This window comes from Scomber scombrus, chromosome 17, assembly GCF_963691925.1.
Source record: "Scomber scombrus chromosome 17, fScoSco1.1, whole genome shotgun sequence".
Classification (NCBI taxonomy): domain Eukaryota; kingdom Metazoa; phylum Chordata; class Actinopteri; order Scombriformes; family Scombridae; genus Scomber; species Scomber scombrus.
The window spans coordinates 8,974,993-9,045,592 of NC_084986.1; the positions used below are offsets into that span (position 1 = coordinate 8,974,993).

Sequence of the window (70,600 nt, forward strand, 5' to 3'; positions counted from 1 at the left end):
TACAACCTATGATGCTACAGTGACTTCCTGGTATATAGCTGGTGCAACATGAAGTGCCAGCTGTGTGAAGTAGGGTTACAACTTGTAACAGTCAGCTTTAAGGATGAATGACTATGTGTTTGCTGACTTTGAGCCACTGAATGTCAAATGTACTCAACTAAATGCTACTTCTTAGACAAGAGAGGGTTCAGAGAATCCCATTTGGAGATGCAATCAATCAATCAAGCTCCTGTTTGAGTACTATGAAACACAATATGACAAAATGTCTTCCCAAAACTGAATTCAAATATCTCCCACCATCCTTAAGAAAACCCTCAACAATCTTAAAGTGCCGCTTACACACTCCCTGGAGGGTGATTTCAGTTGAGTGGTGATACGATGCCCAATCCGTCAGTCATCCTGCAGTCCAGGGAGGGGCAGACAGAATGGTATTGGGCTTCTCAATGCCAAATGCCATGCACGGCTGGAAAGTGAAGCACCCAGATGATTGGGTTTATTAAAAGCTTTCTTGTCCTGTGCCACGGCCCAGTGATTGATCTCCTTTGACGTGTCCTTTTACCCCGTGTCACATTAATAAACTACGTCTCTGCTGAGAGACTGACAGACTGCCTCCTCCTCCGAGAAACAGAGAGGGAGAGGAAGGAAGAGGGATGGGAAGGGAACAGAGACAGAGGATACAGAAAGATGGAAAAGGTGCAGACGGTCTGAGAAAAGTATTAGCACAGAAAGAGAGAAGGAAGACAGAGACAGCAAGGTTGCACTTTTAATGCTGATCATTATGGCAGGAGAGCCTGAGTCAGGATATTTATCACTTTCATAACATTGGCAGTGTCTACTGCTATGGTAACATTACATAATATTCATATTCCATGGCAAGAAATTTACAAGCTTTTATGCTTTCCCTCTGTTTAGTCTCAAATGAAACATACAGTATACAACTTACTGGCAACTGAGACAGAAACAGAGTGAGTTTTATTTTGGCTATTTTATAGAGGATAATGTTGGCTGTCCTTTCTGCTTAATCTGTACTAAGAACCAGGTGTAGGTGGTTAGTAGTACAAACAAAAAAGTCTATGCAATGTTACAAAAGATTTAAATAAACCCTGAAAAGATGTCAGAGTCAAAGGTACACTCACCTTTGTCCTTCCCCTGAAAACTCCTTTTAGAAATGTGGTCACAGCTGTATGAAGGATAGAGATGAGGCTGCCAAACTACCTGATCTATTACCCCTACTTTTTGATTTTTAGAATACCTGAAACTTATTTTAGAACTAAAATTTATATTATTTAAAAAAATGTTTGGAAAAAAAAAAATATAATTTTGTGTTATAGAAAATATGTCTTAAAAACTAACTGAGTGCAAATTCAGACTGAAATCAAAAGAAATTCCGCTTTGAGTAATAAATGGTGAATGAACTATTTTTACTTGCCTTTCAACCCATTATGAAATTCACACAATCTGAGTCAATCTGACAATCTGAGTCAGTTCAATATTGATGCCAGAGCCCAAATATAGGACTGATATGGTAGTAAAATGTTGGTAAGCCATGATGAAAATTCCAAAAATAAAATATTCATCAGCCATGCCTGATAATAAAAGGGCTAAACTCCAAATCCCAGTTTTAATACAAACTCTCTGTTATACAATGAGTGTATCCAAGTCATCAATGTCATCAAAGCTGTTTTTAAACTTTAGATAGCGCCATCAAAAGCCATAAAAGACATTATAAAACTATTTTCACAGATTGAGTGATACTCTTCATACTCTTCATTAGGAGTGAACTGTATAAAATTACTGGCCCCTTTAAAGTATTCCGCTTGTGACTCAAGATGACTCCAGGTCAAACAACATGAAATTATTATGAATGGATTATAAAATCATATTTATGATTGATTATGAAAATGTAAAAACTTGAATAAAATTTTTGCTGATTACACTCTGTTGCTCTGTTATCAAGTTTTAAAACCACATTATTTATGCTACACTTTTAGATCCTGATTGGTTTTACCTAGATGTTTTAATAAGGTAAAAGATTTTAATCATTTAATCTTGATCTCAAGAAGCTGTCAGCTCGATGTAGCTTACTGGACTGCCTTGACTGCTGTTAGGTTTGTTTATAGCCCCCTGGCCATACTGGGGATTTAATGAGGATTTTAAGCTATCTTTGGATTTTACTCCTCTTTCCCTGGTTGGGGAGTTTGTTTGACACTACCTGAGTATTTAAGAGTTTTTCTCTAATCAGATATTCACCAGCTAACAAGCTAACACGGAAGAACTAAACCAAAGCAGCATGCCACCATTTACCTGGTTTATGAAAGTTTATGTAAGTTATTTCTCAATTAAAACCCACAAACTGCTTTTTAGATCCAATTCACACATTCTTTTAAAGACAGTTTATAGCTTCTTCTTTTTTTTAATGAAAACTTACTCAGCATTGTAAATTATTCTTTTCAGATGGGTTTTTTTCTCTACTGCTCTTAAAACATTCAGTTAAACCTCTTCTGAAGTTAAACAATTTAGTTCCCTCACTCAGGGGTTATTTTAGACCCTTTCTAGGGGTGCTGTAGCACGGTGTGGTTCTCTAGCTGTACCTTGGAGGAGAGGAGAGATCTGCGGCGAATCACCAAGACTGCACAAAAGATCATCGGTGGCCCTTTTCCACTCCTGGAACAGAGCTGGAAAGATCAGGTCTGACTGCACACATCCTGGACAATGTCTTTTTGACACCCTCCCCTCTGGCAGACTCAAAGTCATGAGGGCACGAACTGAGAGACTGAAAACCAGCTTCTTCCCCAGGGCGGTGAAAGCTCTGTTGGAAACCTGATATGGACTCTGGCACCATACCGGACTTGCACCTTACACTGCACTTTATATTTGATGGACATTCTGACCTTTTATTCCTTGTTATTCCTTTTATTTATGCTTATCCCTTTTATTTATGTTTACTCCTTTTATTTTATTTATGCTGTTGTGAAAAGAACTGCTCTCAAAGAAAGTTTCGTTGTATAGACAACTTTATTGTATGACAAAGCATTTATCTATTAGGAGCTAAACCCCCCCTAAAGATCTGATCCTACAATCGCCCCTGCCCTCACTTATTAATAACTACAGACCAGTATACAATTTGCAATTTGTAGGTAACATTTTAAAGAAACTTGTTTTTAATCAGTGAAATTATTTTATGAACTCCCACAATATTTTGGAAAATGATCAATCTGGTTTTCGGGCCAATCATAGCACTGAGACAGCATATGTCAAGGTTGTAAATGGGCTGTCCGATATGGATATGAATAAAACATTCTACATTAGTACTACTTGACTTTGCTACCATAGATCAGTTGATTCTTTTAGGTAGACTTCGCAGTCTGATTGGCCTCTCTCTGACTGTATCTTAGAGATGAAAATTAATTTTGGTGCTCCTCAAAGTTTAATTTTAGGTCTTAAACTTTTTAATATGTACATGCTGCCACTTGGAAACATCATCATGGGGAAAGGCCTCCATTTCCACGTATATTCTGATGACACACAGCTTTACACTGCAGAGTCTACTGATGACTCAGGCTCAATAGATGCCCTTCTGAAATGTATTTTAAATAACAGGTTATAGTTGGCAGATCATTTTCTACAGCTCAACTAGCACAAAACTGTAGTGTTGGTTATTGATTCTGAAGCTCTCAGAAACAAACTCAGTGTGAAACTGAAAAACACTGGCATTATAACCCTGTCATCAAGTAAAAGAACCCTTCTCAGATCAGAAACACATTAGAAAAAAAGCTAAGAATTCATTTTAACACTCTATGAACATTGCCAGAGTGCAACCATTTCTCTCTCAGCCAACACAGAGACACTAATGCATGCTTTAATCACCTGCAGGATTGACTGTTGCAATGCTCTATTTTCTGCTCTCTCTAAAAAGAATATGGCTCAGTAACAGTCACTTAAGGATTGAGCTGCACATGTGTTGACAGAAATGATTTTAAGATCCCTTTATTGATTTATAAAGCTCTTAATGGTCATGGTCCCACCAATTTATCAGATTTGCTTTTAGCCTATAAACTCTCGAGAACCCTCAGGTCTCATATAGTGGCCTTTTAATTATCCCAGTGAGGCATCATTTTATTACTATGGTCCAGTTTCTGGAACAGCCTTCCTGAGGCTTGAGGGCAGCGGAGCATGTTGATATTTTTAAAGTCAGGCTCGAAATTTAGCTTTTTAGTCTGGCTTTTTATTAAACTTGTTTATTTATTTGTCAATTTATTTATGTATTTTAGTCTTTTTTACTCCTTTGTATATTTTTTTTTAAATGTTCTATATTGTTTGTTTTTAAAACCCTTCCTTTTATTTCTGTTTTTACTCACTTCAACATATAATCTACTGTCTTTAAGTATTTTATTATTTTATTGCGTCCTCTTTTCATTCACTTTTTATCCACGGTTTGAAGTTTAGAATTTTTATCGATGTAATTTAAATTTGTTTAATTGAGTTGTTTATCTATTTCTAATCCTGTATCTGGTGTTTACCCCTTGCAAATTGATTATATTTATGAGAGATTTCCCTTGTTTTTTATTGAGTGATGTTATTATTGAGTGTATTACAAAGTCGTTTGTAGCTTTATGTGTGGACTTCTTGTTACATTTTATTTGTATGAAAAGTTCTTTAAAAATATAGTCTGATTGATTGATGATTGATTTGTTCATTTAAAAAAGCAAAACCAACTTGCTGAGAAATGAAAACTGCTTTGGTAAATCAAAGTTTAGAGCATTTCTTGTCTGAATTATAATTAGGTAGATCTTAAAGTCTGTGATGGCTATAAGTTTGTCAAGATTCAAGATTTATTAATCCCTTGAAGGGCAATTTATTTTAAATTACATTGTCTTATATTAAAAAATAAGATGCACCAGGTTCATTACGAGTCTAACATTACACTGTCTATTCTACACAGCTCTAGTCATTTCTGTTCTACTTTAAGGTTTGCTATACTCGCACTGCGCATGCTCAGTGTAGTGCTAAGGAAGAAAGGAAAATGTCTCTGGCGAGGTGAGTACCGCGACAAGGCCTTTTGTGTGTTTAATTAGCCAAACTGTGATCATAACTCGTTTCTATTACGATATAGTCGACAGGGATAACACACTTAACATGTCTCGTTGATATTTTTGATCTGAGCGCTGTTGTTTTATTTCTTTATTTAATTAAAGCTAGTTGTATCGTAAGCTGCGTTAGCTTAGCCGCACGCAACCATGTCCACAACACAAATGTATCAACTATGTGGCGATTAATGATGTTTGAGCTTCATTATTAAATCTGATTGTTCCAGAAATGTTGCTACGCTGTTAGCTAGCTAGCTGTTTGATAATCTAGCTGAGTAAAGCTAGTCGGTGTCTCTGTCGGCTAATGTTAGCTCGGCTTTACAGGAGCTGAGCCACCACGTTACCACTAAACGTCACACTTATCTATACGTCTTCGTGTGTTTAGCTTTTTACCGGCGCCGACCCAGCTGTCCCAGGACCAGCTGGAGGCAGAGGAGAAGATCCGGGCCCAGAAGTCCTACTCCACCGCCCTGGTTTCTTCCCGGAGAGAGCCTGCTCCTTATGGAACTAGGAAAGGCTGGGTGCCACGCTCACTTGACGTAAACACTTTTATTTAATGAGTACACATCAACCTGGTATGTGGTAAAGTTACCTGATCGCTTGGTGTCAACAGGAACATTTGTGACCCGGTTAATCAGAACTGTCTACTTACTTTATACTGTAGCTTGATTTATCCACACCTCATACACTACAATATAGTTTGGGCCAGTACATATTAAATGAGTAGATTCAGAGTTATCTTAGATATGATTAAACAGTGTAAGATGTGACTGGGTAGCATTTATGTAGTAGTGGATGGATATGTTTTATGTTCAGGCCGGCTTCTTCAGGTTCAGGTTAATTTATTGATACCCATAGGTAAATTTGTTTTGCAGTGAGATGAGATGATGTCCTCCATTTATACAATAGACAAACAAATGTACAGTAGAAACAACAAATTCAACCTAAGAGACATACATATGTACCCAAGGCACCACCAATCAGGACACAGAAAAGAGAAAAAGCATCAATGCTGGGAAACTGTCCCAATAAAGTGAAGGGATCAATGCCACAAATGTCTTACACACGGTTAGGTTTTTGTCCTTTCTCTCTCTATCCCTCAACCCCAATCGGTTCGAGGTTTCTTCACCTTAAAGGGGAGTTTTTCTTTACCGCTGTCACCAAGTGCTTGCTCATGTGGGAATGTTGGGTCTCTTTGGATTAAATTAAAGGGTACAGGTGTAGATCTGCTCAATGCGAAAAGTGCCTTGAGATGATTTTCTTGTTGTGATTTGGCGCTATATAAATAAATATTGATTGATTGATTCTGTGTTTCTGTAGGACTTTGGAGATGGAGGTGCTTTTCCTGAGATCCACGTGGCCCAGTTTCCTCTGGAGATGGGCAGGAAGAAGAAGACATCCAACGCTCTGGCGGTGCAGGTGGATGCCGAAGGAAAGATCAAATATGACGCCATCGCAAGACAAGGACAGAACAAGGACAAGGTATATAGGCAAAGTACTCCTACACACAAACACTATCTTGAAAAATATCGAGCCCAGATGAAACTACCAAGTCTTGTCGTGCTCTGTCTGAAGTTGGTAGTTCAGATCAATTGGGCAACGAGTAGTCACACATTAAAATGAGAGATGAATGTCTTGCTATGACACTTGCATAAAGTTTTCTTATGTGATTACAAAATAAAAGCACGTAGCTTGCTTCAGTGGTTGTTTCTAAACATTTCTCATCTTTTCGTTGTTGCAGGTGGTCTTCAGTAAGTACACAGACCTACTTCCTAAAGAAGTTCTGAATGAGGACACCCCAGAACTACAGAAACCTGATGAGGAGGCTATACAAGAGGTAAGATGTGGCGCTAAATAATGTGAAAAAAGTTGATGCAAAGTAAAGACATTTTTTACAGTTTAACACAAAATATTTAATATTTCAATTATATTTTTTTGTATCTATTTATTTTGTTATTTGAAGGTGGAAATATAGTGAAATTGTTTTTTAAAAATCAATACAATTTACAATGTTATGAAACGATAACGTTATGTACACTGTAACATAGCAGCTTCACTGAACACAAAAAATGTAATCTGTTTTTGTTCTTTGATATTTTTAAGGTTTGTTCTCACTGTAATTCTAAGCAATCTACATGTAAGCACGGTCTCTGCACTTTCAATTCTGACTTGTGTTTTGTGTCCTTTTGTAGCTGACGGAGAAGACCCGCGCTGCCCTTGATAAGCAGGTGTCTCAAAAGATTGCTGCTGCCATGCCTGTAAGAGCGGCAGACAAACAGGCTCCTGCACAGTACATCAGGTATGGGTTCAGATTTCAGCACCATTTTGAAAATCACAGAAAGTCAGTGGGGAAAGTAAATATTTTATCACTTGTAGTACCTATTTTGTTGAATTATCATGTGGGAATGACTGTAGCAGTGAGAAAAACTTAACAGACACATTTTTTTAGCAAATGGCAACAGCGCATAGACCAGTCTTCATGAAAACTTACACCTGTCGTCTTGACTTGAGTTATTCATGTTTGTTCTTGTGCTCTTCAGACTGATCTAAATTATTTAGCAGTTACTTTGATGTATTCGAGCTGTCAGAAAAGTGACTAATTCCTGGAGTGCAGTCTAAAGCACATCCTATCTTTAATCTGATCAGGGACCTACCTTTTTTTATTCATCATCCTATATTTTCAGTTGCTTTTAAATTTTAAATCTTATCTTTTATCTACTAAAGACAAATTCTTACAAAAAATATTAGCTGGAAGTGAACTGTTTTTGTTTTGTCATGCTTGGGAATAGAATTAATTACGTCAGTGAATAAAGCTGCAAGCATTTGTGTGTTTGTGTGAAGGTTACAGTCTTCTTCCTCTCTGTCTCTCCCCAAAGATACACCCCGTCCCAGCAGGGAGTGGCTTTTAACTCAGGGGCCAAACAGAGAGTCATCCGCATGGTTGAAATGCAGAAAGACCCCATGGAACCGCCACGTTTCAAGTAAGTAAACATGTTTCTGTCATCAGTCCCTCGCTACTTTACACACAATATGTAAAGTTATCAGTAGAGTTATTCTGATTTCCATATGTAGAGCTGTTTTGGACACACAAACAAAACACTTTCATATTTCTCTGTGAATATAATGTATATGTGTATTGTTTTACAATTTGAATTAGTTTTTGTTTTTTAACTAATTAATGGTATAATTTGTTTTTATTGGTGTCAATAACTCAAAATATGAGAGACAAACCAGACCTTTTTTCTTGCCCAGGTAGTGTTTTTGCACTTTTTAGTGCTAAAATCTATGTTGACCTACTGTAACTGGTTTCTCCTTGGCCCCTTCTCCTTTTATTAAAAAAACATAAAACATAATTACATTTGATGTCTACACTTGTCTTTCAGGATAAATAAGAAGATTCCTCGAGGACCTCCTTCTCCCCCTGCCCCGGTCATGCATTCTCCAAGCAGAAAGGTATTGTTGACTTTTCCACATTTGGCTGAGTTGTTTCTTGTTATTCTTGCTTCATTCAATTTTTTTAGAGCTTGAATGTGAAATTGATGAATCAAAATGAAGCTGCTTCCATTAACTGATTTTCTCTCTTTTGTTTTAGATGACAGTAAAAGAACAGCAGGAGTGGAAGATTCCTCCATGCATCTCTAACTGGAAGAACGCTAAGGTAACGTAACACTGGGCTTATTTGTATTTCTTAATGTGAGCATTGATTAGTCTCTGCAGGCATGTTTCTTTTACACTTTTTCTGTTTTCTACTTAATATATACATAAAGCATAATATTTAATTTTTAGGGCTCCAGGACTTCATGATAATTGTTATAATTACTCATTACCCTTTTCTTCTCTGCTCATTTGTTTCTCTAATTATGCTTAATTGTTTCTTTCAGGGCTACACCATTCCTCTGGACAAACGTCTGGCTGCTGATGGTCGGGGGCTGCAAACAGTTCACATTAATGAAAACTTTGCCAAGCTGGCCGAGGCGCTCTACATCGCTGATAGAAAGGTACAGCATCGTGTGTGGTTCATTTATTGTTCAAAATTGTTGCATATGTGTCTTTTTCTTTTGTTATTGAATGGACTAAATAATGAAATGCTGGTTGTGTCTGTAGGCCAGGGAGGCAGTGGAGATGAGAGCCCAGGTGGAGAAGAAGATGGCCCAGAAGGAGAAAGAAAAGAAGGAGGAGAAACTCAGGGAGCTGGCTCAAATTGCCCGAGATCGCAGAGCGGGAATTAAAAGTCACGGGGATAAAGGTGAGTCCTGGTGTCGGTGGAGAAAACAAAGTTAGTTCGTCTGATTTTTCATTTTTCAACCATACATACATACAAATACATGTGTGTATTTGTACAAATACATGTGTGTATTTGTACAAATACATGTGTGTATTTGTACAAATACATGTGTGTATTTGTACAAATACATGTGTGTATTTGTGGTATCTGTGGGTGTCTGGTTTTCTGAGCGAGCAGAGCAGACTTTATCATGAGTGTTGTTGCCACTTCCAAATCTGTAACACGATTGGCACAAGTGATGACAACATTTTTCATCCTGCCAGTGTTAACAGGACCAGTAAGCTGTGAAATGATATGTCTGCTTCTCTACTGATAGTTCACATACACTCTGTAGAAGTAACATCACCATTACAGTGTCCTGTTTTTGCTGATATTCCTTGAATGTCCATTTAAATGCATCGCGTAACATCGACTGAGAATGCAAAATCTGAACATCTGACATTGTTTTTGTTATGAATTCCAACATTTGTCTTGCTAGTTTACCGATTTCTGACAGTTTCTCTTCACTTTATCTTCCCTCTCCTGCTGCGTTTGAACTCCATTTCACATCTGTTTTTGTATTCATCATGTCGAACGCCACCTACAACACACATCCCTCATCACCCGTCTCCCACTTTTCCTTCTTTGTGGTATTTAATTCACTTATTTACTTTGCTTTTTTTTTTTTTTGTTTCTTTGCACCACCCTTCTCCCCTCCATCCATCTTTCCCCCACTCCCCGTCTCACACAGCAGGTGGCGAGGACGGCGAGGCCAGGGAGCGTGACGAGATCCGCCATGACAGAAGGAAAGACAGACAGCACGATAGGAACATTTCCAGGGCTGCTCCTGATAAGAGGTACTGGACACACACTTTAAGCACACCACATGTGAACTCATCCACCCCTTCCCTCCTCCGTACACACACACACACACACACACACACACACACACAGATGCACCGCACACTGCTGAATCATTCATGGGGCCAGCAGTAATACTGAACAAACGCAGTAGGATCCAGCTGAGTACTCAGGCAGTAGTCCTTGTCTGCAACGATCCAGAGACTGTTTGTGCATGTGAGATGCGTGGTCACTGTGTGTGTGTGTGTGTGTGTGTGTGTGTGTGTGTGTGTGTGTGTGTGTGTGTGTGTGTGTGTGTGTGTGTGTGTGTGTGTGTGTGTGTGTGTGTGTGTGTGTGTGTGTGTGTGTGTGTGTGTGTGTGTGTGTGTGTGTGTGTGTGTGTGCACCGTCAGGCTGTCAGTTGATGGAATTGCAGTTCCCTGGAGAAGTGGAGGAAGTGAAACTCGGGAGGAGAAGCTCATTATAATCACAATTCCAGCTGTCAGAAGCCAGAAACCTTGTTATCTTAAAATTAACTTTCACGTAACTTTGAAATGGCTGTTAGCTAAAGGACAGTCAAATCTAAAGTCACGAAGAACCAAATGAAAAACTTCCACTTATTACAGTCACATATTTCATCATAAATTAATGCTGTAACTGAAGGTGTACATAACAAATTTGGCAATATATTATTACAATATGTTAACAAGACACTGTAAAATGTAACATTCCCTTGAGACTTCACATGTTTGTTGCCACAGCATTTTGAGTATTGGACTTATTTGTAGAAGTATAATATTTACTACTTGTTGAAACTTTTCTAGCTCTTAATTTCAGACATTGTTCTTTGTTCCAGGTCGAAGCTGCAGCGAGACCAGGACAGGGACATCAGTGAGCTCATCGCTCTGGGCGTGCCCAACCCTCGCTCCTCCAGCGAGGCTCAGTATGACCAACGTCTCTTCAATCAGAGCAAGGTTAGAGCACATCATACATACCTTTCTGCATTAATATAAACCCAGATGATTTGTTTTTATTTCACGAAAAAATGCAAAAGAGTACAAGACTTGAATGATGGCCTGCTCTGTGACATAAAGAGAAAATATTTCTTAAACAGATTTATGTCGAGGCAAGAGAGACAGTTGCCTTGCAGAGTCAAGTCACTTCAAATATCAGCTTCGGTCTTTGAAAATAAGTTTAGTTTCAGCTCAAACTGAAGTAGTGGCAGTGTTGAGTGGTTTGGGTTTTGAGAGAGGACTTGGATAGGATTTGATGCTTCATTGCAGAACAAACTTTATCGCTGAGGGTCCAAACATTTCCTTAGTGGGTGCAAAAAGCCAGTTAAGAGATTTATATTCAGGCCGAAACTCACCTCACAAGATTTGGCTATTCCACTGTTGTGCTCTGCCAGACTCTAGCAGTACTGAGTAGGTCTCTGTGCAGTATCACTAAAAAGTTAATATAAAAGGTTAGACTAAATTGAAAATATAGGCGGAAAAGTGCCACATTGACTTCGGAGTGCTGATTTGGGGCTACGTGAGTTCAACAGGTGTAGGCGAGATGACCATCACACCCAAATATTGAATGAAAAGATGACTCCCAGTCTCAAAAAGGTTGGCAGGAGAGGAATTTTCCAACATGACAATGATTACAAACACACTGCAAAAACCCACAAGAGTCCAATAGAAAAACACTTAGTGTATTTTAAAGAGGAAGGTAGGGCAACAAAAACCCCTCGAGCGAAGAGCAGCTAAAAACAGTCATCTGTGACGAATGGCAGAACATTTTTTCACAGATTGTCTCTAGACTGGTATCGACCCTGCCCAGGAGGGTCCAATCTGTCATAAAAAATAAAGGCAGGCATACAAAATATAAAGAAAAAGAAAAATGGAGTCTCACTAATGAGGGGTGTTCTGCAGGGCTCAACATTAACACCAGCCATCAGCCAAATGCTGGTGAAATAGGCAAGTGGTTGTTAGATTTGAATCACTCACCAGCCAAAAAAAACAAACAAGGGTGGCTGCTTAAATTTGAACATGGACTAGCCGTTTGGTCGGTGGACAAAAAAGTTAATTTTGAACACTGGTGTTCAGATTTTTGTTGCAGTTGTTCTTTAATGTGGATCTTTTATGATAGTTGAATTAGCCATAAAATCCTTTTTCTTTCTCTTCAAATGAAGTGGCTGAAAAACAAATAAAATTGTAATAAATGTAAAGGATTTATAATTACTTAACATTTCCATGATACTAACCATGCGTATACCATATATATATATATATATATATATATATATTTATTTTTTCTGAAAGGGTTTTTCTCTCTTGTTTCTTTGCAGGGTATGGACAGCGGTTTTGCTGGCGGTGAGGACGACACATACAACGTGTACGACCAGCCGTTCCGCAGCGGCAGAGACATGGCCTCAAACATCTACCGGCCCAGCAAGGGTATAGACAAGGACGCCTACACAGATGACTTCGACACACTCATGCAAAACAACAGGTACTATAGACTGCTTTGTTTTTTTTATTAACAAATTGGACATGATTTGATTTATTTGTCTAACATTCTTCTGTACGGTTTTACCTGATTTGATTGATAAATGTGCTTTTTCAGGGAGTCAAAGACAGGAAAAAAAAAATAGATGCACCTATATGTACCAACAATTGAAATACCACTCAGCAGAGAAGAGACTTAGTTTTATTGTTAATTGCACTATAGTACTATTATAGTATAATACAGTAACATATAGTATAATGTAACACAGTGGTACATTTTACTGTGTATTGTTAACTATTAGTCATGTATGTTATGTTATTGGAGCTTATCAGTTTCCAAAAAAGCATAATTTTGATGATGATGATGAATATTATTATTGGAAAATCGCACTGATGAAAGGAGCACCACCTGCACATTGACTCCAAACCACACTTCTTTTTAGAGAAGGCAGCATTGGCTCAGGTGCTTCAGTAAAAATAAAAACCCAAATTAAGGAATTTCTTGATTGTCTGATTTGATTTGATGAGTAACATTCGCCTCAAAAGCAAAATATATTAAACAATGCACAATAAAGATACCACAAGTACATTGCTGCTTTCATTCACAATACACATTCATTTGGAAAAACATCATTTCTCGTAACTGCTTTAACTTAATTAGCATAATTAAGAACACTTTTTTTCACTAACTGAAGAGCTCATTAAAAATTTAAGGTTTTTTTTTTTGTAATATAAAATTTGTAAAAAAAAATTCCTCCCAGCCCACAATGGGTCTCCAGTTGATCAAATTTAGGACATGCAAATGTATCAGCACTGTTGAAGTTTAACCTTCTTGGGGAAAAAAAGAAAGAGAGCCTGAATCATTTTTGAGGTCGTCGTAGCTTTATTTTGAGGCACGAGGCAGGCGTGCACATGATGTCCCAGCAGGAGCTCTTGTCCTTGGGGCAGCAGTGCCACACTCCACTAGCAGAGCATAGCCTGTCCCATATGTTTAGTCACCAGCTTGTCAGTGTCCTTTAGGAATAGCTGGCTGGCTGCAGGGTGCTACACCATCGTGCAAAACCAGATATAAAAAAAACAAGAGAAATAAAAACATATGTTCCGTGGAATACCCTGATAGTTTGTATCCTGTCCTCTTTTTTTCTCTTCATAAAGAAAAACATTCGTACATCTGTTAACGAAGAAGAAACCTGCTAGAAGTTGTTTTTTTTTTTTTTGTTCCAATCTTTAAGTCCTCTTTTCTGCTTTGAGAATATCTGAAGGACAAAAACGAGTCCAACAAAACTAAGATTGCTTGTGCGGTTAAATGACCTCCTCTCATCGGTTTGAGCAACTATGCATTTTTAGCACAGTCTAATTATCCTTCTGCTCTTTCTTCTCCCCCCCCCCATCAGGTTTGTTCCAGACAAAGAGTTCTCAGGCGGCGACCACGGGCAGAGGCGGGAAGGCCCAGTCCAATTTGAGGAGGATCCCTTCGGTCTGGACAAGTTCTTGGAGGAGGCTAAGCAGCACGGCGGCTCCAAGAGGCCCTCCACCAGCAGCCGCTCAAAGGACGACTACCACGACAAAAAACGCAGGAAGGAGTGAGAGCAGCCGGGCGCTGAGGGCGGCAGCTGCTTACACGTTAAGAGGAGTAGTCTGCAACTTCGCAGTGGCTGAGAGGTGTTTTATTATACTCAAGTCTCTATAGGGTTTTCTTTCAGAGTGAGAGAAGCTGAGAGATTGTAAACATTTTTTTTTATATTTTACATCTTTTTGTTTTCCTTATTTGTTGTTTATTCAGCTCCAGTCAGAACACGCTGAGCGTTCGATGTCATCCGCGCTAAAATGTAACATTGCAGACTGATTTTAGATATAATGAAAGTGGAGCTGAAAGGATAGCTGTTGTATGAGTGCGTGCGTGCGTGTGTGGGATCTGCATCTGAAAACTTGTCGGTACAGTGCAACCAATAACATTTCAGATGTGGACGGTGATATTTAGGGTCTATGCCCTGGAAATATGTATGTATTTTTTTTCTCCACATGTATACAGGATAAACCCAACAAAATCTCAGCAGGAACTGTCAACCACTCCGTCTCCCCCACCGACACCCCACCCCCCCACTTCTAATTTTTTTGTGTTTTTATTTAAGCCCCTAGTGTATTTGTTACAGCTACAGCCCGTATTTGATTTCAGATATGTACAGCAGTATAAACTTACCTGTAAAATGTAAAGCAAACCAGCTTTATAATTCTTGTACAATACTACCAATGGAATAAATTTCATATAGTGTCATTTGTATCCCTCTTGTGTTTCTTTTGGAGTAAAGTTTTCTATTTTATTTCAACTTACTATGCCGATTTTTAAAATGAGATGCGTTTTCCACCTGTCAGCTTCATTCAATCCATTTTAGAGCAGCTTAATTCGAACTTTTACAACACACAGTGGAAAGTCAATTAGTTGTGTAATTGTTATAGTTTGCTAGTAGTAGATTCCCACTATTTAAATCACTTCCCGAGTAATGTGTGCCATTTACATAGATGATTAAATGCCCAAAATGGATTCAGAGAAGCCATCAATTACAAAGTGTGAGTGGTGACATTTTTACCAGAAATGGGCTCAGCGATTTATGCGATGATTAGAACAAAACTGGTTCCATTAATTACAATTAATTATGATTTATGCAGTCTGACAGTTTTATTTTCCTGGGCTTCGGAAAATAATCAACATGGCATTACACAGCCCAGCAGACTCACAAATCTCTGTTCGGTGCCATCTTTCACTCATGCCTGAATAAGGCTCCGACAGTTGTTATATGCACATGATTTATGTTTTCTTCAGTGGGCAGTGTTTGTAGTTATGGCTTCTGGTATTAGCGCAGTGTTCTGGACTTGCGTGCTGTGTTTTATTGCTGGTCTCTCACCAGCATCGGAAAAAATATAGCAGGGGGAATAGGAAAATAACATCCTGAGGAGCTCAAAAACAGAATCCAAATGAAAGTGAATTATATTGGGGTTTACAAAAGGAACATTGTACTTGGCAAATTTACTGCAAGTGCTAAGGTTGCTTGTGTTCAGGATAACTTTAAAATATAAAAGCCAACTTTGCAAGTGAATGTTCAAATGTGTACATCCTTATAAATATATTCCTCTCTTCACCTCGGCAGCTCTCCTACAGAAACATCCCTCTGAACAGAAAATAACCGTCAATCACATTTATTGCTCGCTCGCATTCAAATTCATTCTTCTCGCCAATTGTGATCAGAGCAGACGTGATACTCACTGCCTGGGTTGGGTCACAGGAAGAATGCTGCTTCCCCGCTGCCTGTCCGCTGCAGCCGAGGAGCTAAAAGACATTAAACCCTCACTCAATTACGGCAAAGTGGCCCTGATGTGATTGAACACTGACCTATACTCATGTGGAGAGGAGCTAACATGCTCAGTCGTCTTGATTCCTTACCAGCATTACAGGGAGGGTGGGTGGGTGGGCAGGGGCATGTTGTCCCTGTCTCCCCTCTGCAAGCTTAGGCCGTGACTCTGTGGTAAGAGAGGGGCTCTGGTGTAATTTAACATCGACCTTTGTCATCTTTGTCAAGCGTCGTATCAGTTCTTCATTCATACCCAGAGCTGTTCCCGATCACTTCTCTTTAGCATTGTTCTATTATCTGCACAGTCATGACTCTTTGTATCATTTAAACACTGTACTTTTAAAATGCTCCATATCTGCTTTATAACAATGATGTGAAGGAGAGGGGGAGACGTGGTCAAGCAGTGTGTACCCTACCCCTGTGTGTGAATAAATGTTGACTGAACTGATGGAAAGCCACTCTTCTATCAGTGTGAGTTGATTTGAGGACAGCAGGGGGGGGGGGGGGGGGGTTTATTGCGAAGGCTTGGTTTGAATGTCAGAGTGAAGAAATCAATCTGACAAGTACCAGCTCAGTGTATCTGAAGGTGAGTATCTGGGGGTGAGTTTGATTATCGTCAGGTGTTGGAGGCACATGTATGAATGAACAAAGCGAAAATGTAAAATAAGAAATACCCGACAAAATACAAAAGAAAATCCTTGTAAAAGCCTAAAGAAACAAGGTTTCCTCTAGACAACACAATCAGTTCAAGCTTTTCAATCCGGCTCAATTCCTATCTAAGGACAACAGAAAAGATGTGGTCTCTCCAGCCTGTGTTTGTGCTCAGACCATTGAAACGTTAAGGACAGATTGATAATGGGTCTCCACTCGGCTCGTGTCTGCCTTTATGAATGTGCACAGAGGAAGATGAATGCGATTCTTATTCATGAAGGTAAGAGGAAATTGGTTCCTTGGCATTGCTTTTGTGTGCTCCTCGGTGTAAACTGTGAACATATTGTGTTCGGACCATAATGGAATCTTCAGGTCGAAGGCAGAGGCCATGATGGATAGCTTCTTATCTTTGCTCTGCATGGAAACAAACCCAGAAATAATCAACAATGTTGTGTTGTTGTAAGCACACCTTAAGACTGTTTGGTCTTGGAAGCAGGAGGATAGCTCAGTTTGTTTGGTGATGTCTTTTGTGATATTCTTTCGCCTTCCTCCTTCCTCTCAGTGGTAGAAAAGCAATAAGTTTGATGATAAATGTCCCCACTGCTACTGTTGACAGGAGCGTATCTGTGTTCCCAGGGTCCTATGTTCCCCTGATCAATATTCTGTTAACACACATTAACCCACCTACTATGTTTGGATAGTTGTTTTTTTATAGGAACAAGGCTTCAAATCAGCTATATAAACACGACAAAATAAATTAGTATCATTTTATTTGGCTGCCTTACTTTAAGGAAGTAGTAACTCTAACCCAGACCACGTTTCAAGCCATCATTTTAACCCAAACTATGATCTGTCCTTAACCCCTAACCAAGTTGGTTTTGTGCCTAAACCTAACCAGACCTTAACCGCAAAGCCATCACAACATAAACCATGATTATTGTCACTTAACAGTGATTTATAACATAGCAGCATATTAGAAAAAGCTTCCATGGTTCATTGTGGAGAGCATCGTAAATCGATATAATGTGGTCATTATAAGACGCTGGGGACATAGGACCCTTAGAGGGCACATATGTAGAACTGGGGAACATAGGAGCCTTTGTCACGTTCCCATTATGTGCCACACAAATCTGGGGAACATAGGACCCTGGAAACATAGGAAGGACTCCCTGTTGACCGGTCGAAGATGGTGGATAGAGAGAGATCTTATCTCACGCCATGAGATTCTTTTCCAGTATTGAAGGCTGCTGCTGTAACAAAGCCAGCCCTTTTGTTTTGTTGACGCACTCACACACTGACACTGCTTCTCGTGCACATGGATGAATCATTTTTAAGTATAAATTCACGTCAGAGGTAAACTATCTGTTCTGTCAGAGTTTCTTGGCCTTATTTGATTTTCATTTACATTTTTAAAGTCTGCAAGCTTGACTTAAAGTTAATTCATATTTGTATATTGACAATGGATCAAATGCTTATTTGTAATGTGAATTGTCATCTAACTCTATATTTCCCAATATAAAATCTACAATTACAATTTCTTAGCAGTCTGGAGTGTTTTAGCATGTTTGTCGGTTCGGTCTCACCACTTTCTTAAACCTACTTCCAGCCTCAACAGGTAGCTGATTCCTATTAATAAAGCTTGAAAATCAAACCCCTGCCATTTACCCAGCACCAAACAGCAGACAGATAACTACTACTTAGTTACCACAGAGCATTTAGAGCATCTAGAGTATTTGAGAGCAAGCGTGAACGTGCTAGGTATATATTAATCTTATAATGTTAGAATGTGTGAAAGTTGTGTTTATAGGTTTTTTCTCTTCTCTAAAAAAAACAAAAAAAAGATAATCAATGGTGCTTTAACAGCATTATATAAAATATTCATGTAGTTTTTTTTATTGCTGGCAAAATAATTTCTATGCTGAACATTAACAACATTAATATCATGGCCTACATTATGCTCCATTCCATGATCTGCAGATTCTCTTTGGGTGTACTCAAAAATACGAGGTTATTTCTATATGCTCTGTCACTGTAATGCATACAGTGAATACAGTGTACAAAGCCACAGAGTCTGTAAATTGAATCTGTCAAACTGACATTCTTCACTAGCAGCATTCACCTCCGCAGCTCATCTTCTCTGTCACTCATTCACTTTCTTATCATTAGTTCCTCGTCTGTGCATATTTAGGCTGGAATTCACTCATCATTATACCAGCAGTCTAGAGTTGGACAGAGTCTACTGCTCACTGGAAAATGGTCCGCCTGTCAATCTGTCTGTCCTGCCTAGCCTTACCTGAATCCAAGAGGGCAGAATACTTCCTCTCCTCATTGGCTCCTTTTCGGTGGATAATCTATTACGGTGGGAAGATTTAGACAGGCGTAGCAATCTCTAATGGTTGTGTCAGTCAGAAAGCATCCTACCGGCTATACACCAGTGGCAGGGCCCGCCCAACCGTGAGGGGAGTGCACGTCGCCTGCTCTGGGATTTGCTGTGACAGAAACTGATTGACGCCTCGTCCAATGTCTTCATCCTAGGAAAGAGCTGGGCTGGAGAGAGTGTGGTTTGACTGGTGGCATATGTAGTAGCAGAGCTTGAAATATTGTTCTGATGTTTATGATGTAATAAAGTAGCGTTAACTTCTGAAAAAGGGGTAATTTAGGAGTTGGTTAACAATTGGAAAGCAAATTGTAGTGCTCTGATTGACACTTTGTCCTTGAGTAATTGGTATATAATATTAACCACATGAGTGATCAAGAATAATCAGGAATTTTCAAGGCTGGTGTGGATCATTGACTCGGATGTGACTTTTGCAGTTGCTCTGGTTTGTGCATGAGTGTAATTCCAAGCAATCAGTAGGCTCGTTTATACTCATTTATATGGTTACTTGTGTACTATTGTGATTTCATCATTTGTTATCTACCACATTTAGACCTCACTGAAGTATGAAAAATGGCTCCTTGCTTCGACTTCCTCTCTGGCAGCGTTGGGTCTTAATAGGCTGTCGAGGGAATGGGAGGAGAGATTGATTCTCCTGATGATTTCATTAGATGACATCAAAGCAGGGAAATTGCAACAGAGAAAGCGGGAATACATCCTCGGTGAATAAGAAATCATCTGTCATTTGAATGATACTGTAAGAACATCAGTGGTGACATGTAACCTTGTCAGTGGAGACACAGTAATTACTGCGTTTTTCTCAGTAGGGATATTCATGTTGCAGTGCTGCACATTGGACCGCATTTAAAGAGAGTTTATATTTTTGTTTTTGATGCAATAGGAAAGCAGGAATACACTGACAACACCTACAGTTTATCATAGGTCAGGAGCAAAAGAGGATTAATATGTGTATCATTTTTATATCTATCTGAATGTAGATAGTAAGTCATCCAGGTCATGAGCAGGGTCGGGCTGAAACGTTAGGAGGCCTCAGGGCATAAATGTACTAGGCACACTACATTAAAAGAGCATTGAAGTCAGACTAAAATATGAATTTTCCTCCCTTTTTTGTTTGCTAATAAGTGCATATTGAGTTTGCATTCATCAGGTGGCCTAAAACACAATTACAGTGCTGTTGTTGTTGCAGTTTGCTAAAAAGTTCGCCATAACAACTCCAACATGTACTTTTCTTTCAATACCTGCCGAGTCATCAGCAGCTTCGCTCAGTGCTACTTGTTCCATTATAGCTAGTGTTGGCTGTCTCTCTTTTACTCTTTTTATCTGTTAAAACTCACAGCAACAGGTAGTCCTGTGACTATAGCGCTCCGTGGAATTCGAATAATGAGACAAAATGATGTACAGAGTTGCAGAGAAAAGTAAAGGGGGCACACATCACAGACAGAAACAGAGAAAAGGTGAGCAATGTCGGCCCCACAACAGGTTAACTTGGAATTGGAGTATAATTAGGAACTTGACCACCATGTATATAGTAGGCTACTGAAGTCTTAGCTATTTTAAATTCAGTTTGAATTTGAGATCAGACATAAGCAATATGTTAAAATTATTTCAGAGTCCCTTATTCACTGCGTCACTTCATCAAAACTCACAAATCAGCTTTTTAGTGAATGTTGAAATGTCTTCTAGACTGCACCTACTATACCTGTACCTACCTCTGCATTCAGCTCTGTTGAGGACAAAGACACATCACCGCCAGCAGGTTTTAGACATACACCAAGAACACATCAGTCAAAATTGCTTATTCATTTCAAGTCAGCACGATTTTCTCATCAGAATAAATTCCAATCAACATTAAAGCTTCTTGCAGCGTCTGTATCAATGAGAGCAGATCCTCTTTCCTTTTAACCCTGCCTCTGATCCTATTAAAGCTGGATCCTTATCACCTTTATCAGGTTTGGAATGGATGGGAGCTTAACTGCCTCTGTTCACATTGGCAAGAGCTTTCAGGACTGATGTTTCATTATTCTGCACTCAAGGTTACAACCTTGAGAGGAAACAAAAAGGAAAGGCTTGAAAAATGATTAGAGAATCAAATCGTCAGATGTTATCGCCGATGCCTTAATCATGGAAGTCACACCCTAGAAACACGGGGCTGCACACCAATGCCACCGAACACTGAACTGTAACCCACAGCATCAGCATAACCTCTGTTTGCAAGTCTGTTATCAGACCGGGCTCAACCTTTGTGTGGCCCAACAGTGCCATCTAGGAGGTTGAAAATAGGAGTAGGTTTATGCAACTTTGGCCTGCACATGCATTTTCCTTATATCCGCATGAGAATTATACAGCTATACAAGCAAGCACATGCAAATAATGGAGGACAGAAGGGGGCATTGTAGAATCAACATACCCTAGTGCTTTCCAAACGCCTTACACCTTATCTGACACGTACACAAACACTCCAGGACCTCTAGCTGAGTGCCACATTTCAAAAGAGTATATTTACCAAACAGGAAGAGACCAGGAAGTACAAAACTGGAGGTCTTCCTCAAAATCTGGACTTTGACTCCAGGAAACACTTCTATTGTTTTTGTACCCTCTCACACCACAGACTTCCTTTCCATGTACCTGAAGTACTACTTGCTTACTCAAGTACAAGAACAAAAACAATACAATCAGAAACAAAATGTACTTAAAATATCAAGAAGCATTACTGCTGTAGCTGACTGAGATTGTGCTAAATTTAACATACTGTTGGTTAGTGTAATCTCCATCACTGCATCATAATTTCTAACCTTATCATTTGTTTTGTACTGTATGTAAAATATAATTCCTAAAATAAACTAGTACCTAAAGGTCTAAAATAAATGTTGTCATGGGATAAAAAGTACAATATTTCTCTCTGAAATCCAGAGTAGAGGAATAATGTAGCAATAATGTAGCATTACGCAATTAAATGTATGTTGTTACTTCCACCACTGGTCAATAACAGGTTTTTCTCCTCCTTGGTTTGTCATTTGAGTAACAATAATGCAGGTACCGTAGGATGGAAGATTGTGTTGTTTCCACAGGCTGATAGCATCAGATAAAAGTCTAATGTCACAAGTTACAGCTTAACAGGCCTGTCAATGACATGCTTTGTGTGCTTTATGCTAATTCCAGTCATAACAGCCACACCATAATCCACTTAAACATTTCACAGCCAAGCAATCCTTAAGGTTGGGAGAAGAGAGAGACTTTTCCTTATTTCTCAAAATCAACTTTTAACCGTCTGAAATACCCCATCATTCATGACTGTTTGGTGTTGTGCTGTCATATTTTTTTCTCCTGTGGGAATCATCTTGGAGATAGCCTTGAACCTTGTTTTGCATCTCCCAAGCCCAGGTGAGAAATTGCGTCACTGGAAAAGGGGTAGCTATACTGCTGAGCTGACGCCCAGCCAAAGGTTATTGTGGGTTATTTCCATGGGCTGGGCTTTAGGACGACCCACGCTGGAGAGACGGTGACGTCTAGCAGAGAGGGAGAAGTAGGGGAAGAGCTCTCACACTGTCCCTATATTAATGTGCCATAAACATCGTCATACGAGTGAATCATGTTGAATCACTCTCACAAAGCACTTGTCGTGTTGTCTCATTCAGGGTTATTATAGCTTTGAAATTTTCATTAGTTTTAGTTTTTTTTGGTTTTTTTTAAATTTCAGTTTAGTTTTAGTTAGTTTAACAAGTGATTAAGTAGTTAGTTTTATTTTTATTTTGAGGAATGGACTAGTTTAGTTTAGTTTTTATTTAGTTTTAATCATAGTTTTATGTTTTCAGCAGGAAAGCCTTGATTTGTAGAAGCTAAAAAGGATGACAGAATGAATGCATGACACCAAATATGATTTACCAAGTCATCATTTATTAAAGGTACCATATTGTGCCATTTTATTTTTATGTTTTTCGGGAGTTTCATGGCCACCATTGCTTCTCTTATTCATTTGATTGGAGTCGCTGCTACTAATCCCACACACTGGTCCTTTAACTTTTAATAATAATGTGTGTCAAATATGGTTTAAAACTCCTTGTAACCCCATTAAATGACTCAAACTACTTGTGATGATGTCATAAATCATGATTGTACAGGTACACACCTCGAACTCAGATAAAGGTCAACACAGACATACTTTTTCCTCCTTCAGCAGATAAATGTGAAAACAGCCATCTACTGTCAAACTCTGCACAATAACAGTCAAATGTCCAACTGAAGAAGCAAGAAGAAAAGTGCTTTTTTTTGAGTGGAGGGGGACTTTGAATTAGATCCTTATTGATCAGTGTTCATTTCAGTAACAGTGATTAAATAAACTTACTGTCCATTAAGAATGTACTGTAAAAAGTAACTTACAAAATTTCACCTCACCTAATATCAGGTAGCAAGGCTGCATTAGTACCCCCAGGAGCCCCTGGGCACTGAAGCTGATGTCCCCCAAAGAAATGCTATTTTAATCTGATTGGATAACACTGCTTTCGGGTGGAAACCTTGTAACCTATATTTTATTTTAACTCACATATTTTGTTTTGGAAGTAATAATCTTTCTGTCAGTTACCATAATTATCAATATCAAGATAAAAGCCCATTTCCGCCAAAAAAAAACAAAAAACGATCCTGTAGGTCAATATAATGAGAAACTTTCTCTGACTTAGTATCTCAAAATAATGACTTAGTATCTCAAAATAATGAGATACTAATAAGTCATAAGATAAGTCAATACTTTGAGATAGTTTCTCATTGTTTTGAGTTTCTAAGTCATCATTTTGAGAAAGTTCCTCATTATTTTGAGATACTTAGTCAATATTTTGAGTTACTAAGTCAATATTTCGACATATTAAGTCAATATTTTTAGTTACTAAGTCATAATTTTGAGATACTAATTCATTGTTTTGAGTTTTCTAAGTCATTATTTTGAGATACTAAGTACATATTTTGAGTAACTAAGTCAATATTTTTACATATTAAGTCAATATTTTGAGTTACTAAGTCAAAATTTTGAGTTTCTAAGTCATTATTTTGAGAACGTTTCTCATTATTTTGAGATACTGAGTCAATATTTTGAGTTACTAAGTCAATATTTTGAATTTCTAAGTCAATATGTTGAGTTCCTAATCAATATTTTGAGTTACTAGTCAATGTTTTTAGTTACCAAGTCATTATTTTGAGTTTCTAAGTCATTATTTTGAGAAAGTTTCTCAATATAATGACTTAAATATTTTTTGCACCACATTGGCGGAAATGGGCTTCTGTACTATATAGACGATCTTTGTAGCGGAGCTGTAACACCATTGGCCAATGACTAGCGGGGGGCGGGGCTTAGCCGTCTTCTTCTTGAGCTCATACATGACTTCACGACTAACGTTACACAAGTTGGGGCCGCTTGTTATCGTGTAATTTCCACTCACACACGGCCAGCAGAGATGACGGAAAGCTCAGCGAACAAGCTGCTAAACGGAGACGCCTGTCACCGCTCCTCTGGTGCTAAAAAATCGACCAAAAATGGCATCGTGAAGAACCACTGCCTGTTTCAACAGCCACACAAGTACCGACGCCCCCGGGAGAAGGTAAAGGCCCACCCGTCTACTGCTCGACACGGGAGCGCTGTGTCCCGTGTGAAGTACAGCTGAGATCATTTGAATTTGAACCATTTTTTATGCTGCTTAGTGCTCGTTATCTGCTCATATTGAGGCCACGAATGGCTAGTTGTTTCTGCTCTGAATTAGTTTTATTTACCAAAGTGTGACATGACGGCAGCATCACGTACTCTCTAGTAAACTGTGTAGCGTTAATGTCTTTAGTTTGACTTATGTAGCTTAATTATAGCAGCCTATGTTTTGTCCTAATGCCGCATATCATATCTATAGCTACTTGTTAGCTGTTATAGCTTAGTTTCCCCTCTCATTTTGTTTTTTAAAATGTACTCTACTATCATTCATTATTTAATCTGTTATTTAAGAGGCAATATAAGCCTCTTTATTAGGAGTTTGCTGAATGAAAGCTGCACTGCAAACTTCTTGTATAGTGATGCTTGCCACCTGATCAGGGAGGATTGTAGTGGTGGGTTGGGTTTTTTTTTGTAACCTTACACCCTGTTGTCTCTATGCTCCTGTGTGTGTGAGAGAGACAGTGTGTGTGTGTGTGTGTGTGTGTGTGTGTGTGTGTGTGTGTGTGTGTGTGTGTGTGTGTGTGTGTGTCTGTGTTGTAGGTAGACCGGTCTCTGTTTACACTAACTCTGGTCTGAAAAAGACCAGTACCCTGCTGTGTTATTTACCAGTGAAACTGCCAGTCTGTCTCCTGGGAGTGGAGAGGAGAGAAAAGGAAAGGAAGAGCGGGCCTGGTTCCACATGACACTGAAAGCGGGAGAGGAATGTCTCCAGGCTGTGAAGGGTGTGGTCCCTCCTAGGGTGGAGTGAAAAGAACAGAAAACACAGAGAGAGTTTGTCTGTGTTTTTGTGTGTAGCTGAGGAGGTGGACTTTCATGCTATTGTTTTTGTTTTTGTTTTTGTTGTTTGGGCTCACACAGAATCAAACAGGACAATCTTAAAGTCATGCACTGTATTGTAAACACTTAAAAAGAATCGCTTTGGCTTTTCAAGTTGAGAACGTTAAATTCCAGACTTATGACAGCACTGCTGATTTCGACATATAGCGGTTTTACACAATTAAGTCCAGATGTCATAGCTGTCATACCAATTAGATCCTTATGCATATAATTTCTTCATCCTGCCAGATGAAAAGGGGGAGCTGCAGATTATATCAATACTTGATAATAGTATACTGATTCTGTGTTGTAGCAGTGAATTTCCTTAATACTAAAATTAAGCATTCAGAGCACTCATTGAATTAAACATTCTTACCATGGATGATTGTTGTATTGCTCGAATGGAGGCAGATTAACTTCACTACTGTTAATATACTTGGAAGAATGTATTTATTAATACATAAAGGTTAGTAATTATCTAAAACTGGCATTTTGAATTGAGCAAGTGGCATCACATCTGTCAACTTTGCTTTTTCTTGATAAGACAACTTAAACATATCTTGAGTTTGATCCACATGGGCCTCTGTATCCAGGAGAAATCAGAGAGTGGACGAACTCTGTGAACTGTATCTCCCTGCAGGACAAGAACAGTATTTAAACCATTTTACAGTGAGTTTCAGTCTCAGTCACAGACCAGTAATACATTTCCTCCCTAGGTCAGGTCCCCTGGTTATGAACAATTGACCTCACTTTATCGAACTAGCCATAATCTCTTATATGGAGGATATAGTAAAAATGGTTAGAAGCAGGATTTTCCTGAGCAGGCGGGAGTAAATGATCTCAATAACAGCCTTCAGGTGGGATCATAGTGTCAATAATGGCTCAGTAAAGATGAGCTGTGCATGGAATTGGCAATGAGCAGGGAGAGAAGTTACTCTGTTTTCCCTCTTTTTAGGCCTAAAAAGAGAAAATATACACCATGTGCAAGCTTTTCTTGTTGGTTATACATTGTTACATGATCATTGTTTGTTCAGCGTCCGAGTAAGGGTGCGAAAGTGCAGATTTTCTCCAAATGTGCTATTCAGATGCTGGCACAGGCCTCCCTTTTTTCAGTTCGTGTTTGACTCCAGGTATAAAAATTAAACAAATGTGACGTCAGCCAAACTGGATTTAGCTGCTGCGGTTGACATCAGTATGCAAAAGTCTCTCCTTTGAGTGGCGGTTGGATGTGAATGTGTTTTTTGTGTGCTGCGTAATAGTTAAGGCCTCAGTTTGGTAAGGTGTGGGCTGCTTGCTGGGCTTTGAATGCATTTTCATGGGTCTTTTTTAGAGGGGAAGGACCTGTTTGACTGGTCCTTCACACACACACACACACACTGCAGTACTCTCCAGTTCCTTGACTCAGAGGTATTTCTTGGAGAAGCATGACCGGTCACATGGGGTATGGTTGCTAAGCTGCGGGTTAGAGCTTGTAATGAGTGACCACCCTCATTTGTTTAGTGTTGGTTGTGCAGACAGCCAGTCTGCAGCCCTGTTAAAAAATGATGCTAGTATTTTTTGTTGTTGTTGTCTTTGATTGCCTATAAATTATTACCTTAACACTTAAAGAGACCTTGGCGTGCATACAGTTTTGTGGAGCTCCTCCAGTGTGTGACCGCATTTATATGGTCCCATAATCCTAAATCAATATCGCTCCTCATAAAACTCAGTGATGAAGGTCATTTTACTGCTCACTGGTCCGTAGAGGCTCAGGCATCGGTGTGTCCTACAAATAAATGTGCTTATTGTAGCCTTTATTAGGCTTCTAACTCACTCTCTTTCCAAATAAAACAAGTTTAACAAATCAGCCCAGCTGTCGTCTAGTGTGTGTGTGTGTGTGTGTGTGTGTGTGTGTGTGTGTGTGTGTGTGTGTGTGTGTGTGTGTGTGTGTGTGTGTGTGTGTGTGTGTGTGTGTGTGTGTGTGTGTGTGTGTGTGTGTGTGTGTGTGTGTGTGTGTGTGTGTGTGTGTGTGTGTGTGTGTGTGTGTGCCCAGCATATACTGGATTGGTCTGGTCTGCTTTCTGTTGCAGTTTATTGGGCCTCCTGGGGTGGCAGATTTAATGAGTAAACAGACCTAAAGCATAGATAACCATTAACTTTAGTTTTTAGAGGAGAAATGCTCCGCTCTAGGAATGGCTTTTTATTTTTAACATAAATATGTGCCTTTGGGCTTAGCCATTCTTGTAAAACTTGGTCTTTGGTTATACTTGATGAAGGCTTTTAAAATGCAGTGCAGTCTCTGTCTTTATGCCACGATAACGGCATGATATTGAAATATCGGATGAACCTTGCCTGTTAATTTTAAAGAGATTTTTAATTCAAACACCTTTTTTCTTCTTCTTCTTTATTTGTCCTGCAGAGGCGAAATGTCCCACACAACGCCAGCCTGTACAAGAAGCCCTACGTGGAGTCGTTCGAGGAGACGCCTCTCATGGTGGCCGTGCTCACCTACATGGGCTACGGCATTCTCACCATCTTCGGCTACCTGCGGGACTTCCTTCGCCAATGGAACATCGAGAAGTGCAACGTGGCCCGGGAGAGGGAGGAGCAGAAGGTAAAGCTGGTGTTTTAAAAGCTGGTGAATAGCACACTGACAGCGAAGCCATCACCAAAGTCAATTTACCTTTTTGCAAGATGGGGTTTTACTTTAATTTGGGGTATCTGATCCTCGAACAGAACTGTGATCCAATTTCACTCCTACCACACTAGCTGTTACTCGATTGGGAGTTGGGGGAGTTGGTACATACTCTATGTAAAAGACAGTTTTACAGCTATTCTGGTATCTGGTGTTTCTAATGATCAGTGTTTTATGCCTATGCAACACCTTAACATGACCTCACTAGCAAAACAAATAAAAATAAACTATCATCTCTGGGGGTTTTTTTCCTCTGCAGGATTTCGTCCCCCTTTATCAGGACTTCGAGAACTTTTACACCAGAAACTTGTACATGAGGATCCGAGACAACTGGAACCGGCCCATCTGCAGCGTCCCCGGTGCCAAGATGGACCTGGTGGAGAGAGTTTCCCACGACTACAACTGGACCTTCGAGTAAGTCGCTGCCTTGTGGTTGTTGTCCGGGTTAAATTAGAACCGAGATGTTGTCAGTGAATACTGTTGGTCCCTCAGACGTGTGTGTTTCTGTGCCTTTGATCCTTAGTTCAATAGGAAGTTCATTGATTTGCACTGACAGTCATTGACCTTGTATTTGTGATAGGGAGAGTTACTAATACATGATTGAGGTGGTTATGTTGATAGCACTATTATCTGTCACATGGCACTGAACAGCATCACTCAAGCAACGTATTGAAAAAAACAAAAGAGCAGTCCTCTATAAATGACAGGTGTATAAATGTAATCTAGCATTAATACGATTCACACAGAGCTAAATTGAAATAAGTGACATATAATTTATTGTCTCATATTTTTTATTTTTGTCCAAAGGTAACTGACCGATCCACCAGAACCGCTCGAGTTTTGTAATGTTTCAAAGCCCAAACATAAAGTAATATACACACACATAAGCTTTTGTCAGTAGTTGGGAAACAAAAACACACACAGGGAGAGCACTGATGTCTGCCGACAAACTGCACCGATAACAGTGAAGATTGTGTCATGTTTACATATGTATCTAGTTGATTTGTGTAATATGCACTTTATTTATTTTATACTCTGACATTTACCTGCTGAATTCCCTTTGGACAATAAACTGCTGCATATTATCACGTTTCCTGATAACTGCAGCAGTTGATGGACAACATTGAGCAGGAAATGGTTGCCAAGTAACCAGGACGGCAATTATTTCTATTTACCTAGAGCAAGGGTATCAATTCTATGTCTCTGACTCTCATTATTTTCTCTCTCTCTCTCTCTCTCTCTCTCTCTCTCTCTCTCTCTCTCTCTCTCTCTCTCTCTCTCTCTCTCTCTTTCTCTGTCAGGCACACAGGCAAAGTTGTGCGGGACGTCATCAATATGGGCTCATACAACTACCTCGGCTTTGCGGAGAACACAGGAGCCTGTGCTGATGCTGCTCTTGAAGCCACACAAAAGTATGGAGTTGGAGTGGCCAGCACTCGCTGTGAGATGGGTAAGGTGTAAAAAGAAGAAAAAGATTTTTGAGGAGCTGATGAGTATGATTCATCTCCTGAGAGAGTGCTCGTTAGAAAAAAAATGAGCTCTCGATCCATGAATCAAATAGACTTCCTGAAAACCTCAGAGGGCACTTTAACAGCTGCTCCCTCTTTTGTTTGGTGCTCTTTCAGGATACAACAGAAGCCACGGGCTTAAGTGGATTTGAAGTACTGAAAGAGTATGAAATATAGTGACGTATTGTGAAAGCTTTGAAGTTCAACTCCTTTTCAGTTCAGCAACTAGTTTGATGCATTCTTCTTTGGGCCTGGGCAGCTACTGTTTAGTGTGTCACATTTACTCTTTTTATCTTTTTTGAGAGGAAAACAAACCTGAAATAACCTCATAGCTGAGGTTTGTATGATTAGCTCTTTGATAGTGGATTGACCTCACTGTTATCACTTATTATATAGCAGCTATAGCAAAACAAGCGTTGGACTGAAATAGGGTGGCAGCTAACAGTTATTTTCATTATTGATTTAATCTGACTATTATTTTCTAGATTTAATTGTGCATGTTGTCAAAGAAAGTTAAAAAAGAAATGAAAAAAATCCCATCACAACTTCACAAAGCCTAAAGTGATTAATTAGTTGTTGTTTTTTCTGTTCAACAATACAAAACCAAAAAGATATATATTTAATTTACTATCATACATGATAAAAACAGAAAACCTTCGTATTTTGAAGCTGGGACAAGAAAATAATTTGAATGTTATCAGTCAATCAACCATTATCAATAGGTTTCTACGTATTACTGTCAGTTGATTTATGGTCAGTTGTTGACTGAAGCAGTCTGCACATGTGTACGGCACACTGATGGAAAGTCGTATATTGTTGTCATTTCCAGGCAACCTGGACATCCACGAGGAGCTGGAGCAGTTGGTTGCCAGGTTCCTCGGTGTTGAGTCATCGATGGCTTTCGGCATGGGCTTTGCAACAAATTCCATGAACATTCCTGCTCTCACCGGGAAGGTATGGAATTTCATTCACTTCCTTTGTTTGTTTGGTTTTTTTGTTCTCGTGTGAACATTATATTCCTCTTGATTTGATGACGTAAAAAAAATGCAATGTTTATGTAACTACATTACTCATACTGTACTGTTAAGTGCCCTTAACAATTGAACTGTAAAAGGGGGAAAAAAGGTTTCCTGTGTAGAGTAAAAACAAGCCACATGTTCAGATTTACAGCCAAGGCTTGAAGAGTTCAGACTGTTCCACATAACACTACTTTCCGGCTGAAGCTTTCAATACAGCGGTTGGTGCTTGATATTTGATAAAAAAATCCCTGCCACTGTTGTTCTAACCCCAAGTCACTCATGCCGGTCTTTACTTGTGTCCTTACTTGCTCTTTTCTTCTATAGCCACGGTCTCTACAGTAGTGTTTGAACAGGAACTAGAAACCGGAGTTGACGGAGGCGTGCCCTTTTTTGAGTTTAGAAACACGTTTACCGAAAACCACATGTGTAAAAAAACAAAAAAGCAGATGGACAGAAAGAGAGAGTGAAACTTACTGAGAGAAATACAAAGATTTGAGTCACAAGGGCTCATCATTTCTCAACTAAATCTGAAACTTTTCCTGTAGCTCCCATCCTTATGTGACGGCATAACTGTGTGTTGTGTAATAAACTCATTTATTCATTGACCAGAGGATATGGTGTGATCTGTGACAGTGTTTGGGTGTGCTGACTTTTGTAAGAAAGATCACATGTCAGCAGTATTTATGATCTTATAAAACCAAACTTTATCTCAGATCGTTTCATCGACCAGAGCCAAAAGAGGTGTGATTACCAGATAATAATATAATAACAGTAGTTGTATGACTTCTGTGATTTGTCAGTGGTTCACATGCACTTCTTACTAAAGTTGCCTGGATATAATCAGTGTACATGGATATAAAACTATTGTTAACACAGGCAAGATTATACTTGGATTGAGAGAATCTTGGCTAAGAATTTGCGTTATTTGTTATTAATATGTTTTATGGCTTTAAATAATCTTAATTTTTGTTCTCACAGCTTGTAGAAATGTCACACAAGATTACGGGTTGACAGAAAACAAAATACTATATATTGTCATGGTTACTGTATGACCTAATTTGTTCATACTTAGTCACAGTGTCTTAATCCTGAACAAGCCAGGTAATTTTCAGACACTCCAGTCTTTCTAATTGTTATCTCTCGAAGACGTCTTACAAAGTCATTGCTCAACAAAAAAAAAAGCCAGCATGTGAAATCCTTGTGTGTTATAGTTTTGCAAGCACAGCTCCAAAAGAGGGTTGTTTACTTGAATATTCTTCACGCAGTAGTGTTTGTCTCATTAGGGAATACTTTTCTCCTGATGTAAAAGAATAAGAAATAAACTCTGTCACGTTAGCTTCAAAAGAACATCTGTTTTTATTTGTTTCTTGTTTTTTTTTTAGGGTTGTCTTATCCTGAGTGACGAGCTGAATCACGCATCGCTCGTGCTGGGTGCCCGCCTGTCCGGCTCGACGATTCGGGTCTTCAAACACAACAGTGGGTGACCTCTAATAACTACCACTTAATTTAAGAACAGTCAGAGAGAGAAATGTGACTGAAGGTCCACCACCCAAAACATGCAGTGACGGAGAACATGGAGGATTAGAGTGTCTAAATTGGATCTTTCAACATTGTCAGACATGGGAGAGCTTTAAACTGCTTAACCCAACATGAAAGTAAATACATTTAATGGGTGTGTGCTGTACACGTGTTGCGCCCACATTCACTTAATGCTTATTGTCTGATATTTGTTTACTCTTACAGTTTACTTCACTACTACTACTTTTTGTGTTTACGATATTGAGTCATGCAAGAACGTAATAAGGGCAGACACACCTAATCACAAAAAATGATCATAATAATCCAAGCTCACAGTAAACAAGCAGGAGTCAGGCAGGTTGATTGATAAGGAAAAGATCATAAACTATTGACAAAGATCAAATAATTAAAGGATGCTCACATATTGCTTAAGTTGAATAAAGTATTAGATTGTACCATTTGTTTAATAAAAACGTAAAGCTTCAGCTTGTTTTACTTACTACCCTTTTTTTTTTTTTTTTTGTAGACATGCAAAGCCTGGAGAAGCTGCTGAGAGACGCTATTGTACACGGGCAGCCGAGAACCCATCGACCCTGGAAGAAAATCCTCATTGTGGTGGAGGGCATTTACAGGTATACATCATAATCATTCTTTCACACATGTCCGGCACACTCACACAAAACATACAGGCTTGAAAATTTGCCTGAGCTAGACAATCCACTCTGTGAAAAATGAGGCTAAATGGGTTTTATTTGTTATGCTGTTATTTCACTGTGAGTATTTTCACACCACTTCTCTATCACATTATGCTGTTTACTGCCAATTACTTGACCTACAATATTCTGCGTTCATCTTAATTTAGCTTGACTGGCAATCATTTTATTTGTACATTTGCAAAAAGGTAAGATAACACTTTTCAAACAGATTTTTCTGATTTCTCCCTTGTCTTGCATACCAGTAAAACTGTTACTGGTTTAAGACATTAAGGTGCCTCAATGCAAAAGTATTGATTTACTAAAGCTGCCGTAGGTCTTAAAGTCTGTTTTTATGATGTGAGCATGGTCCCATCTTTACTGTAGCAGCAATCCCATTTGCATTAAAACAATGAAGCGCTTTGACAAGATAACTTAAACCATATTTCAGCAGATTTCGAGCACCATGTAAGAACATTTCTCTTCATCAATTTGACTCAATGCTACAGTCACCTGCTGAGTTTGTATTAAAAAAAAAACTCTTCAAAGGAATTTCCTCATGGGACAAAATATGAAAACCAATTTCACAATTCCCAGTTCAGTTTCACACCCACAATCCTTCTCTGATGGCCACACTTCCTGATTTTACGGTGTCTAAAAATAGAAAATAATGGCTGTTCAGAAGTGTGGCTGCTCTCCCTTAAGCATAATGTATTCCTTGTTCTTTGGAGTGTACTTAGTGTATAGGCAATCAATCCTTTTGATCAATATAGTTCTCAGAGAAGCTGCCCGACTTAATCAATGTCCTTTACTAATGCAATGTTAATGGAGTCTCATTTCCACCTGGACTTCCAAAGCAAACGCTTCAGCTGCTGAAATAGACAGCACACTCATGCAAACCTAAGCAAAGATTAGGCAGTTGTCTGAAGGGTCAATTGTTTACACGCTCCCTTAGATTACAATAGTTTACTGATGTTAGCTAATTTCACAGAAGAGAAAAACTCCTTATTTATGTCTATGATGTCTGTGAGACGATTGAGTTGTTGGATCTACCTGAATTTGCTGATCTTTATGTCATTTTCTTATCCGGCAGTATGGAGGGCTCCATTGTGCGTCTGCCAGAGGTTATTGCTCTGAAGAAGCGCTATAAGGCCTACCTGTACTTGGATGAAGCTCACAGTATCGGGGCCTTAGGGCCTAACGGCAAAGGCGTGGTCGATTACTTTGGCCTGGATCCAAAAGATATAGACATCATGATGGGAACGTTCACCAAGAGCTTTGGTGCAGCCGGGGGATACATTGGAGGCAAAAAGGTTAGTGAACACACAAAGGTAAAAAATAAAGCTGTGAACGGAGAAAGAGAAAATAAAACATTCCTCCGTGGAGGGGAAGTAATGACGCCTACTGTTAACAGTAACTGGAACACTTAGTCATCCTCTTAACTGCCCTTAGCTAATTCCTTATTGCTATGACCCGGCACATGTGTGTCATTCTATTATGATATGGGTCAACACCATTTATTTGTAATAGGAATTTTAACTTTCTGTTTACCCTGAAAGGAAGAAACAGTTGCTCACAGTTACAGTTAAATGTTCACGTGAATATCTGCTAATCTCTGAACAAGCCAGGTAAGTTCCAGACATGTCAGTCCATGCAAAAACTATTGCTCAATACTAAGAAGCCATAATGTGAAATCCTGGAGTACTAGTTTTGCAAGGAAGTAACACCTTCACATTTCTGTTCAATATTTTAAATATCACCTGTTTATCTTGTTACATTTCCTCCTGTGTAAAGAACAATGGAGATTGGATTTATATTATGTGTGTATGAATATGTTCTCTAGTTTAGTTCCCAGTTTGCACAGTAAGTGGTGTGTGGAGTATGGGGGAAGGTTTAAATAGGTAATGCAGTAATCACAGCCAGGTGTGTGTTACCAGTGTGAAGCATGCAGTTTTTTTACCGTAACGTTGTGGATTTTAGTTAAATGTACGTAAGTGCATGTAGACAGCAATTCAAAATGCTGATGGACATGATGGTGTAATAAAACACCACATTGAAACATGGCTACGGATGTTGGGACTGAATCATTCATGCTGCACACATGATACATGTCAATTAGGCAATTAACCGGTAAAACGGCCCTTAATGGCTTTTACGTTTTTTTGTTTAGTCAAAGTCAAATCATTACAAATAGTATTTTTTAAATGCTGCAACATCAGCAACCCGTAACCATACTAACTCACTTCTACACTTTGGATACAGTTATTCATCCATTACAGAAACAAAAAAGAGGCAAAAATGTGCTTTTGTTCATCATTTTAAGATATGTGTAATATTCAGAATAATCTTTTATTAAGTATGTTTAGGCATACAAGGACACAATATAACAGCACAACAGTCTTCAGAAGTATAAACAAGGAATAGTTTTTCATCGTGTTTGGCAAATAAAAATTAATTTTAATGTTATTTCTCTCTCAGGAGCTGATCGACTACCTGCGGCGCCACTCTCACAGCGCCCTGTACGCCACCTCCATGTCTTCACCTGTGGTCCAGCAAACAATCACCTCTATGAAGATTATCATGGGAGAGGATGGGACCACACTGGGTAGGTGCCAGAAAATGACACCAATCAGTTAAAGTGCACCTTTGCATTGGCAGGGGGGTTGTGTAAAAGCAGCTTTCATTAAATTTTGTTTTGGCTCTCCATGATAAGTGGTTGTTGGAGATTATCTTTGGGTTAAGACCTTTTGGGTGGGCAAGAGCAAGTGGAAGTAGCACATCATGCCAAATCAAAGCCAGTACTTGATGTTTCTTACCCATATTTTGTGAGTCTGACTTGAGAGATTTATTGTGCCTCGGCGTTTGACTTTACCTTCCATCAATGACCACAAGATGGCAGTATGAAACCACGGCTGAGATTCGATTAATTCCTGCAAACCTGATATCTGCAGCCAAAGACCCGAGCACTTTCTATTGCACTCTTATTTTAAGTTCAACTCACGTCCGTTCTGCCACCTTTTGTACTTTGACTCTTTCAAACTGAGCATTCCTGTTTACCTTGTAAATGTTTCCTTCCCGGCCAAGTGCTGATATCATAGCCAACTGGCAATTATTTACTTGTAAATAAAGGTGTGTTGGACTATCTGACATGTGGAAACATATTGTAGATATGATGTAAATTCAACATTGACCCATGCCCTTCGTTCATCTCCATTCACATTTAAGAAATATCACGTTTCTTTTGTTTTTATCTTTTCTTTTATCCAAATGCCTTCAGTGACTGTGCACTTACTCCTACCTGTATTATTTGGGGAAAATGTTGTTTACTTCCTAATATTTTGAGATTGCCTCTTACATTTTATGCATTTCTTTTCCTGAATAGTTGTGTAAAGATTGCAGGTGTGTTTTTTTTAATTACCAGTACAGAATCTGACAAGATTACACCAACAGAGTATATGAGTCTTCTCAGTCTTCATGTTTCCATATGTGTATTTTTAAGAACTTGATGGGTGGTGAGTTCCCTGCCTCTCTTGAGATTCAGCCCAGTCTGATGGATGGTCTTGAAGTGGCGGTATGCTGAGTCCACTACACTCTCCTTTATGGCTTTCAGATGTATGTTTCTTCTTGAATGTGTGTGCTTCTTTGCCTTCACGCTGGGTACAAAGCAGTGTGGTGCTGAGGGCCAGAGATCAGCGCAGATCAAACTCTGCTGGACTCATCTCCTACACACACAAACAGGTCACTGAGGCTTGTTTTTCTTGCAGGGCGGCGTCTCTTCAACTCTTTACGGGGCTTGATTGATGCAGTCTCCCTTAAAATGCTGATAGATCAGATTTCCTTACCCCCCCCCTCTCCTCAAGTCATTTAAACACTAAGTATAGGAATAAACACCTGAACCTGGTTCTAGTGGTTCAGAGCAACCTTTATAGTTTGGTCTTTCCACAATGTCATCAACTCTTGTCTCTAAATCATCTGTGTGAGAGGAGAGGTTCAGACTGGCTGACCTTGCAGCATATCCTAGCCTGACAAGTTTTCTTTGTAGAAGAGTAACAATGGCAGTCTGATTGGTTGCAGTCCCGTCACTGTTTGAAATCCAAGCCTTTGAAGATTCAGACACTGACATGAAGTTGAAGTGACAGTTGAGCTGCCTGCTAACAGTCTGTTGCTGCGCTCAAGTTGCTAAGGATGGCTGTTCATGGTTCCCAGCACAGGCCTGCTTCAAAATTGACTTTTTCTTCACTCTGAAAAGAATGCTAAAGCGTTTGAAAAGCAAACTGTCTGAATATCTGACGCTACAGGGTTTTTTTTTGTTCCCCAGTTCATCACTCAGTACTAAGAATAACTTTGGATTCTTTGGCTTTGGAAAAAAAAGTCTGGATGAATATAATGTAGGTTTTGTTGTGTCTCAGGGTGCTTTTGAAGCTCTGGTGATTCTGCGCTGTTCTTCAGCACAGACAGGCAGATGTGCGTTGCTATCGGTGCATCGTACCATATGGTTATTTGTGTGGTTAAGATGCTATCTCCGGAGGCTCGGCCTGAGGCTTCAGCAAGTGAATCCACAGTGTGTATCAGACTGACACGTGATGATTGATGCCTGTTTAGTCGTCGTCGTCTCCCCCCCACCCCAACCTCAAACTTGAAGACTCCTGTTTGTGTTCCAAGGCAAGCGCTGTAGACTAGACTCGACTATCTTTGGCTTGAGCTGTCAGACGATGTGCATGTTCTGCAATTTAAAGGCAGGCTAAATAGAAAAACACACAAGTCATCAATAGAGGAAAAACTCTGCACGAGCACATGCTGTTTTTTTTACTTGGACTCTGGTCAAGAGCTGATGTTTCAGTTTTATGAGGCTTGCAAGCATAAATAATCACTAAAAATAGTGTCAGACTTCCATACCCCCCTTCAAAGTTTTTTTTTCTCCTTTTTATTCTGACTGATCACACCCCTGCACAGGCCGGTTTTTCATGAGGTCACTTAACTTAATGCACTAATAAGAATGATGAACTAACAGGAGAGCGAGGAAGATGTCAGTCAAGCACAGTATGTAAATGCACAATCCTGTGGTCTAATCAGGCAATGTAATTGAAAACACCTGTGTGGGTGCACCATGGATGTGTTTTTAGTGCTGCACACTACAATTATTTTCAATTAAACTGCCAATTATTTCCTTGATTAACTGATGAATTGTTTTGTCTGTAAAATGTCAGAAAATTGTGAAAAATGTCTGATATATTTCTAATATATACTGTATGTCTACAAGTCACCAATGGTAATCCAGCCAAGCTTGCTTTTAGTAACAGAAGTGGGTTAACCAGCAAGCTTATGCTGTCCTTCTGAAAAACCCTGTTTCTTTTCTATTTCCAGGTGCGGATCGCCTCCAACAGCTGTCGGAGAACACCACCTACTTCCGCAGGAAACTCCGGGACATGGGCTTCATCATCTACGGCAACGATGACTCGCCAGTCGTACCCATGATGCTCTACATGCCTGCCAAAATTGGGTATGGGATTCTTTTCCATTTCACATTGTTTCTTTTTTTTGTTGTAAAAGTCCATTGCTTTTAGCATCACGGTTAAAATTGCAACACACTACAATCAGCCACTAGATGTCACACTAGAGCACCAGCATCTCAGACCAAAACAAATGTGTGCTTACTCAATAAAGTTCGGAGAAAAAAAGAAAGCAGTCCCTGAACAGGATCAAACTCAGATCAAACCAGGCGGTGGTGATCAAATAGAGATTGTGTTACTAAATTTTTCTCCCCTCAAATGTTTTCAGAAACATATTTTAGTCTACTGTTTAGCTGTAATTTGAGAAAGTTTGTCATTCAGCCTCCATCTTGGAAATGGATGCAGAGGACACGGAGGGACTCACATGCACACACAGCCTTACCGGCTACTAAAAACAAAGAATAGAGAAGCTTGGATAACAACACACACACACACACACACACACACACACACACACACACACACACACACACAGGGAGTGTGACTTAATCCTCAGCTCCAGTTGCCATTACTCCTCATTATATCTTTACATAGCAAAGAGTTGTTTGCTGACATCAAGTAAGGCTGAAATATCATTTATTGCAACATTAACATCATAATTAAGATAGCTAATTGGAAGAATCTCTCAAATGATTTCAGAAAGACAAAGGCTCACGCTCTGGTTAAAGGATTTTTCTTACTGTGTGGTCTCCTCCAAATAGAATGGGACTTAATGTGTGAATGATTTCAGTTTCACACATTAAACGCCGGCTAAGATGTGGTAATGGTGGAGAGGTGGCACCATCTTCAAAGCGTTGCAGCATGAGTAATCTTACCATTTCATTTCAGGGCGTTTGGTCGGGAAATGTTGAAGAGAAACATCGGCACGGTGGTCGTCGGCTTCCCGGCGACACCTATCATCGAGTCAAGAGCGCGTTTCTGCGTTTCGGCCGCCCATACCAGAGAGATGCTCGACACAGTAAGTCATCTAATAAGCCGAAACCGCTGTCAGGTCTGATCAATATTGAGTTTTTATATCAATAATACTTAAATCCATGCGACAATCATAAAAATGCCATTCGCACCACAGTTGCAAATATTCACATATTTGCCGTACAACGTCTTTCGGTTTTCGGCGAGATGAACAAAATATTCTTTAAAAATATCAATATCTGAGCTTGATGCTTTTATTGAACTTCCAATCTACTTATCATCCAAGATGTAAAGAGAGAGACAATCTGCTCAAAATATGTCTTCTTCACCACTGGATCCAATTTAAGAGGATGTTGTTACAGAACAGTCTGTTATTGTTGAAGTCTCTAATTTTATACTCAACATGATATACAACTTTTCTTAGATCCATGTTTGATCATGGAGTCGTGCTCTCAGTAGGCTTTTCCCAGCAGCTGATCGACCATATCTGCCTGCCTCACTGCTGGCTGAATTTTTTTTTTTTTTGTGTGTGTGTGTTTGTCTGTTCATGTATCTGTGTGTGTGTAAGCCTGTTGAATAATAAGGGCTCTCAATATTTCCTTTATTATAAAAGAACTTGGAAGGCAAAGCTGTCTCTAAGTATTACAGTGTGGCTCAGACAGAGACTTTTATTTGAGCGGCTCTGTCTCTCCAAAGACACTTCATTCATCTTGCTGAGGAGCACGTCAACACCGTTTGTAATAGTCCATTTAAAGGGCATCAGCCTGCTTTTTGTAGAGCACTTCGGGGAGCCGCTTTTTCCGTCTTTGGAAAACCCAGCCCTCGCTATTTCTCAAAGCATGGAATCAGAAAAAAGGTCAGGAGGAAGGTAAATTGTTTCCAGGTGCCCTGCAGTGTTGCAATGCTGATACAGTTTACTGTGGAAAGAAGTGGAGGAGTTTCTGTTCAGTTGTGGTTTATGCAGTGAGCCTTCTGTTCACCTTTTGCTTTACAGCCAGCTCTCCTTCACCACGCTGACATGTTCAGTGCGTAAAAAATCCAAGTGTGATTAAGGCCTATCACTTCATTTATAACCTACAATCCCAATCCTCTTAAATGTGCGTCACTTGAGTATTCTGCAGGGTTTGTTGTTTTTTTTTAAATATCACCTGGCTATCTTAATTTAGTTTGACGTGAATAATGTCTTATTGGACTCAGATTGATGGTGTTCTTCCTGTTGTTTTGCCAGGCATTGGCGGCTATCAGTGAAGTGGGCGACCTGCTGCAGCTGAAGTACTCTAGACGTGAACTGCCTCTTCCCTCGCTGGGGTGGATGTCCGAAGAGAGCCTGCTTCAGGACTGAGCCACATCATCCCCTTCCTGTCATATCTAGTCCTCTCCCCAAACTCACTGTCCCTCCTCCCAGTTCCATCCACCCCCCCCCCCCCCCCCCCCCCCCCCCTTTCTGGTGTCCTCTCATTTCTCTCATTTTAACTTTTTGAGCCAGACCCTCCACCCCACCTCCCCATATCTCAACTCATATCAAACCCCAGTGGACTCAACAGAACCAAAGTCTTAAGAGGTCTGACCCATTTTGAGATCTTTCCAGCGGATTCACCCATAGCAGGGGAGGACCAAAATCACCCTCAGCTGTGTCCGTTGTTACAAAAGTGTGTTCAGAGAATTTCAGGTCTTAACTTATTTTGACTGCATCGGTCTAATGTCAAGTCTTATTCCTGTGTGCACATTGAATGTGTATCTTATTTGTGCAATAATAACAACAATATGGAGTTTCTCTGTAATTCAAACAACCTAGAGCAAATTGGACTGATTTTTTTTTTTCCATGAGTTATTACTCGTGCACTTGAGGTGGGGAGGGATGCAAACTATTAAAAAAAAATTGATCAAAGCAGTTGCTACGATGTACACAAAAGAGGAAAAAATTATATATGTAAATATTATTTATCACAAACTCGGTAATACTGCCTTAGGGTAGCATCCCAAACCTCAAAAAAAGATACAATATTTCACAGGAGTAACATAAGCATGTGTTGTCCATATGTATTTATCTGACGGCTTTTTTCCTAATCACTTTTACTTGAATAGAGCGTATTGAATATTGGGTTCTTTCCCTAACCAAAGGATATACTGTATATGTATAGATATATTTTCTACCTTTCTCTTAAAATGCAAAGCAGATGTTCCAAAAGAAAACGTTTAACAGGGAAAGAATCCCAGGGAGCAAGACTAAGGAATATTTTTTACAACTTATTTTCTATAAATATTTTTCAGCCTTATTTACTGTTTACACCTGCACTCAAAAACTTGAGCCCAATGTCTTTAACATTTCTATAAGCTAATGAGCTACATGTGTGATTTTTTTCATTTTTTATTTTTTTTCATTCTCACTCAAGTGCTTTCTTGTGCATCAGCGTTGACACGATCTCTGAGCACGGTGACACACTGTAAATTAGATCTGTATGTATGACGATGCTGCTTTCATGCTTATCTGATGTACAGACAGCTTTTATTTATTTAAAAATGTATCTCAACTTTCAGCTATCTACTTTTGTGAGAATTCTAACTGTTATCTGAAAGGCAGCTCCAGATGTGTCCCGATGGAAGGTGTGCATTTTAATTGACTACTTGCGTCTTACTTCAGTGCGGCACTACTGACAGGCATTGTAAATGCACAGATGACGTAGTAACTGAAACTTGCAAGGTGTGTATTTGGGTATGCTTCAAGTGTCAGTGTTTTCTGTCCCGTGACTGTATCATCTGTGATGGCATTCCAAATCAACTTGCTTTCATTTTGTCAAATGTTTGTTTTGTTTTACCGTTTTTTTTGTTGTTGTTTTTTTGTCTGTCTTTTCTGTGTGAAATCACCCTGAAACATAGCAAACTGTATATGTTGCCGTTAAATATCCTGTTTGTGTGTGTTTTTATCTTCTATCACTTTATTGATGTGAATTGGAGGCTGCAGCAATGCAGCCAGTCAGAATGCTAGCTGTTGTCTGGCAATGTGACCATTCCTAAAAATGTTCATCAAAGTGATTAAACTCAACACAGGTTTAGAGATGATTTTGTTGATGTTTTTGCACACCATAACAACTTTTTAGGATCTTTTTTTAAAACTGTACATCCATTAGAAATTAATCATTGTTGTCTTTGAGTGAGTCATTCCAATTTTGTTGTTTTTCACGGAAAATGTCTTGAATAACAACTCAGTGATGCATTTGCTTCAATAAATATTATATACAAAGGTGAAACATGACTATAATCTGGAATTGTACTTTTCAGAAATGGGCTCCGATATAAAGAATTCTCTTCCCGTCAGAGTTTCCTCTCAAGCTGTCTGCACAACAGTGCAGTATGTGAAGTCTCTACATTTCTGTCTATGGAGGCAAAAAATGTAATTGCAAACAGCAACGTGACTGTTTCTCTCAGCCAGGTTTCTCTCACTGACATTGAGGAATTAAAGCACGCAGAGATACTGTAGTTGCTTGGATCTCTTTTGATGTAATGTGACAATTTCCAGTCTAGTACCTGTGAACTGACCTGCAGTTAGCATTTGGAAAGTTGCTTATCAGTTGCTTTTGCCCTTGGACTTTTGTTTGGGGTTAAGATAAACCACTTAGAGGAGTTTGAAAAGCCATGATGTTTGTTGACCATGCTGTTGGAAACAGTGCTGCAAAGATTAAATAACCTTATTTGTATCAAGCTCTGGATTGGGTTTGTGTGTATTTACAGCAGACGGCAGACAGACTGTAGTCACAACTTAAAAGTCCATGACAAACATGTTAAAGCATTTTTGACTGATAAGTCACTGACATCCTGCCATTACACAGCATTCCACACTGGCCGACCTTTCACTACAGTCTACAAATGGCATTTTTCCGATACAGTATGGTGAGATAACTGCTTGTTTCCAGAGTTTAGAAAATGTCAAAACACGCCTAAAGAAAATGACATGTGATTTAAGGGATTGTTGTAGGAACAAGGGAAATAACCTTGCAGGGCAGTGTCAAAATATTTCTCTCTAAAATTAGTATTTAAGGTGGAGTATCAGATTAAATGACTGTCCACTTCATATCCTAGCCCACTGTTGGCTACACGTGAACCTAAACCATGTACCTTCACAAGAACCCCAGTGGCCCAACGCATCCCCCCCACTCCCTCCACACAGCTGTGAGCAATGAGCATCCCACCCCCAACTCCTTCAGCATCGACCCACTGAATGCGTGCGTAAAAGGCAAGTTTACCGAAACCGGTTGGTTGGGCGGTACACACACACACACACACAAACACACACACATAGACAAACACATTCGCTAGAACCGGTGGATGAACTTCAACTGGATGATGGATTAACGCATCAGACAGATAGCAAAAACGCACAGCATACATGAACTCCAGATGTCAATGTATTGGAAGAAAACACCCACCCACCCACGACGGAGTGACTCACAGTTTAAAGTAGCTGAATAAACGAGCGCCGGTGCGGACGGGGAGATTCTACGTGGGGTATTTGCCTTCTTTCTGGTACTTAAAGCTCTCCCAACTGTGGTTTTTATGGGGAAGAGAAGCACTGAGCTCGACCCGCCATACGGACAGACAGTTGCTGCGCGAGGCGCTGGTGCCAGATATGGATAGCGCGCGGGATACCTCTGGACACTGGCGCGCATCTTCATAAAGTGCGACACTTCGGAGTTGACGAGAAAAAAACTTCATTTCTTCCGAGTCAAAGTTGTTGAGAAAACAGAAGGCGAGGGGGACACAAGCCCTTCTTCTAAATCAACAAAAGAGTCGGAGAGAAAAGCCTCCAAAGAACTTTTGCGAACCCTCACAGGAAGCTCTGCAGTGGAGAAGATGCTGTTTGTGATTTGGTCCATACTTCTCTTTAGTTTGGGGACAGGGTTTCCTACCAGACACAAGAATGTTGCCCACAAGGTAAGTTTTCTACAGACATTGGTTGTGTGATGGCTTTTTTATTTTATTTTTTTAGCCAGTTACAGCAACACTAAAGTCACACCTGCCGCTCACAAAACCTTAATATCTAATTGCAGTTAATTGCCAAAAGTCTCTTGAACCTTTGCTAACTGTTAAAAAATATGTTTCTGTGTGTTAACTTACGTTTCTGCCACCTTTATTGCTTAACAGTCTTTAAAAAACTACTAATGCCAATCCCAATATTATAATAGGCCCTAACACTGGTAATATTATACAAATAGTACAGTTAAACAATACATTTTGGGGTGAACTGTTAAAGGGAATTTATGATGTGAATGAAAATCATGTTTACAAGATTTTTTAGTGATGATCCCAACACAGCTTCTACGCTTTTTTGTTCACGTTTGTTTATTAAAATGTTAATAAGGTAGAAAAAGATAAATAACATGCAAGTCACTGTCATTATTCAGCCATCACCCGTCCATCAGTTTACATCTAAAGACTCAATTGGTGAAACAAGCTGAAGTGACAGAATGTGATTTCCTCAGCAGTGCATGTTGCTCTCTTATTGTTCAACTTCTCTCTCCATGTATAGTAAGGTTTGACATTGCTGACCATATACTGTGCTATAATAAAGCCAAACTCCCTACACACACACACGCTGAGCAGTGTGTGTGGTGTGTCTAAGGGAATGTTTGTGTTACACGCGGACATATTTGGATATCAAAGTCTGTTTGTGTGTGTTTGTGTCGGGGTTCAGTTTTTTTTTTTTTTTGCCTTTGAACTCTCCTTCTTGTGTGGCCTCCCATGGATGCCCTATTGGGTCTCTCCCTCTCTCTCATCATGTGTCTGATTGATGTCAAAGCAAAAAGAGACAGAGAGGAAAAAAGAAGGGAGGGAAGAGAAGGGGATGATTAGTAAGGAGATGATGAAGAAGAAGAAGAAGAGATTTCACTGTGGCTTGTGTGATTGTTCGTTTCATTCAGCAAAAGGCTACAGTTGGTGACTCTGTACCTCCGGCGTGACCTGCTGGATGTGTGTCTGTAAGTGGCGGATGGAGAGGAGAGATTAGCGGAGGAAGAGAGAAGGAGGAGGGGAGGCTCAGTAGAACGGGTGCCCAGTAACGAGATGCTTATGTAACCAGAATAAGGCGAGCCCTCTGCATCTCTCACACTGGAGCTGGGGTCAAGTGTCATTCATCTGATTGTTTACATTGGCTCTTTTTTGTGTTAATGTGGAATTTCCTGTTTTTAGTTTTTACCCCCATGTCTCAGAGAAGAAGAGCAGGACTTTTTGGAGGGGGGGGGGGGTGGTTTGTGTTGAAGTGGCCTCCTTCCCAAATACTGAGACCTGTTTGCAGTGTCTGTTTTCTACCCCAACCAACCACCCCCGACCTCTACAACCTCACCCTGATTCTACCAGGCATGCATTTGTTGTCCCTGTCTTTTTTTTTCTGTTTTTCCATTTGCGAAAGATGGTGATCAAAGAGCGCCCATAGTTTATTGTTCTTCTGTAATGGTTTGGAAACAGCCAAGTGCGGAGGCCTTTGATATCTGCGGGCACATAAATCAGGGCTGCCACACCGCCTGCCTTCCCTGCGTGGCCCCCCCACACCCCACCAATCCTGTCCCTACCCCTCACCTCCAACCCCTGCTGCCCTCGTCCCGTCCCCCCGACCCCCTCTCCCGAACCTGAATGTGTGTCACCACCGGCGGCAGTGATGACAGTAACCCAAAATGGAACCGGTCGTCTCAATCAAGTGAAAGGAGGACACAACGCTTTGCCAGTAGGATGGATTTCTCAGTCATGTTTGTCTGAGGCAAGGCTGAGGTCCCCAAAATGCATCCCCATGTAGTCTCCCTGGTTAAACACACTGCATGCCATCAACCAGCGGGCCTTTGATCAGAATCACTACGGAGAGGAGGAGAGCAGGATCAGAGAGAACGAGGGGGAGGAAGAAAGGAGGAGGAGAGTGATATACAATGCGAACGAATACAGGATCCAGATGTGTAACAAGACGAGATGGAGGGTGTGAAAGTATGCAGCCTCCCTTGTGATGCTGGACTTTCTGTGTCTGTAGGTGTCAGGGCATGTGTGTGAATGTAAGGTGTGTGTAAGTGAATATTTTAACTGCTGGATAACAGTAAAAGGGTAAAATGGAGCATCATGCTGGAAGGTTTGTCCAATTAAAGCGTGCAGTATCCAGTACAAGTCAAACATTTTGACACACTTCCAAACTTTTGGTACTGTACATCAAGTGTAATAAGACATCAGCTGAACATGGCCTTCATGTCCTGGTGTGCACACATTTATTGCCATAAATGACGGCTTAGGCCTTTTAAGGTATTATTTCTTTATAATTTCTTGCCCTAGCCTCCAAATATAACACATTAGATTGGTGTTATCTGCAGGGATAACTTATTATATCATTGTATTGGAGCAATCCTATGTAAATAGATTTTTAAAACCTAGCAGTGCACAGAGAGTTTGTTATTCATGATTACAAAATAACTGAGTTAAAACTCAGGAGATTAGGAAAAAATATCTATTTATTGGGTTGAATTTAAGGCGTGGAACATTTCTTTTCATTCCTCTGCTATTTGGTGCACAATATATTTGAAATTTTGCACTTAAACACGTGTTACCTGAAAGTAAAGTACCAGTCGAAAGTTTGGACACACTTTCTCATACAAGTGATAGGAAAAGTGTGTCCAAACTTTTGACGGGTACTGTGGGCATACATAAAACACTGTCTTGCAGCTCCACATGGGATGGACCACATGTTTGGCATGGCAAGAAAAAAATAACTTAAAAATAATCAAATTATTTAACTCATGTTTTAGTAAAAAACAACAGCAAAACCATCTAAAAAAAGAAAGTAAGAAATTGCCAAAATACACCAAACCTATAGTGATAAAATATACATTATGAATGTACTCACAAACATTGAAATATGCATATTGATATTCTTTTAAAAACAATCTGTTAAATGCAACCCCCTGTTGGTTTAACAAGATAAACTTGGCAAAAATGTGGCTAATGTATTGCAATATATGTAATATTTCCTTACAGAATTTGACAACAATGTATTAAGTTACAAAGAAAGGCTGAGTTTTCCTCAAGGGTTATCTACTTTTCACCACCAGTTTACAGATATTTGGGTAGGGGGCCAACTTCTCTTCATCCACCATTTATCATGCTTGACAGGCTTCTCCTCTAAACAGGCATTATGTGTTCACATGCTTGAATTTGACCAACCACATAACTTCTTTATGGGACAATCACAGGCAACCACTGAAAAGTACGCCCTGTTCTAGAGGCCATAACTATAAATCATCAACTGTTTGGTCATTAATCCAGACATTTCTTGTTCTCTTTAGCCCTCGAACTGCCACTAGTTTGCTTTGTGCAGACCACAATCTGGCTCTGATCCAATATTAAAGTCTTGTCCACTCAAATGTTTGGGCCAGTTTAACATATTCTGGACGATATAGACATGAGTGGATGGTAGACAAGGGTTCATTAGAGGATTTGGACTTTGGTTTTGACCAATGAAATAGACATGTGTGCTTTTTAGACATGAAACAGACACATATACCCTGGAGAATCAGACCAACAGACCAAGATTTCAGTGATTGTATTCCAGATACAGTCCATATATCTACAATTCCCCAACATTATATTGTCATTTTTAATCCCTGGGATCAACGTTTCTTCCTGTTGTTCTTCCTTCTGAGTGACTGTAAAAAGATAAGTGGTGGTCGTAGTGGCGGCAGCACTGCAGGTTCAGACACTCGCACCAGCCCAGGGGTCCCACGCCTCCCAGGCCCTCTCATTAAAGCTAAAAGAGGATCTCTCTGGCACAGGCCCCTCTTTGTCCACGGCCTGGATGCCATGACTGTTGTGGGAAAAAAAAAAGAGAGATTGAAGTGAATGAAGGCTGGTTGGTCACTTGGCGGGTTAGTTGGATGCCTCAGGGACTCTCTGGAATTGCTGACCAAGCTGTGAGGTGGTAGATGTTTTCAAGGTTTCTTTCTGGAAACAAAGCACTAATTGTTTTTATCCTCACCACTAAGCCACTATAAATGATAGAGCTTTTTTTGTCAGTGGCCCAAAATCAGCCAGTAGTCAGTTGACTCATTTGCCCTTTATATTATTCAAGGTGATGAATTTGCTGCCATCCATTTTTCATTTGGTGGTTTCTCTTTAAAATCACTCCTGGATTCTTGTCAGTCTCACAGATTAAAAACACATCAGCTTACATCTTAACTTGTTCATTCCATCAGGCTCACGGCCACCCAGTTCACAGCGGCGGGGTCCAATATGTCCCTGATGCTTTGGAGCAACAGAACCAGGTGCAGAGTCTGCTGCCCGAGCCCCACAGCCACCAGAGAAGATGGTCCCACCCACAGCACCGCTCCGTCGGTGTTCTGCCACAGCCAGAACCCGAGGAAGAGACCAAACCCTTCATCCTGGATCTCAAGAACTTCCCCGACCTGGCCAATGCTGACATCAACTCACAGAACCCCAATATACAGGTGAGTGGGGAGAGGGTAGCCGCACATTGCTAAAATTTGTTTATTTTCATTTGTCTACTGTCACCATATGGTAAACAATAATTGGTAAATGATGGGTTAAATGAAAACCATTTATGAAAGGAGAGCTGGTCTGTTTTGTTGTAATGATTTATTTCCTTAATGCATTACAAAATCAACAATCTCCCAGTCTAATCTTAGAGACCGAGCTGTGTCTTTTTCGCTACTATTTAATCAAAGTGTAATATAGGAGAAAGTACTCTGTAATCATAAGCGTCACCCATTAAGTTCTCATCATCTCCTAAATTGACCGAAAAAGTTCAAAAAAGTTGTTCTGTTTAACTTATCTCAGAGCAGTTATCCACTCCAACTCTGGTCAGTGTAATCAGGATGTGGTTAGAGGGACATAATGATGCCGGCCCATGTCTACATCAACTACAGCAACTGATGAAATGTTCCAATAAGTTTTCATGTAGCATATAGACCAGATGTAGCATACAGTATTTCAACTAAAAGAAAGCTGAAACGAATAATAGCAGTTCCCAAATCATCATACTTATTTCCTAACTGTGAAATTCATCTCCCAACGTTTACAAAAAGATAGTTTTCCTCTGCAGTCTTCCTGTTGCCTGGTCTTCACATCAGCTGAAGCAGGCTCTTGGAAGCACTGCAGCATCTAAGATGAGTCATATAGAGGTAATGAGAGGTAGTTAACCAGAATAAATGCTCACATTCTCTCCCTGAGAGGATCGTTTGGTTGGCTGAATGCTCATGCTCACGTCTGGCTGGCTGACTTAGATCCGGGGAGCGGGTTTGTCCCTAAAATACTCCTCCTAGGATTTTAGACGGTTGATTTCTTGAAAAAAGATTGTCACTTAACCACTAAAGCTGCACAAAATCATTGGTGGAGCTTTACTTTGTGGCAACATTGAGATAGCAACACTTGACAGTTCAGTTGTTTGTTTAATACTTATTATTATGTCACTGGCCTTCACCCACTGTTAAAGTTAGTGTGGATTTTCAGTTACCCTTCTACTCGTCTTGGTTTGCAAGCTTAAACTGTTAGGAGAGGGTTGTTCAGTCTGTATTTATTTCAAATTCTTACAAACCCCTCTCTCTGTCTATGTAGGTAACCATTGAGGTGGTTGACGACCCTCAGATGGAAGTAGAGATGGACCTTACCAAGGAAAAAGACTGGCTACCCTCCTCTTCTTCCTCCCCCTCCTCCACAGTAGATTGGCTCGGAGGCAAGAAGCTTTTCTGGCCGCTTTTCTGGAGTTACACCGATGCCGATTCCAGCGAGGACAGCAACAGCCGGTCAGGCGTGGAGGAAACTGGCGAGGAAGAGGAGGAGGAAGATTACTCTCTGGATTACGGCAGTGAGGAGCCGTTACCCAGTGGAGTAGGCGGAGACTGGGATAGTCGTTGGAACGAAGGCTGGGATCCAATGCAGAGCTACTATGGTATGTTTTGCCAAGTGGTACACTGACTGTCTGCTAGTGAAGCCACACAAACACAGCGCTTTTTAGATATGATTTCATTAAGCTGATTACAGCTTTTAAAAAATTACCAAAATGTATCTTTTTTACTGATGCAGGGATGAAGGAATGTGAAAATGGAAAGTATGGGAATGCAATCACTGAATTTCTCATGAAACAAAAGACAAAGAAATAATGAGAAACTCAAAGGTGAGAAAGACAGGAACGAGAGAGTGAGAACAACAGAGTGGCTTAGGAAGGCTGCATGTTAGACTGTCTTTACAGTCAGAGAGAACTCAAACAATGCCAGCATGCGAGGCAGTATGAGCACTCGACCATCGGGACATTGTGGGTTATGAGCACTTTGAAGTCGACACTGGTCGTGCTGGTCGCAGAGGCCTGCCTTTTGAAGATGGGTCCGATGCGCTCGCTAATGGCAGCGTGAGGCCGGCACTGTTCTCTGGGACAAAACAGCCCTCAGCTTGTGGACAATTAGAGGGCAGATTGGGAACACAGAATGACAGGGGCCATTCGGCCGACCCTTTCATCCTTCCCCGGGACCCCATGGGCCCCCCCAGACCCTGGCGGCCCTCACTGCCCTCTGCGGCTCGGCCTTTTGAGCCAGTTCAAGAATTTCGGGGGGCTTTCAGGGTTCTGCATAACTTTTACAGCTCTCTTTCCCCTCTTAATTCTGCCTTCCTCTGGTGGGAAAACTGCTGTGTCTCAGCTTGCACAGACCACTTATTCAGTGGTAAAAATAGTAAATAATGAGAGAGGAAAAGGAAAGGTGTACAAAGTGAAAGAAAGGGAGAGAAGGCAGAAAAGATAGAAAAAGAATGTAGGAAAGAAGAGAAAAAGTTTGATGGCCTGGCATTGTGTAGACCAGAGTTCTACTGCACATCAGAGTACAGTCATGGGCTTACCACAGCCTCTAGCTTTCATTCTTTTAAGAAACTTCCCATGGATCCAAATCCATGTAAAATAGATCCATTTATTTTTTTTCAAGGTTTTTGAAGTTTGTTGTTGCACAAACCTCTATGGTCATAGCATAATCTCATAATATGAGAGCAGGTGTCTAAACCCTGGATAGTGTTACCCATATCCATGTGACAACATATACACTATCTATTTAAGTGTTTTGCATGTAGACGAGCCAGCAAAGGGCAACAATGCCTATTAAGTGGTCACATCTAAAGCCTTAGTGAACATAAATCAAGGATGTTTGCCTTAGCTTCTTCTGTAATTAAGACTCTCCTGAGACCTCATTCTCGTATGGCCACATGGCGAGTTGGCAGCGCCCACAAAGTAAAATTGGGTGCTCGCTACACCCAAGCTGGTATTTCTGCACCCACCTCGCCTTTAATCAAGAATGACTTGTTTTCAGTGCTATTAACACCACAAGGAAACGTGGTGCGGAGGCGGACAGCCACAGCACAGCCTCTCTCTCTCTAATTTTACTGAAGTTTTCTTAAAAAGAATATGGGTTTGCATGGGGAAGGTTAGACCAGGAGAAAATTGTCATTTATATGGACTGAGAGAGTCCAGAGACTTTGAAAGCTTATTCTGGATTAGAATGTAAAGTACATGCTGAGTTCCCTTCAACACACAACTCTAAGGTGTTTTTCTTTAGATTTGCAGGGTTTTCCTCCTTCATAATCCCAGTCAACCCTTTGAAGCTGTTTCTTGTTAGCTTGTTAAATATACTACATACCTGTGTCTGAAAGCAGATGTACAGCCCCCATAACTGCAAATTTGATCCCATGCTTTCATTAGGTAATATATTCATGATCTCTGTAATACTTTTTCACAATATGTAAATGATATTGTGCTTTCTTAATAAAATATGTCATGCAGAACACAAGCTAAGGCAAAGTTTGTGTATTTGAATTTTGTTCCCACAGAGAAAGAGACAGATGAGTGGACTCCATGGTCTCCATGTTCAGTGACATGTGGACACGGTGAGAGGAAGAGGACCAAGTCCTGTGGCTACTCCTGCACACTGACAGAAGCCTCAAAGTGTGACCTGGAGCCTTGTCCAGGTAAGAATATACTTCCATTTTAAGAATGAAATGAAAAGACTAAACAATGGCAGTGTATTGAGACATCTTTTGTGCTTTTGGGAATGCTGTCTAAGGTGGTTTTTACACTACAGCTTATGTGCCGCTCTCCTCTTTGTAGGTGATGTCAACACAGTGGTAGAGCCCTTTCCTTTCGAGATGGAGAATGGCACAGAGCCATTTGGGACAGGTGATTTATTATTGAAAGCCCTCCATAATGTCTTAGAACAGCTTCCAAAAATATTTTAAACCATTAATGGCAAATTGTTTATAATTTAAAGGTAATGTAGAACTAGCTTGCTCAAAACTGTAACATAGATGTTAGTGTTCACACGTTTATGCGGTGTTGCTGTTTTCTTTCCAATAGATGTGGACAGCTGTGAGAAGTGGCTCAACTGTAAGAGTGAGTTCCTCCAGAGGTACCTCCACCAGGTCTTGTCTGAGCTGCCCAGCTGCCCCTGCTCCTACCCCTCTGAAGTGGGGTACACTGTGGTCAGTGTGTACGATGAGACTCATGCCCGGCCGTTCCGCTGGCGTGATGCCAGTGGCCCCAAGGAGCGCCTGGACATCTACAAACCGTCAGCACGTAGCTGCATCCGCTCAGCTCTTTCCAGCGACTCGTCCACTCTTGCAGCGCAGCACTGTTGTTATGACGATCGTGGGCGACTGATCACGCGGGGAAAAGGCGCAGGCACGCCTAACCTGATCAGCACCGAGTTCTCACCTGAGCTGCACTTCAAAGTGGATGTGCTGCCTTGGATCCTTTGCAAGGGAGACTGGAGTCGCTTCCATGCAGTTCGGCCACCCAATAACGGACTGAGCTGCCCAGAAAACCCCCATGAAGATGTGTTCATGAATGAACTGGAGGAAGCCAGGGAGTACTAAGAACTACAGCCAAAACTACCACTTCACTCCGAGAGTCAGAGGGCCTATTTTGAGAGGAGACTGCCTACCTTAAAAGTCATGTAATATTATGTCTAAAGCATGCATCAGCCATTTACCATGCATTAATGACTCAGAGGAAATGCACATTTGTGATTGGGAGTTTTGTGGGGTTTAAGAATGATGGTGAAGTGTGGCTGTCTCAAATTAGGATTTGGCAAAGTGTCCTGATATCAGGCTTAACTGAACTGAACTGAATAACATGAATGGAGAAAAAAAATGCAGTGTTCTCCCATTGCTTTCCAACCTGTTACACATCTGGCATGACATCAAGCTCTCTCTCTCTATATTCAGTACACTCTCCTGGGTGCGTGTAAGCATGATGTCTACCTACTGGCTTTTTTTGATGGTGTCCTGGAGCGCTTGTGAATGACAAAAGCAACACATGGTAAACATCCTGATCATGCTTCTTGTAGGTTTTAGGTATGAATATGGGCTGGCTATTTTGATGAAGCACACAAATGTATGGGCAGAGTCCAACAGATGAATATCCCAACAATGCTGCTACAATATAATATCCTTCAGGTTTTAAAAAGGTATCAAGGGGAACAAGATGACAGGAGATCCGTAGACCCAAAAGATGCCACATGCAGTAAAAGTAATGTACATTTCAGTCAATCCTTTGAGACACTACAATTAGTAATGTTACAAGAATTTGAAATCTATACCAGAGAGGTAAGCTAAAAGGCTTTGAAACATTCTGTTGTCATTATTGAGTTAGTGAGCATTATGACAATAGCCTTTAGGCAGTAATGATACAGGAACAGCACATTTGATTTCGAATGTTTTGTCACACAGATTGATTTCATGTGTTTCCTCACCTTTTTACAGCCAGGAAAATATATAATCTGGGTGCCAAAGAGTTAAAAATCAGACTGTTGGTGCCTGTGCAAATCCAGCCTCCTAAGTCTCTATGGTGCAAATATAGAAAAGAAAAAGCTCTACAGTGATAGATTATGCTCATAGATGTGTCTCTACAATGTTCTCAGGGGGAACTGACCATGATAAAAAATAAAAAATAAAAAAATTGTTAATTTACCTCGACAGCGGAGCACTATTGGACCTAGTACAAAGTGTATTGGGGTAAAGATTAGTAGACGGGTATCAGGAGTGTAATCCAGATTGGAGTTGATGAACAGATAATGCTTTTTGTGCAGTTTCAGAAAGCAGTTCAGAACCCTTATAACTGAATAGTTGATGTTTATGCATTGTGTGCGATATGTCATTGCTGTTTAAGCTGTTGGCTTAGGGTCTTTGGGTTTATATACAGAAGGTGATTTGATAGAAAGGGCATTCCTACTCAAATAAACATTCTTGAGAGGTCATGTAGTGGCCTTTTTCTAGCTGTCAGAGTATTGGAAGTAGTCGCCATAACCAAATATTTTGTCATCAGGGTGTAGACTATAAGATCTGAAACAATGCTCATTCCTGTGACAGTTTATCAAACAGTCAGTGGCAGTAATTTTTAATTGTACTTAGAAATATCTTAATATTGCAGGACTTGCCCTTTCTATCTAATCAAATTCTAATGATGTTCGCTCCAAACCTTTTTTTTTTCAGGAATTCTGCTTCCAGATGTGTACATGCGAACACGCATTTACATTTTGGAATCACCGATTTTAAAGGAAGGCACTTTATTTAAGGTTTATATACAAAAGATTTATCAAAATGTACTCATGTTTGCCATTTGTTAATGATAGTGTTATTGTGAAGGGAAGCTCGTCGGAAATGCTGCATTGTTCTATAAAAGTGCATATATCAAGTGTTCTGTTGAGAAAAAAGCATGATCTTTTTGTGATTTCTAAATCTAGTATTACTTATATGGTGTTGTACAGTATTTATTTGTCTGTTCTTTTTTTTAAGTTTACTGAAGCTTTGAAATGACTCTATACTCAACATGGTGCACTAATCGGACTGAGAAATGAAGGCACCCAATATCAAAAGGGAAACCACTTGCCTCATATCACTTCATACAGCAACATCAAGTGTTTGTGTTTCATTCTATGTTGTACTGCAGTGCTCTATGAATATGTTGTTGCAATTATGCTGAAGAAATATATAAAGACTTTGCATTCATCATCTGACTTTTTATTGTTATTTCTTTCCCCTGCACTTTAAATATTGTGTAGTACAGCTAAACAAAGTATAGTAGCGCAACATTCCTGAAACAGCTGAGTAATTATACTCAAATACTTTTTACTGACTGACACACCTTTTCTCTCCAACATGACAGGTAGCAACTTTCTTATCTAACTCAGCAAGAGAGAGAATACATTGAAAACATATCAGACTGTTCCTTAGAATGTTGTTTATTGCCTTGTAAAGTGCTTAACAGTCAAAACAAGTCAAACCATTAAAGGAGGAGTGGTGTGTATTAAGAGTGTCCACACACAGCTGAGCTAATGTAAACTAAACAGTTTAATAATCTGTAACTAATAGATTGTGGTTTTGTGTGTTAGTATCTGCCTTGATGAGAAGCAATGGGAATGTGACTGCAATATTTCTTAAATCCAAATGACCTTATCCACATTCGAAAGATCCTGAACCGAGCGATGACAGGATTCAATTAGCTATCACGGATGACTTCTCTTGGTAGAGTTCATGGAAGCGGCATGTGCAGTCGCTGTTTGGACCAGCACCATCAAACATTTCCTCAGTTTACTCTGCTTTATCGTCTGTGTTAACACTGTAACATTGGTTTTCTTTATAAGTAGAGCGCACGTCTAAAAGTCAAAAGTCGCACTAACATCTTCTGCCAGACTTTTAAACAGTCAGCCGCAGCCTTTTGAAACCATGCGTGTGGTTAGGATTTTAAAAAATCTGTTGTAGGCATTCTTCGAGACAGTGATTGACAAGACTTTTGCATTTTACATGAATAGGATTCTCAGTTCTGGTTTGGGTCCAAATTTTGAGGTCCAAGCAAGAGGAAGAGGCTTGTCAGTGTTGACTATAAATTTCTTTAAGTTATGGTTCCCGAAAAGAAACTCTAAATTAATCTTCATCAAGGAAATCAGAATTATGTGGAAGTGTTTCCTGTCAACTAGTCAGACAGTAAATGCACCATAAATTTAACCTTATAAGACCCTGCATGTCTTAGCTAACAGCCTTTGTCGCTGTTATGTATCTCCAGCATGGTTTCTAGGTTGATCTATTCCTAACATCACGTTGTCTGGCGCTATACTCTTTCCAAAGGATTAAATAACATTGAGATTAAAAGTTCAAAGGTCAGGGTAATGCAAATCCATAGGCTTAGGCAATCCAGATACTCTAATTCCTGTAGGTCATGATGCATATACTTCACTGGCTGCTCTCATTGACCCAAGAGAAGAGAGCAAAAAAAAAGCATGGTTATGCATTTACAATAGAACATCAGGTCTAAAGTGGGACACAATTAGCACAGGATGTACCAGTGTTAGGATCATATGCAAGGATATACTTAGAAATCCATCAATTCATCTCTTTGGTGTGTATCCACTGTGGAATGAACGATAAGGACCTTGGTAGGTCTACTGTGGTCCTCCAGTGATTCCTAAGTTGACTGCAGATGAGTGCCGCGTGGAGGGAAGCCAAACACATGTTGACCACATTGCTGCCGCAGAATAACAGATAAATAACCGCAGATGTGTAGACAGAGGAGAAAGCAGAGAGAGGGAAAACAGAGGAGGGTGAAAGGGAGAGGAAAAAGAACATAAAAGAGAGGGGAGGTTTCAAAACTCTGTGGCTAAAAGATGTTATCTGAAATATTGAATGAAGCAAGAGTTCCCGGGCGGATGCATTTTAAAAAAAACGGGTGAATACACTTGACAGCTTATGGAGGTCATGTGCATCATGTCACTGAGGGAGTGCGCTGTGGTTATACAGAAGTTCAAGCAGACTAAAATCATTGTAGTTCAATGTAGCATGAAATATTTCACACACAAAATGTGAAAAGATTGGACTGCAATCCAATACTGTCCATGTGCATTCCACCATGCACCTACATGTAAGCCCGTGAACGTGTGTGTGATGTGATTCATTCCTTTAGTTATAGTACTGGTGGCCCAGGCCTGGTGCCAGCACTTGGTGGTTACAGTACTGTTTACTTTTGTAGGCTGGCAGGAACATGAGATTTCCTCTGGGTGTACTGTGGCTGGTCGACCTGCAAACAGCATGGCCCTTGAAGTCGCTTGCAGCTCCTGTTACAGGCTGCCTTGTCCCCAACCTCCCTCTGTGGATCATTGGCGATGAGGGTAACCCCCTGCAAACATACTTACCCGAACACAGAGACTGACATGGGTTCAGCCAGAAACACACAAACACTTATGCTGCATTAATGCTAACACACATATTCTTGTCTGTGAGCGCAAATCCATGTACATACTTAAGCTGCTCTACCTACAGGATTTATACAAATTCCAGGAGATCCTGCAATCTTATGGATTACGTGTAGTTTGACTTACCCCATTCCTTGACCAGTTTGACACAGAGGGAGGCCTTGTTCTGAGATGATAAAAAAGACTAATCTCAAAATGAAGCCTCAATTCATAAGAGGCAGAAATCCAAGAGTTATTAAGCACAAACACTTAACTCCAACATTGCAAAAGTGTATTTTCACTTTATGCTCCCTTTTCTCCAGCTGCAGGTGATACGGGTGGTTAGTTTTTTAAAAAGTAACAAGACAAAGCCATGCTAGCAGTGTTGGCACGGTGGTACATTGCCCCAAATGCTAACATCAGCATTTTAACATTCACTGCCAACATCTCACAATTAAAATGTTAACATGCTGATATCTAGCAGGTCTAATGTTTACCAGGTTCAATTAATCTGACAAGTTTTGAACTGACAAAAAGATGAGGGTACACTGAACTTCTTACAACACATCCTGGAAGGGACATAGATGTCTGTACCAACTTTCACAGAAACGGCATGGAAAACTCAGGGAATACCCAAGTCGTCTGGGGACCATGAACGTCTGAACAACATTGTTGTGCCAATTTAATCAATTGTTGTTGAGATGTTTCAGTCTGGACCAAAGTGGTAGACCAATTGAGCAACAGACTGGCTGACATAACCATTCCTAGCATGGCTAAAAATATATTACATGTATCAAAACTAGTATGCACATTGTTGTCGAACAATCACTTGCAGGAACTGTTACATTCAAAAGCACAAGAATGCAATGCAATTGTGTTTTTTTGGTGTCTAGTATCAAGATGTGCTTTCCTCTAATATCTTACATGCTCCTCAATGTTGCAGACTGAGGACAGGCAAATTGTTTTATCAAGCTAGAACAATATTCAGCACAATAATCCCAACACTGGACATCAATATCCTCAGAGAAGTCTGAATAACTGACATTCTTTGGATGAACCAGACTCTACAAACTTTTGTTTGTTTACTCATGTCCAGTGGGAGTCTTAATTTTCTCCCCCCGCTCCCTCTCTCTCTCTCTCTCTCTCTCTCTCTCTCTCTCTCTCTCTCTCTCTCTCTCTCTCTCTCTCTCTCTCTCTCTCTCTCTCTCTCTCTCTCTCTCTCTCTCTCTCTCTCTCTCTCTCTCTCTCTCTCCCCCTCTCTCTCTGTTGATAATATAATCAAAAGAGCAGCCAACACAATACCTTTGGACATGAGAGGGGCCTGCAGATCCAGTAGTACTGAGGCGGCAGACAGCCAGCCATAACAACATCAAACAGCCCCTAGCCTCCAGCGTTTACACAGAGCCAAGACCCTGGACCAAAAATATGATTGCTCGTTCTTTTTAAGATAAGAATGCAGACAAGCTTGAAGGTTATTGCGAACAATATGTACAGGTATGAAGTGGCCATAGTGGTAAAAATGGCTGGATTGTTGCAAATAAGTCGGAAGAAAATTATATTTTAGCTCAGACGAGGTTTCTTGTATGGCTTAGATCAGAATGTGAGGTTTTGTCTAGCAGGAATGATGGAAACAAAAGTGGACGTCATTCTCATTTAAATGTGCAATGCTGTTTGTTTTGACATCAGATAACAACATAATCAAATGGTTTATTTCCATGGTCAGTTTACAGTTCATTCTCTCAGGGAAAAAAAAAGAAGCAGAGATGGGAAAATACTGGGAATTTCAGAAACTGACATAGAGCACCCCCTTCTGGTAAGGATCAGTAAATACACAGGCCTCAATCTGTGCTTCACATATTAATATTTTGCCTTTACTTTATGAAATTATTAATCTAATTAGGAATGACATTACTTTAAATTTTTGAAATTCTTGAATTTTTTGTGGAATTCTGTGGAGATTGATTTTACCACAGTTTTGATAACTGTATATAATGTATCTGTTTTTGTTCACCAGTTGTTGCATGTAAAGTTGAGCCCAGCAGGCTGTTTTTATCTTCTGCAGTCTGGGATCAAATGGTCGATCTAAAAATGAGAATGAACACAAACTCCTGATTTGGCCTAGAAATCATATTCTACTTTCAGTGTCCCTGCTTCAGAGCCCTCTGAACAAAACTATGTGATAAATACAATCAATACATTTTCCCACATAGGTGGTTAAGTGTTGTATTTGCATTGCCTCTGATTTCCTGTTGGTTACGTAACTCTGAAAAGCTATTAACAGCTTGGTTTATCATGTAAAAGTCATGTCAGATTTGTGTCGGTCTAAAAGATTCATTAAGTAGGTGACTGTGTACGAGGAAACTTATTGATAACTCTTTTTGGTTTTATCTGCTAGAATGACAGATCTAAATTATTCCTTTTATTGTCTCAATCACTATATTTCCACCCACACATAGGATGCTGAACAGGCTAATACGTCAGGTAGTCTAAGATGGAGTGCAACCAATTTAACACATAAAGGGCACAACATAGCTGTTTCTATTTCAGATCTTGTGCCTTTAACGCTCAGTTAGTCACAGCCTTTTAGCCCCCTTTTTTTAGCATCGTGGAATGTGTTTAATCATCCGCCAATATATTTTCACTGGCAAACATAAGTGCACAATTGATACACAATCTCCATCTCCATCACTTAGCCGATCACTGCTCTATGCATTTCCCTATTTAACCTATGTGAGATTCTGTGTTGACTCAAACAATTACCCTGTTACTGCAGTGCTCCTGGAGATGGGTGTAATTGTATAAGCAGCGTTAGGGCTTCCCGCTTCACCAGTTGAAGAGAAAGCAGGCGGCATCTGATGTGTAAAGTGCATCTAACTACGTAGTTCTACGCTTTGGTTGGCAATATTGGTCCTATTTTCAATCATGGAGGAATTCCCTTGTCTCTCCATGTTGAAACTGATGGGTGAGGGATGAACTCTGAAGTGGGAGACATTACATTTTTGTTCAAAGTTTTTAAAGTTGTGAAAACTGTTATTCACCCCTGCAACATATTATTTAGTGGGTGCATGCCTCATAGTCCTAATAATGCTTCATTAATTATTTGGGACTTGTAAAAGCCAAAAGCAGTAAGACACTGGTTGTATATTCCTGATGCATTTTCCCTCTGATGCAAGTGCTACAACATAGTTTTACTTTTAATGTCATCATGTGCAAAATATCTCAAATTTACTCAGTTGGCATGTAGTGTAAATGAAATGTCTGCAAGTGACAAATTCTGATTTCCTTCTGCTTGAAACTCTGGGCAGACATTTTCTGTGATAATTATCATCAGTCTTTTTTTTGTTGGTGATATGGCTGTGGTAATCACTAAGAGCATTGCTATAACAACCGAAGAAAATGTCTAATCTGTATCAAAGAAGCTGTGGCCTAACAACAGTATAACCAAAAGAGCAGCCAAAACAACCTACCTTTTCGTTTGTAAAGGTAAAGCTGTGTGAAATTAGCTGGCCAATAATAAGTGATAACAGTTTTGATAACTGTATATAATGTATCTGTTTTTGTTCACCAGTTGTTGCATGTAAAGTTGAGCCCAGCAGGCTGTTTTTATCTTCTGCAGTCTGGGATCAAATGGTCGATCTAAAAATGAGAATGAACACAAACTCCTGATTTGGCCTAGAAATCATATTCTACTTTCAGTGTCCCTGCTTCAGAGCCCTCTGAACAAAACTATGTGATAAATACAATCAATACATTTTCCAACATAGGTGGTTAAGTGTTGTATTTGCATTGCCTCTGATTTCCTGTTGTTTACTCTGTATACGATCGAGTGTTTTTTTTTTTTTCGTTGGTGTCGACACTTAACAAGACTATTACCATCAATAACTGAAGATGAAACCCATAAAATGAAATAAAGAAGAAAAACATGTTTCCCAGCCACAGGCCCCAGCGAGGATCGAACTCGCGACCCCTGGTTTACAAGACCAGTGCTCTAACCACTGAGCTATGGAGCCTGTTCCGCTGTGATCAGCTGTACGACAACAATTTAAATCAGTCAAAAATAATACTGAACTGTTGACGTAGTGTATTCATCAAAAGCCGTGGACTAACTAACCCTCCACTTACCTTTCAGTCCATTGTAGACTTCCTATTCCGTGTTGTACAGACTGTGAGACTTGCCTCGCCAAGATGGCAGTTTTCCATGTGTGTTTAAGCTGGATTGCAGAAGCGCTTTTATTTCTCCTCATTTTGGTGTTCATAGCGTTTCTCGGTTATTGTCTGTACATTAAATATACTCATATGAAATATGACCACATACCCGGGCCGCCGAGAAACAGGTGAGTTAAATGCATTGTTCTTTAAACTCTACTTCCTTAGCTATCGTGTGTATCGTTAGCTAAAGCTGTTCAAATTTAAGCTTTACCTGACATTGTTTTTCTACCCACAGCTTTTTGCTTGGACATTCACCAACGTTTGTGAAGGTCATGACAAGTGGCGGAAATATACACGAGACATTTTTGGAATGGTAATAATAATGCGTATGTTTGGTAAAAAGTGGAAAAAGTTTTAGGTTTGGCACCACCAATATGGACATGCTTTAACACATAGGCTGCTTTAGCAAGCTCAGGCAGTGAGCAAAAGTTGACGTTGGTAATACACACTTGTGTCATTTAATGTGTAAAATAATTTAATGTGTAACTCGTGTATGTTGTTTACAGGTCTGAGACTTACGGACCTGTTTACAGGATAAATATTCTGCATATGGTTATTATCGGCGTTACTTGTCCAGAGGCGACCAAGGTAAACTCCTCACTTTAGTTCAGTGCCTTATTGTCATTGCACAGTGTACAACGAAATTAAGTGTCTCCAGTGGTACACACAGTAAAAAATAATTACTTACAGTAACAAAAAACTACAGACAAGTAGACACGTTAAAGTCTGGAAACCCCACCAAAAAAACCCAAAAATATTTGTGCAGCATTAGTCATCATTACATAAGCATTGCACAATAAACAGTGTATAATGCCCCATTGACCTGCTTTGCTTGATGGCCATGCCAAAAATACCACAGAGTGCAGCTATTGAGCTTTTTGGAGAAAATATCATGGCAATATTGCATAAACATCACTTATTTTAATGTTCACTCAAATTTCAGGAAATCTTGATGTCCCCAAAGTACCCCAAAGATAGATTTCTCTACAAGCGACTCTTCAACCTGTTTGGTCAAAGGTAATTTATCAGATTAGTTGTACTTTTGTATACTGTCTACATCTAAAGAATACAGACATGAGCCCAAGAAGAAATTGACAAAAAAAGGATGATTGTGTGAAACGAGTAGTCTCGTTGTATGTGTTTGTAGTGTCAGAGGTAATGACTTTGAAGGTTCACTTCATTGTCCCCTTATATCCAGTCATTAACAATCCTATTCACTTAATGAGAAATGATTTTTGTTCCATGTGTCTCTTCAAGGTTTTTAGGCAATGGCCTGGTAACAGCACAGAATCACGAGTTATGGTATAAACAACGCCGGATCATGGACCCCGCCTTTAGCAGCTTGTGAGTTATTTACATTTTTAAGTCGAGGTGAGATCATTATCTTTTGCATAAAAGACAGAACTGAGTATGCGCCCAACCTTTATCTTATATCCACTACTTACAATCACTTTAAATTCCTTTCGCTCGTTGGGCAAAATTATCCTAATTCAGATTCTCTGTGGAGGTTTGCAGGTATGTCCTGGCTGTGCTATTCCTTTTTCTAAAACTACCGTTATTTCCAGGTATCTGAGAGGTTTAATGGGCACCTTCAATGAAAGGGCAGAGAAACTGATGATTACACTTACAGAGGCTGCAGATGAAAAAACAGAGGCCAAAATGCTCCACCTTGTCAACTGTGTCACTCTAGATGTTATTACCAAGGTATTGTGTCATAGTCTTTTTTTTACAGTTTCCTCTGCAGTAGCTCTAGTCCAACAGGATTTTCATCTTATTTTATCAAAAGTTTGTCAAATCAAGCTGTAACTATCTCATTATACATGTATGTTTCTTGTCTTGATAACTTTCAGGTTGCTTTTGGTGTGGATTTAGAACTAATGAAGAATAGTGATTCACCTTTCCCTAAAGCCATTGAGATGTGTCTGAAAGGAATGGTGTGCTATGTACGAGACCGCTTTTTTGAGGTATGACTTTACCCTTGGTTTAATTTAAGTTTGTATGGTTGAAACCTTGTAACCTTGTGTGACATCTTAAAAATCCTGCATTTCCAGTTTAAACCAAAGAACAGACCGTTTATGAATGAAGTGAGGGAAGCATGCCGCCTGCTGCGCACAACTGGAGCTCAGTGGATCAAGAACAGAAAGACTGCCATGCAAAACGGCGATGACGTACCCAAGGATATCCTCACACAAATCATCAAATCTGCTGGCAAAGGTTATGGTCTTTAAAGTACAGTACACAGATGATCACTGTGTTGTAACAGAGTCAAGACAATTGTAAACATTGGTTATATGGTCTGTATAAGAACATGTGCATCATTAACTTCATCATTAAAGTTTAAGCTACCACCTGTTCAAGTAGATACAGTAGATAGGTCATGTAAATAGATCATTTGTCATTTAATTTGCACTTTAAATGACTTTCAATCCACCATGGTGACTAGAATTCACTTGTTCAATCCCATGTTCTTATTATTTCAGAGGAAAGCATGACTAAAGAAGATGAGGAGTTGATGTTGGACAATTTTGTGACGTTCTTCATTGCTGGTGAGACTATGTTGTTGAATGTTCCTGAAATTTTCAAATGTTTTATGCCACTTTGCTCCATTTGAAAGATTAATTTTGCCATTTGCAACATTTTAGGGCAAGAAACAACAGCTAATCAACTGGCTTTTTGCATCATGGAACTGGGAAGACACCGGGATATACTGGAGAAGTAAGAGCTAATTAAGTGAAAACAGTTTCACATTGTCTTTGTGGCACAGCAATTTCTTGAGTATTGCTTTATTCCTCAGAGTGACGAAAGAGGTGGATGATGTCATTGGGATGAAACAGGACATAACCTATGACGATCTCGGTAAACTGGTCTACCTCGGACAGGTACATGTTATGAAGTTAGGAAAATTATATTTCAGCTCTTTCTGAAGGTGAAGCATTCTTTGATCATTTGTTTACTCACTGTTCTTTTGGGAAATGGCGCCATCTGTAGATGAGTTGCTAAACCAGGATCTATCACTTGCTTCATGTACTAAGTAATTGATTCAAGATGTGTCTCACATTGTGACCTCCCCCCAGGTGTTAAAAGAGACCCTGAGGTTGTACCCGACAGCTCCAGGCACATCTCGTGATATACTTGAAGACATTGTCATTGATGGTATCCACATACCTGGAGGAACCACCTGTTTTGTGAGTAATTTACTTCTGAATGTGTTTGTACCTTGAAAGCAGGATGTGAATGTTAGAACCCAAAAAACTTTTATAGTGTGTTTCTATTTTATATACATTAGGGATTGTACTTATCACTTAAAGAACACACACACAACAACACAACTCAATACTTACTATTAAAATGTTTAATACGTTGCTCTGAAATTCAGCTTAGCTCCTATGTGAGTTCGAGAATGGACAAATTCTTCAAGGACCCACTAATATTTGATCCAGATCGATTTCACCCAGATGCTCCCAAGTAAGTGACATAGAAACCTACAGTTTTAACCTAATGATATATTTAATATACACTATATGGACAAAAGTATCGGGCCCTACCTATTAATCATTTGAATTCAGGTGTTTTCTTCAGACCCATCGCCACAGGTGTATAAAATCAAGCATCTAGCCATGCAGTCTGCATTTACAGACATTTGTGAAAGAATGGGCCGTTTTGAAGAGCTCAGTGAATTCAAGCATGGTATTGTCACAGGATTCCACCTTTGCAATAAGTCAGTTCGTGATATTTCTTCCCTGCTATATATTCCACGACCAAATGTTAGACCACATAAAGTCACAGAACAGGTTCAACAAGTGCTGAGGCGCAAGGTGTGTAAAAGTCACCAATGTTCTGTTGTGTTGACTCAATAACTGCAGGGTTCCAAACGTCCTCTGGCTTTGATATCAGTACAAAAACTGCACTGGGAACTTGATGGAATGGGTTTCCATGACCGAGCAGCTGCATGCAAGCCTTACATCATCAAGCACAATGCCAAGCAGTGGATGCGGGGATGTAAAGCACGCTGCCACTGGGCTCTAGAGCAAGGGAGTGACAAATCACACTTTTGTCTGGCAGAAAATCTCCTGTAGGTGTAATGGCTGTGTGTCCCGATACGTTTGTCTATATAGTATATCTTCAGTTGTCACATTAGAGAATTGCCTCAGACAAAAAAGAAGAAGATGGTCTGTATTAACTGTCTATTGTCTGTTTTACAAGGCCTTATTACTGCTATTACCCATTTGCCCTCGGTCCACGCTCATGCCTGGGAAAGAACTTTGCTCAGGTGGGTGGTGACAGAATATACTCAATACGCACACCCACACACACACACACACACACACACACACACACACACACACACACACACACACACACAAACAGACCAACAGTACCACACACTGTATAAACACACTGAGTTGTGTTTACAGATGGAGGCTAAAGTGGTGATGGCCAAGTTGCTCCAGAGGTTTGACTTCACCCTGACTCCGGGACAGTCCTTTGACATCCTGGACACTGCCACACTCAGACCAAGGAGTGGAGTGGTGTGCCTTATCAATCACAGGAATCACAAGAAATAAATGGTCACGTGAGAGGAAATCATATTATTGCCTGTGGTGAAATTGGGTGCTTGGTTTCTTTATTCTAGCTTACTGTTTGCTGCTCTGTGCTCTCATCCTTTGTAAAGAACAAAGTCTCTGCAATGCATGTTATAAAGGAATACACAATATATACAAACGAAATTATGATGATTGTACATTTAAACTTGCAGCTCTTTAACCCAATGAGCTAGTACCTATAACACTTTATTGAATTGCTGAATATCATATTTTTATACTAATGAGGAAAAACACTGATGAAAATGTATCAACCATAATAGCCTCTTTTATTGACACAGCATAGTTTTTATACTGCCTTTATTTTTAACTTTAATATGCTGATGACTAATATAATACCTCAAAATCTGATTGTATTTCTTGTTCAGTTTGCTGTGCAGTGATTTTATGTCCTCAACCTGCTGTGTTTCTGTCTTTTACTGACACAGGGGGGCGCTGTGACTTTGTAAAAACAATCTAGGCACCTGTTAAACTGCTGTTTTCAGATGATCAAAAGTTGTTATTCAACTGAACGTTTTTCATCTTTTCAGACATCATTCTGTTGAAAGAAAATTATTTTAATAGGTGAATAAGGATTGGGTTGAATGCTGATGTCAATTTTATTAGGTGGTTTGCTTTTTGAAACAATTAGAAGGCTAATTGGGCAAATTATTTGCACAGCAGTTGTATGATACATATTTTTCTGTTTGCACAACGTTTTTGCTTAAATTGTAATGAAGTAATGAAGAACTGACAAATACATGTCTAACAGTAAGTTTATGAATGTGATAAGCTACATATAACACTCTAAACTGCATTAATGTTTGCTTTATTAATGTAATGATGGAATAGCTAATTTAAAAAATAAACGCCTGAAACTATAATCTAGTGCACTTCTGTTATTTATTATAATGATTAATAGGCCTATGTATTTTCCCAGTGGTGAACTTTTCTTACTGTTCCTTTAAGTGGGCTGAAACTGTGCCTTGTAAGGCTGTAGCCTAGTTGTTACGTTTACTTTGATGTTTGCCATTTTAGCGTGAAACGAGATTTCATTGGCGTTTACATTTCATGCCGTGTTTCCAATCCTTTTCAATGGAGCGATGTCCAGCAGAGACGGCGCGCATTGCTATAGAGCGCAGTGTGTTGTGTTGACAGGACTCTGCATCGGGGACCTGATTGGAAATAATTGGTAATCAATCCAAAAAACATCAAGTCGTTATCGACGGAATGTGAGTCCAATCACTTCTTTCCCAGATCCATAAAGGATTGTCCGATTAGATTACTGAGGGCATCCAGTTCATGCACACTACCAGTGCCATGTGGAATGATGGGCACCTACATGATGAAGCTGAAGGAGCTGGGGGCAAACCAGGAGACTGTGCTGAGGGAGAACTCAGAGCTGAAGGAGATCATCTTCATGATAGATGAAGAGAGGAATGGAGCAGGTTCCGGCACGGTCAGGGGTGTCGGGGGTGGAAGTACGTCAAGCACAGGTAGCGCTGGTAGTCCTGATCACCACAACCACAACCACATACATAAGCCCAACTCAGATTACAATAAAAATGGGCCCCACCATGAGGTCCATGGGCAACCTGTCGTACCATCACAGGAGCATCCCCAATGGACTCAATGATATTCGGTCTCAACACGCTATTTTATTTAGCAGTAAATTAATGAAGCATACAGAGCTCTGGGTCATCTCTTCCTGTCCCTGACGAACAACAGTGTCTGTCTGTCAGTTCAAGAAGTCTGACTCCCTGTGCTTCTCCCTGACCCAGTCTTATATACAATACAGAATGTTTAAGGAATGTGAGAGGCGTCGTCTCCTGGTGGGCTGTTGATCTGACTCCCTGTGAAATCCTTAAACAGGTGTAATAATGTGTGACTCCCATGTAACCCCTGTTCTCTGACACTACACAATCACAAGACATCCTATGGGAGTTTTTAAGGGTTAGTTCTGCATTGTCTAACAAACCAGCTGATCATAGATGAAAGCTGTTATCTCTTCAAACTGACCATTTGTTACCAGCTGATCATAGATGAAAGCTTCTAATTCAGACTGAATGTTTGACCCCGATCCCTGTTAATCATAAACCTTTCAATCACACCTCAGTGTAAAACTGCTTCCAGTACTTTTCCCCTGTCTCTTTGGCTGCATTCCTCTTATATGACACACATAATGCTTTCAAACTATCATACATTGTACCACATTATCATATGAAACAAACAATAAAGTAATAAATCCCATTATCTGATATTTTAGCATTTGCCAATTCATAGCATATATCTACAGTCCCCACAAGCATCTAGTGAGGATCTTCAGATTAGCACACTTCTAAATAGAGGAGTAGGAAGGAGGAGTAAATACTGAATGCTCACTGAGACTTCGATCAAGCACAAATCAACTGAATGGAGGTGGCAATTGCCGTGACAAGTTGCTGTGACAACTTTGCCACTGTCTCGCAACTTTAGAGCTGTCATAGCATATTACACAACACAATCACTACATAAAGTTAAAACAGATGAAAAGGTAATTCTGCTTGTTTACTGTAGCCTATAAACCACCATGTTGCTGTGTGACGTCTGGTAGGCCTATGTGTCTTTTGGTGAACTGGAGCCAGGTGGGTCTTACCCAAGACTTTAAATTTGGCCGATAAATTGCACTTTTTGGTGTCAGCGATCTGTTTTCCCTGAGCACAATGAATTGCAGCATTAGACTGTAAACCGGGAACATCGACTCAAAAGTATTGACTTCCGACTTGCAATGGATTGCAGCGTTAACAACGCCACTCCTCTGGACTTTACACTTCACTGTGGACTTGCGAACTGTTAACAGACATTATTCAGTATATGAAACGTGCCTCACTAAAATGGCAGTTTTTCAAGTATTTTTAAGCTGGATCGCTCAAGCGTTTATATTTTTCCTTTTCCTGCTTTTTGTAGCTTTCCTCGGTTATTGTCTGTACATTAAATACATTCATATGAAATATGACCACATACCCGGGCCACCGAGAGACAGGTAAGTTAAGTGCGACAGCCTTTAATTCCACTGTGTTCACTAACATATCTTAACATTACCTGACACTTTTTAAAAATCTACCTGCAGCTTTCTCTTCGGACATACACCAACGTTTTTCAGGGTAATGAGAAGTGGAGGATTTATACACGACACATTACTGGAATGGTAAGCACAAGCGTAATAATGCGTAAAGTTGGTGAAAAACTTAACGCTTAACGCCTGTTATAGCTAGATGATCAGTGATCAACATTTGACTTTGGCTTGTTGCATAACGAACAACATGACGAAAGTAAATGCGTCCACACAGATGTGCGTGGCACAATCAAGCAGTTATCCAATAATGCTCTGTGGCACTTATAAAAACGCTGAATGGGCCCAGTTAATTCTGATTTTGTAGCAAGAAGGCAAGAGGAAAAGATCTAAGTGACTTTGAAAGAGGGTTGATTGTTAAGCTGTGAGGGCATTTTGCTGGCATGATGTGGGTCAATGAAAATCAATACAAAGTTGGCTGATCCCATGATGAAACATTTCTATCCTGATGGGAGTGGTCTCCTCAAGGATGACAGTGACCCCATCCATAGGGCACGAGGAGTCACTGAGTAGTTTAATGAGTATGACAATTATGTGAATATGCTATGGCGTTCACAGTCACCAGGTCACAACTCAATTGAAAACCTATGGGAAATTTTGGACTGACCTGTAAGAGAGAGTTCTCCACCACCATCTTCAAACACCAAATGAGGGACTATCTTTTGGAATAATGGTGTTCATCCCTCTAGTAGAGTTTCAGAAACTTGTAGAATCAATGCAAAGCAGCAATGAAGCTGCCCTGGCGGCCCAAACCCATATTAAGACACTTTATGTTGGTTTTTCCTTTAATTTATCCCCCCTGACTCTATGTTGTCTGTGTCCACATATCTTTATTTGTTAAATATATATTTCAGTTATTATTGTGTCAGTTTGGGCAGAGAATTTCACATGTAATTAATATGTTGCTTATAGGTGTGAGACTTACGGACCTGTTTTCAGGATAAATGTTCTGCATATCGTTATGATCACCACTACCTGTCCAGAGGCAACCAAGGTGAACACCTCACTTCATCAAAGTGTTTGTGGAGTCATACATAAGCCATCAGTTC

The 70,600-nt window shown here is 39.9% G+C and overlaps 5 protein-coding genes and 1 non-coding gene across 8 annotated transcripts in view; 5 read left to right on the top strand and 1 right to left on the bottom strand.

Annotated features, from left to right (window-relative positions):
* The first annotated feature begins 5,018 nt into the window (after positions 1 to 5,018).
* On the top strand, positions 5,019 to 14,964 carry snw1 (SNW domain containing 1). 3 transcript variants are annotated; one of them, XM_062436874.1, is made up of 14 exons: positions 5,019 to 5,037; positions 5,473 to 5,626; positions 6,408 to 6,569; positions 6,829 to 6,924; positions 7,280 to 7,386; positions 7,964 to 8,068; positions 8,471 to 8,540; positions 8,680 to 8,745; positions 8,969 to 9,085; positions 9,192 to 9,333; positions 10,103 to 10,208; positions 11,048 to 11,165; positions 12,524 to 12,687; positions 14,078 to 14,964. In XM_062436874.1, the coding sequence occupies exons 1-14, from the start codon at positions 5,024 to 5,026 to the stop codon at positions 14,268 to 14,270; spliced, it is 1,614 nt and encodes a 537-aa protein (XP_062292858.1). In that variant the 5' UTR covers positions 5,019 to 5,023; the 3' UTR covers positions 14,271 to 14,964. The 3 variants fall into 3 exon arrangements, with proteins under 3 accessions (XP_062292858.1, XP_062292859.1, XP_062292860.1); XM_062436875.1 differs by having other exon boundaries at positions 10,106 to 10,208; XM_062436876.1 differs by lacking the exon at positions 5,019 to 5,037 and having other exon boundaries at positions 5,464 to 5,626; positions 10,106 to 10,208.
* A 9,500-nt stretch (positions 14,965 to 24,464) lies between these two features.
* Positions 24,465 to 42,665, top strand: sptlc2b (serine palmitoyltransferase, long chain base subunit 2b). Its single transcript, XM_062436877.1, has 12 exons — positions 24,465 to 24,667; positions 27,983 to 28,177; positions 28,518 to 28,672; positions 29,560 to 29,708; positions 30,596 to 30,720; positions 32,168 to 32,261; positions 32,830 to 32,935; positions 34,089 to 34,308; positions 35,474 to 35,600; positions 38,360 to 38,495; positions 39,334 to 39,463; positions 40,646 to 42,665. The coding sequence occupies exons 1-12, from the start codon at positions 24,524 to 24,526 to the stop codon at positions 40,757 to 40,759; spliced, it is 1,695 nt and encodes a 564-aa protein (XP_062292861.1). The 5' UTR covers positions 24,465 to 24,523; the 3' UTR covers positions 40,760 to 42,665.
* A 1,598-nt stretch (positions 42,666 to 44,263) lies between these two features.
* Positions 44,264 to 53,307, top strand: ism2b (isthmin 2b). Its single transcript, XM_062437571.1, has 6 exons — positions 44,264 to 44,346; positions 48,633 to 48,884; positions 50,011 to 50,344; positions 52,261 to 52,398; positions 52,538 to 52,606; positions 52,784 to 53,307. The coding sequence occupies exons 1-6, from the start codon at positions 44,266 to 44,268 to the stop codon at positions 53,299 to 53,301; spliced, it is 1,392 nt and encodes a 463-aa protein (XP_062293555.1). The 5' UTR covers positions 44,264 to 44,265; the 3' UTR covers positions 53,302 to 53,307.
* An 8,280-nt stretch (positions 53,308 to 61,587) lies between these two features.
* trnat-ugu (transfer RNA threonine (anticodon UGU)) lies at positions 61,588 to 61,660 on the bottom strand. Its single transcript has one exon. It is a non-coding gene; the product is annotated as a tRNA-Thr (tRNA).
* A 115-nt stretch (positions 61,661 to 61,775) lies between these two features.
* LOC133997844 (cholesterol 24-hydroxylase-like) lies at positions 61,776 to 67,323 on the top strand. Its single transcript, XM_062437559.1, has 15 exons — positions 61,776 to 61,984; positions 62,095 to 62,172; positions 62,366 to 62,447; positions 62,803 to 62,876; positions 63,117 to 63,203; positions 63,425 to 63,563; positions 63,710 to 63,823; positions 63,911 to 64,073; positions 64,340 to 64,405; positions 64,502 to 64,574; positions 64,654 to 64,738; positions 64,934 to 65,044; positions 65,236 to 65,324; positions 66,063 to 66,129; positions 66,275 to 67,323. Exons 1-15 carry the CDS (start codon positions 61,836 to 61,838, stop codon positions 66,422 to 66,424), a joined length of 1,527 nt encoding a protein of 508 aa, XP_062293543.1. The 5' UTR covers positions 61,776 to 61,835; the 3' UTR covers positions 66,425 to 67,323.
* Positions 67,324 to 69,253: 1,930 nt separating this feature from the next.
* Positions 69,254 to 70,600, top strand: part of LOC133997843 (cholesterol 24-hydroxylase-like) — a 5,373-nt gene continuing 4,026 nt past the window's right edge. Inside the window, exons 1-3 of the mRNA XM_062437558.1 lie at positions 69,254 to 69,461; positions 69,549 to 69,626; positions 70,464 to 70,545. Of these exons, the coding sequence (XP_062293542.1) occupies positions 69,313 to 69,461; positions 69,549 to 69,626; positions 70,464 to 70,545 (309 nt within the window). The 5' untranslated portion in view covers positions 69,254 to 69,312. The remainder of the gene's footprint in view (positions 69,462 to 69,548; positions 69,627 to 70,463; positions 70,546 to 70,600) is intronic.

Excerpts from the sequence above, each read along its gene's own strand:
- snw1 (XM_062436874.1), top strand. Across the intron at positions 5,627-6,407 it reads GGGTGCCACGCTCACTTGAC|GACTTTGGAGATGGAGGTGC; the intron begins GTAAACACTTTT and ends GTGTTTCTGTAG. Across the intron at positions 10,209-11,047 it reads AGGGCTGCTCCTGATAAGAG|GTCGAAGCTGCAGCGAGACC; the intron begins GTACTGGACACA and ends TCTTTGTTCCAG.
- sptlc2b (XM_062436877.1), top strand. The coding sequence starts at position 24,524 with ATGACGGAAAGCTCAGCGAACAAGCTGCTAAACGGAGACGCCTGTCAC. Across the intron at positions 30,721-32,167 it reads TTCCTGCTCTCACCGGGAAG|GGTTGTCTTATCCTGAGTGA; the intron begins GTATGGAATTTC and ends TTTTTTTTTTAG. Across the intron at positions 35,601-38,359 it reads AGAGGATGGGACCACACTGG|GTGCGGATCGCCTCCAACAG; the intron begins GTAGGTGCCAGA and ends TTCTATTTCCAG.
- ism2b (XM_062437571.1), top strand. The coding sequence starts at position 44,266 with ATGCTGTTTGTGATTTGGTCCATACTTCTCTTTAGTTTGGGGACAGGG. Across the intron at positions 50,345-52,260 it reads TCCAATGCAGAGCTACTATG|AGAAAGAGACAGATGAGTGG; the intron begins GTATGTTTTGCC and ends TTGTTCCCACAG. Across the intron at positions 52,399-52,537 it reads TGACCTGGAGCCTTGTCCAG|GTGATGTCAACACAGTGGTA; the intron begins GTAAGAATATAC and ends TCCTCTTTGTAG.
- LOC133997844 (XM_062437559.1), top strand. The coding sequence starts at position 61,836 with ATGGCAGTTTTCCATGTGTGTTTAAGCTGGATTGCAGAAGCGCTTTTA. Across the intron at positions 64,406-64,501 it reads TGTGACGTTCTTCATTGCTG|GGCAAGAAACAACAGCTAAT; the intron begins GTGAGACTATGT and ends GCAACATTTTAG. Across the intron at positions 65,325-66,062 it reads TTTCACCCAGATGCTCCCAA|GCCTTATTACTGCTATTACC; the intron begins GTAAGTGACATA and ends CTGTTTTACAAG.